Genomic DNA, 63,655 nt, shown 5'->3' with positions numbered 1-63,655 from the left:
CAGTGGGTAGCCCCAAATATTTTTCAGACAAGGCCCCATTCTGGACATCAAGTATATTTTTAAGTTCAGCTCTTTGGTGCTACGGGACCTCTTACTGAAATAAATGGACGACTTATCGGTGTTTATGCGATGTCCAGAAGCAGCGTAGTAAATGTTCAGGGTGTCCCTTACCCTGTCTGCAGTAGCATTTGTGGCTTCAAATAGCAGAAGACTGTCATCAGTGAACAGTAGGTGGTTAACAGATGGTGCCATGGGGGCTACAGATAGCCCTCCCATCCCACCGTCCTGCGCTTTGAGCAAACAAGATAGCCCTTCTGCTACCAACAAAAATAAGTAGGGAGAGATCGGGTCTCCTGTAGTAGTCCTCTTGATGGCCTGAAATCGTCCAAGCTACCACCATTAAAGAGAACAAAAAAGAAACAAACGAGACACACCTCATAATAGTGTTAGGGAAACGAGGGATGATTCTGAGTTTTAGCATCACTTCCTTCAAATAAGTCCACCCTAGCCTGTGATACACCTTCATCATATCCAGTTTAAGTGCACAGTACATGTTACCCTTAACTCTCCTTGTTTTCATGTAGTGCAAACATTCATACGCAGTAACGAAATTGTCTGTGATTAGACGTCCAGGGACAAACGTCGACTGCTCCTCAGAAATTACCTCGGGGAGAATAGCTTTCAGCCTGTTCGCTAAGACCTTTAATGGAATTTTATAAACCACATTGCAAAGACTTATAGGCTGAAACTGTCCTAAAATTTATGGACTTGCTATCTTGGGAATAAGAACGATGAACATGCGATTTATATCCGCCGGTGAGTCCTCTCCATTGAGCACCCTGATGATCATACCAGTGGCTTCTTCTCCACAAAGCTCCGAATGCCTCTGAAAAAATGTGCTGGCAAACCGTCTAGCTCCGGAGCTTTAGTTGGGAACATTTGAAATAAAGCGTCTCTGACTTCCTCATTGGTGTAAGGAGCATTAAGTCGTGCATTCATATTCGCATCAACTCTAGAAGGTATATGGGAGAGAACCTATTCCATCCCAATAGTTCCTTCTAATGTATATAGATTCTCATAAAAGTTACTCTCCATACTAGCCAGTTCACTCTGGTCATTGCACGTCGAGCCATCTTGACGCTGCAGTTGAGTGATTGTATTCTTTGCCCTTATTACACTTGCTTTTTTCTGAAAATACTGGGTATTATTATCCCCTCTGCGAGCCACCGGATTCGCGATCGTTGCCTCATCATAATCTCCTCTCTTTAAGATAACTCCACAATCCAATCCTGCACTTTTTTCTCTTCTACACTCGGTCCTACCTGCATGGGGTCCGCACTGAAAGCGGTTAACTGCTGACGCAGCTCTCTGAGCTCTTGGCGGACCGAGCCGAAGGAGGTGCGCCCCCAGTGTTTTAGTGTCGCAGCTACATTAGTCAGTTTTGTCGCCAGTCCAGCAACCGTAGTCGCCGGCTGATCCTTCTGCCATGCTTGATCAACCGTGTCTCTGAAAGTTTCCTCCTGCTCCCACATACACTCATAGCATAAGGGCTTCTTCAAATCTGGCCTCAAGTTATCTGCGTCTAGTTCGTCAAGCAGAAGAATGGGACTATGATCCGATTTCGCTGCAGTGAGATGCTCCACAGACGCAAAGGGGAACATCGTTAACCAGCTTGGGGTGGCTAGGGTCCGGTCCAGCCGAACCCTGCAATAGTCCCCTCCAACTATCCTCTTCTCGAATGTCCAATCCAGTCCCTTGTAACCTAGATCCCCTAGTTCACACACATCAACTGCTTCCCTGAAAGCCGCTATCTAAGCACTATCCCGCTCGTTCGGACCCATTTGCTCCTCGGGCCTTAGAATCTCATTAAAATCACCCATGCAAACCCATGGTAAGGTGTTTTCACCCTTTAAGAACTTCATCATGTCCCACGTTTTGTTTCGCAAACTCCTATTTGCCGCTCCATGGAAGCATGAAAGCCTCCACGGATCCTTGCCCGGTTCTGTAACTAATTTTTATAACTCGTTAGCTAGACACCTGGGCTGGCAGCTCAAATGGGCTATCATCATTTGAGCCCATTTTGCACCTTCGAGTTTTTTTTTTGAAATTTGTAGATAGTATTGAAATTATTATCTCGATCAGAAAAATATTGTTCAAATATTCATGTTATAAATATTGTTAATACAAACGAAATAACTTACTTCCGAAACTTCTCATGTATTATTTTAAAATTACTTTATACATGATTGGGTTGATTGGGACACAATGAGAATGCCGAAGTATATGGGCGGACTGGTTTCCGTGATTTTGAAATCTTTAACTTAGCTCTTCTGGCCCATCAGGCATGGAGAATTTTGCAAAATCCAGAGTCTTTAAGTGCTAGAATACTAAAAGCAGTGTACAATCCTAATGGTGACTTTCTTGATGCTGAACTAGGTAGCCATCCTTCACAGGTTTGGTGATCAGTAGTAGAGGGACGTGACACTCTTAAAACAGGGCTGATTAGGCGAATTGGCACCGGCTTGGACACTCATATATGGAATATGAATTGGATACCAAGGCGGGAAAACATGAGAACCATTGTTTCTTTGGTAGCGCAACCACCACAGATGGTGTCAGAGTTGCTGGATCATAGTAATGCTAGATGGAATGCTAATTTGGTCCATGAGGTGTTCCTGCCTTATGATGACACATCAATCCTACAAATACCTGTTTGCACTAGGGTGATCAACAACTTCTGGTCGTGGAATTTTGAAAACAATGGTAATTTTTCTGTCCACTCTTCTTATCGTATGATAGTTGACATAGATAAGAGGCGGGAAGATTGGTTAGAGCAGCGGGCTGGTGCTTCAAATAACTCTGACAATGACAAGGCTTGGGCATCCCTTTGGAAGGTTTTAGCACTGGCTAAAATTAAGATGTTTCTCTGGATATTAGCCAAAAACTCGATCCCGACCGTGGACGTTCGCAAACACAGGAAAATGTCACACCATGAGGAATGCTACGCATGTGGGGCACCTGATTCATGGAGGCATAGTCTTCTTGAATGCACTATGGAAAGATGTGTGTGGGTTTTGGTGGATCATGATCTACTAGAACATATGATAGCCACGAGGGACCATCAGCAAGACCATGGCTCTCTTCAATGGTCGAGGTACTGAAGCATGATGAGCTGGTCAAGATGTGTGTCACTTTATGGGCCATCTGGCATGCGCGAAGGAAGCTGATAGATGAGGGTATAACTCAAAATCCTTACGACACACACAAGTTTGTTACCAATTTCATTTTTGAGCTTGATCAGCTCAACGAGGTGACCGACACTCACGCAATATCAGGAGGTAGGCTAGTCCGGACGTGGCGGTGGATCCCACCAGAAGCAGATTTTGTAAAGGTCAATGTGGATGTCGGGGTCTCACTAGATCATAACCTCGGCACAGCTGCATCAATCAGCCGCGATAGAGATGGAGCATATATAGGATCTTCAGTTCTGGTGATGCAGGGATTGGTTGATCCCTTTACATTGGGAGCTCTTGCAGTTAGGGAAGGCTTGGCATTGGCACAAGATTTAGCCATGCAACATATTCAGGTGGCTTCGGATTGCAGGCAGGTCGTGAGCCATGCAACATATCAAGGTCTTGGAGGGAACTATGGTGGGATTGTGAAAGTGATTCTAGAAAACTTCTAGTGTTTTTACATCTTGTAATTTCTTATTTGAACCTCGAGCTCCTAACTTTGAAGCTCATAACATAGCTAGGTATGGTGTTTCTCTTCCTCAAGGGAGGCATTTGTGGTTGGGCACTCCTCATGACCCAGCCGTCATTCCTGTAAACATTGTTATACATCAATAAAGGACCTAGCTTTGTTGGCTAAAAAATGTCCTTTGACTTGTTGTTTCACCTGGTGTGCGGGACATCAGAAGGTTAGGTGCCCCGCATGCTCAAAAATATATTTATATTTTTTTTGCTTATACTGTTTGACAGACAAGTGGGTCTCACTTAGGCTTTATTTCGTAATTTAAAAGTCTAGAGAGTTGTTTGGAAAAATGTACTCCTAGCCACTAACACGTGGGCCGCTGACATGTAGGCAATGTGTATGCCCGGATACAGTAGAAAGCACCGTATTTGCACCAAACAACAAGTTAGATGACCAGGAATTCGTATTTTACAAGTTTTAACACCAAATTGAACATCCAACACAGGTTCTATTACTGCAGGTGATATTACCTCTTATATTTACTATAGATGATAAAAAGGGTTAATATCTATGCACTACACCTTCAAGCAAATGCATTGGAAGAAAACACTGCAAGGAAGTGAATGATGTGGTATTTTTCTGGTTTGGCAATAGATCCCTGCATTGTATTCGACCTTCGGCGGGCCCCAAACACAGAATGGACGGCGGACAATAAGCAGAAAGACAAGTAGTAGTACTTCATAAGTTGGAGCGGTCATCCGGTGGATGCAGGCATGTCGTCCCCTGTCCAGATCTGGATTGATTTGTCTAAAACATTCCAGCATGTGGCGCGGGGCATGGAGCGCAAGGGCGGCGTCTGCAGATCGAGGCGTTGGGCAAGGTGGCTGTGGTGTGGACCTGAAAGGACCTCAACGATGTGTCTGGCGGCTTGGTTCTGGTACGTGGCGTTGTGTGGTGGCAGTGACATTTCTTCTGCTTTGTTCGGCCAGTGTTGTCTTGGACCTTGGGCTCGTGCTTGGGCAGACCAGATCTGGGCCCGAGGCAGGTCGATGCTCTTGCTTCGGGTAGGGGTGGTCGGACTCAGTCCGGGTAGTGCCCGGAGCAGTGAGATTTCCCTCCTCGCGGGCATGGTGTGACGTGTCGGTGGTTGCGACATCACTACATCATCGGGCGGATCAGCGACGATGACCTTGGATGTGGCATCGTGGGAGCTTGCCTTGGCCAAGGCCATGGACTATGCCTGGAGCTTTCTTTGCGGTCGGTACTAAAACCGGCAGATCTCGGGTTGGGGGTCCCGAGCTGTGGATCTGGAACTATGGGTAACCAGAGACAAGGGACACAAAGCTTTACCTAGGTTCGGGCCCTCTCAAAGAGGTAAAATCTCTGCGTCCTGCTTGATTATATTGATGATGGAGTATCGAGTAGGTTGATCTACCTCGAGATCTGTTGTTGGCTCGAACTACGTCGATATTTCCCCAAAGAGGAAGGGATGATGCAGCACAACAATGGTAGGTATTTCCCTCAGTGATGACTCCAAGGTTATCGAACCAGTAGGAGATCCACGCAACACTGTGTAAATGGTACCTTGATGGCGGCTTGAAGCTACGTCGGTATTTCCACAAAGAGGAAGGGATGATGCAGCACAGCAGCGGTAGGTATTTCCCTCAGTGATGAAACCAGGGTTATTGAACCAGTAGGAGAACCAAGCAACACTACGTAAACAGCACCTGCACACAAATAACAAATACTCGCAACCCGCCGTGTAAAAGGGGTTGTCAATCCCTTTCGGGTAACGGCGCCAGAAATTGGCAAACGGACGTGAGAGAGTAGTAAATATTGATAGATCGAACACCATATAAAATAAAGTGCAGAGTATTTTTGGTTTAATAGATCTAAAAAAAGGCAAATATAATAAAGAAGAGACCCGGGGCCCGTAGGTTTCACTAGTGGCTTCACTCGAAAAAATAGCAAACGGTGGGCGAGCAAATTACTGTTGGGCAATTGATAGACCTTCAAATAATCATGACGATATCCAGGAAATGATCATTATATAGGCATCACGTCCAAGATTAGTAGACCGACTCCTGCCTCCATCTACTACTATTACTCCACACATGGACCGCTATCCAGCATGCATCTAGTGTATTAAGTTCATGGAGAAACGGAGTAATGCAATAAGAACAATGACATGATGTAGACAAGATCTATTTATGTAGAAATAGACCCCATCGTTTTATCCTTAGTAGCAGCGATACATACATGTCGGTTCCCCTTCTGTCACTGGGATCAAACACCGTAAGATCGAACCCACTACAAAGCACCTCTTCCCATTGCAAGATCAATAGGTCAAGTTGGTCAAACAAAACCCAAATATCGGAGAAGAAATACGAGGCTATAAGCAATCATGCATATAAGAGATCAAAGAAGACTCAAATAGCTTTCATGGATAAAAAGAAAGATATGATCAAAAACTCAAAGTTCATCCGATCCCAACAAACACACCGCAAAAAGAGTTACATCATATGGATCTCCAAGAGACCATTGTATTGAGAATAAAACGAGAGAGAGGAAGCCAACTAGATACTAACTACGGACCCGTAGGTCTACAAAGAACTACTCACGCATCATCGGAGAGGCACCAATAGAAGTGGTGAACCCCTCCGTGATGGTGTCTAGATTCGATCTGGTGGTTCTGGACTCTGCGGCGGCTGGAATTGATTTTTGTCGACTCCCCTCGGGTTTCTGGAATATTGGATTATTTATAGAGCAAAGAGGTGGTCCGGGGGGCACCCATGGGCACAACCCACCAGCCCAGGCGCGCCCTGGTAGGTAGTGCTCCCCTCGGAGCACCCCCCAAGCGCTTCTCCGGCCCACTGGATGTCTTCTGGTCCAAAAAAATCTCCAAAAAGTTTCGCTCCTTTGGGACTCCGTTTGGTATTGATTTCCTGCGATGTAAAAAACATGCAGAAAACATCAACTGGCACTTGGCACTATGTCAATAGGTTAGTACCAAAAAATGATATAAAATGACTATAAAATGATTATAAAACATCCAAGAATGATAATAGAACAGCATGGAACAATAAAAAATTATAGATACGTTGATGTGATAGCCTGGTTTTTGCCTTCTCTCTTTTTCCGGACTTCTTTGCAACTGATTTTTGAATTTGGAGTTTTGAATCAATTCAAATGGACTTAAACACTTAGGGATGTCCTTGATTTTCACCCAAGTGACGCATCCCTCTCAAAATCATCATTCTTTTTCTGAAAAATCTCAAAATGACCCAAGGAATATTTTTCATAAAAGAAAAATATTCATTTTCCCCTCTGAAATTCAATTCAGCAACATATGCTTCAAAGCAACCCTCATTTTTCTTGCACCCAAATATTCTTTGGACCTTGTCACACCTCCCTAAGAAAAAATATTGCATAAGTTTTTGGAATATTTTTGCTCCAGAAAATCATTTCTATTTTGGCCTCAAAATGCAGTTTCTACAGCAAGTATCCTTTTCCTTGATCTAATGAGTCTGATTTTTCTTGAGCTTGATTACCCTCCTAAGAAAACCTTAACGCCAGGAGATTAGCCCTAAACTACTTCTAGGACCTCTCGAAACACGGTGCACAAGTTTCTGTCCAGAAACTTGCTGCTTCAGTCTTGTTCAATCTGGTCATCCTGTCAGTGTGCCATCTCCTCACTTTGACCAAACACTGCACGGACAACACGTTGGACACGGTTTGGCATCGCCTGGGCGTCGTTTTCACCAAGCTAGCATGGTGACTGCGTGAGGACACGGCCCTGGCAACGCATTCGACGTGCTCTGCGCTGCGCCCGTGCTTTTGTTCAACGTGTGCTCATCTCAGAGCTCGCCGACGACTGCCGCACCGCGCCATCAGCTTCGTCTCATCGCCCTTGACTTCTCACTGGCGCTCGCCGACGCCGGAGCTGCCGTAGTGAGCATGGGCATGACACGGCCAAAGCCACAGTGTGCCCCGTGCCACTATCTTCATCCGCGCCCGCGCTCTTGTGCTCGTCCGCAAGCTCCAAAGTGGACGCGTGATCGATGAGCCCTCTCCACCCCTCCCTGGCACCGCTCGTCACCGTGCGCCGCTTCTAGAGAGCTCTAGCAGAGCCGCGAACCCCCATCCCCTCCGCCTATAAATACCAAGCCCCCTGGCCTCTCCGAGCTCACTCATCCATTCCGCCATCCACCACAAGTAGTAGAGGAGCCGCAGCCCGGCCGGGCAGGCCTCGGGCCGCCGTCCTCGAGCTCGAGCTCGCCGGCGATCCCCTCTACTTGCCCCCACCCATCCAGCCCCTCTCGAGCTCGTGCTACTTCTCCGGCGACTCCCTGGTGCTTCACTGGTGCCTGCTAACCCCGTTGGAGCCCCTGGAACTGCCTCTCTCCGTCGTCTTCTTCAACTCCGGTGAAACCTGACTGCAGCCGCTGCTTGGGACGTTGATTCCGAGCTCCTCCGACCACCTCTCGATGAACCACGGGTACAGGCAGGTGCGCCGTGACCCCCTCTAGCTTTCTATCCCTCTCAAATCGGCCGACGAGCCCTCCTCGCCGGCGTGAGCTCTGGCGGAGCACCACCACCCCTCTGTTTCTCTCTCTCTCCACACCTGACGGGCGGGGCCCACTGTCAGCCCCTCCACTCGCGCCCGAAGCGGTAAGAGTGGAGGCATATTCTGAAAATACACTATTGACGGCACCCTCCTGGAATTCTTTTATTTGAATTTAATTCAAATATTTTGACCAAAAACTTTAACCAGCCATAACTGTTAAACCATAAGTCCAAATGAGTTGATTCTTTTTGCACTGTGTTTGTTTTGAAAAGTTCTAGCAGCACACCAAAATGGAGAATTTTCTCTGCTATCTAGAATTTTTGGTGATTTTTAGAATGATTCTTGATATTTTCTTTTGCTGTTTTTAATTATTTTCAGAGGGAGAAGCTTGTCTTGAAGATAACCAGGAGGAGTGTGAACCTCCTCTGCACTAAGGTAAGCCACACCAACATTTCTATGGTGTTATTTCAATATCTATGAATTTTCCAACTTGAATATGAGTTATTTCATGCATTCAATTATTTAAATGAATATTGCTTATGTTAGTTACCTTGTCATGGTTGAAATGTTTAGTTTACAGTACTGTTTGAATGCATGGACTAGTTTAAGGCAGTATAAGAAATTTTGATTGTGTGGTTATGCTCTTGGATATGGTTGATAGTATTTTCTTTGTGAATTGATTTTAATATATTATGGCATAACTAAAATAATGAGTGTTAAAACCAGTGAAGTTAAATCAGTGAAGCTTAATGATGAGTAGTGCAAGTAGAAAACTTTGATGATGTTGATCTGTTTACTTTAAGTGGTATGTGATGCATGTCGAATAGCTGCATGTTCATGGCATATTGTGACTCGAGTATTTTCATTTCAAGTTAAACCTGATGTTAATTCAACTTGAACATAATGTTGGTCGAGTCATGGTGCCACTGAATCGAGTTTTCCCAGTGCAACCACATTTGCCTTTATGGGGTGGCCGTTATTCAGCCCGTTGTCATGCCTCTGGTCGGTACCTCCAACAAGGGAAGGTTATGGGCATGCGGTACCCTAGCCCGGTAAGCAGACATAACCTTGTGTGCCCGTTTGTTGTTAGGGTACATTGTCCCCGTTTGGGACCCTTTAAATTTTGCCACGGCGGTGGCCGTTGATGCCGTTGGTAGGCACGGGGCCACCCATGACTGATCCCAGAGGGGAGTTGGTCGGAGTGGCCGGGAGAGTGTCATGGCAATGGGAGGGTTCTATCAGAATGTCGTTGGTCCACCCGAATGGGAGTGCGAGGCCATGGATTCCGTGGTGTGGGTACAGTGTGCTAACCTCTGCAGAGTGTTTATTAAATCTATCGATAGCCGTGTCCTCGGTTACGGACATAGCTCGTAAGCCATGGATCAACATGATTAAGTAATCTTGCACACTCAATTTTTATGTGTGGCACTGGTTATGTGATGAGCTGTGAGATCATGAGAACAATCGTTGTGGGAACCAAAGTGTTGGTTTTGTTTGTGATTCGGGTATGGTCACCATTCTGATTACGAGGTAACCCGTCTGGTAAGGGAGTCCGCGGGACTCGGTGCACAAGTTGATTTCACTACATCAGTATTATGTTTGGCATTGCTTTAACCTGATTAATTGTCATAATATTGTTTGCCATTATGCTTATGCTTGTTGTGAGCTTGCAAGTACATTCAATGTACTAACCTGGCGTGTCATGCCAGCTTTCAGGAAAGTCTTATCGGATCGGAGTGCTTCCCGTGTCTAGATCATGTCCACATTGGTGTCCCTGTGCTATGGAGTTCCACTTCGTCGTCGTTCCGTTGCCGCATAGTTATCGTGATCGAGGCCCCTTCGTGTTCATTAAATAATGTACATATTGTTCAGCCGCACCGTGTGTGCCGCTTGGCCTCGCTACTTGATGTAATATCAAACCTATGTTTCCGCTAGCATCAATAAAGCGGTTATTTTCTATACCAAGTTGTTGTGTGTTGCCAGAAGACTTGATCTCTGGGCTGGCAATGCAAGGTAAACCGGTTGCTCTGAGCCGGGGTGCCAGAGTTGGAGACGTATCAGCATCCCCAAGCTTAATTCCTGCTCGTCCTCGAGTAGGTAAATGATAAAAATAGAATTTTTGATGTGGAATGCTGCCTAACATGTCATCTCATATTCTTTTGTTTATAGCATGGACATTTGGACTTTTATATGATTCAAAGCAATAGTCTAGTCTTGACATGATAACTTAAATACTCAAGCATATCAACAAGCAACCATGTCTTTCAAAATATCCACGCTAAAATAAGTTATCCCTAGCCCATCATGCTCAACCATTGATCCATTCATGAAACACACTCGCATATTAGCTACACCCAATGCTCAAGTACGATCATAGTGCCTCCTAGTTGGTGCTTTATAAGAGAGGATGGAGACTCAAATTCAAACTAAAAATTGCATAAAGTAAAAGAAAGTCCCTTCGCGGAGGGAAGTAGGGATTTGTATAGGTGCCAGAGCTCAAAGCGAAAAACTTAGAGATAAAAACATTTTGGGAGGTGTGCCTTTCCCACCAACGAAAATGACTTAGAGGTCCCAACACTTTCCATGCTAGATATATCATAGGCGGTTCCCAAACAGACAATAAAGTTTATTCCTTTTTCCACCATACTTTCACTTTCCATGGCTAGCCGTATCCACGATTGCCCTCCATACCAACACTTTCCAAGGAATTTATTATTTGACAACATAAAGTAAATTCATTTTTCATTTCGGGACTGGGCATCCCTAATACCTTTGCCTTACTCTCGTGCAATGACAAGTGAATAAACACTCATCGTGAGAATAACACATCTAGCATGGAAAATATTAGCCACCCCTCACCGCCTCGTGAGCGGTACGAACACACAAAAGAGAAGTTTATTTTGAAAATTAGAGATGGCACATACAAATTTGCTTAGAACGGCAAAATAATATTGCATATAGGTAGATATAGTGGACTCATGTGGCAAAACTGGTTTAAAGGTTTTTGGATGCACAAGTAGAGATAATACTTAGTGCAAAATGAAGGCGAGCAAAAGATTGAGATGCGACCAACCAAGAAACGAATAAGCTCATAAGCGAGCATTGAGCATAATTAACACTGAATAATGCACCACAAGTAGGATATAATTTCATTGCATGACTATTGACTTTCGTGCATAGGGAATCACAAACCTTAACACCAATATTCTTACTAAAGCACAATTACTCATCAACATGACTCACATATCACATCATCATATCTCAAAAATATTACAAGGAATCAAGTTTATTTTGTCCAATGATCATCATGAAAGTTTTTATTATATCCTTCTTAGATATCTATCACTTTGGGACAAATTTTCATGTGTTGCTTTTGATAAGCTCAAACAAATATAAGTGAAGATCATGAGCATAATATTTCTTTCACTCAAATTAATTTAAGTGAAGCAAGAGAGAATTTCTTCAAAAATACTAAAGCACACTGTGCTCAAAAAGATATGAGTGAAGCACTAGAGCAATTCCAAAGAAAAGAGTTTCGTTGACGGGATGTGAGTGCCGCTTACTTAGCCTCCCTGGCAACTATTTGAGGACTCTATTTTATTTAAAAACTTTCAGATCTAAGTACTTTATTAAAATAGCAAGCAAAAACAAAACAAAATGACATTCTAAGAATATTAACATGCTCATTTGGATGAAGCTCTTTCGGTATAAGTACTCAATGGCATCCCGAAAGAGCTCAAAAGCATCATCCAAATCTTTGGATGCTAAGATATTATGGTGAATAATTTGCCATAATATTGTCTAGAAATTTAGTGGCATCACCCAAAGTAATTTACATAAAAGTACCACCCGCGACGAAATCTAAAAGATTTCTAGAAACAAAATTCAATCCCGCATAAAAATTTTGTATGATCATCCAAAGATTTAAACCATCAGTAGGCCAATTTCTTAGCATCAATTTCATTCTTTCCCAAGATTGCGCAACATGTTCATGCTCAGGTTGCTTAAAATTCATGATTTGTGTCCTCAGGGAAATAATTTTTGTGGGCGGAAAATACTTAGTAATAAAAGCATCTTTGCTCCCAAGAATCGATACTATTGCGAGGCAAAGATGAAAACCGAAATTTTGCACGATCTCGCAAAGAAAACGGGAATAATTTCAACTTCACAATATCATTGTCCACATATTTTTTCTTTTGCATATCGCATAATTCCATGAATGTGTTAAGATGGGACGCGGCATCCTCACTAGGAGTACCAGAAAATTGATCTTTCATAACAAGATTCAATAAAGCAGCATTAATATCACAAGATTCCGTACTAGTGGCAGGAGGAGCAATCGGAGTGCTGATAAAATCATTGTTGTTGGTATTGGAGAAATCACACAACTTGGTGTTTTCTTGAGTCATCGTGACTACGTAACAAGATTGCACTCAAAAACAGATCCGACGAGAAAACGACGAACGAAAAAAGAGGGCGAATAAAACGACAAATATTGTGAAGCGGGGGAGAGATAAACGAGAGGCAAATGGCAAATAATGTAAATTGCAAGGAGATGAGATTTGTGATTAGGAACCTGGTAAATGTTGATGATGTCTCCCCGACAACGGCGCCAGAAATTCCTTTTGATGTTGGCTTGAACTACGCCGGTATTTCCCCAAAGAGGAAGGGATGATGCAGCACAGCAACAATAGGTATTTCCCTCAGTGCTGAGACCAAGGTTATCGAACCAGTAGGAGAACCACGCAACTCTACATAAACGATACCTGCACACAAAGAACAAATACTTGCAACCCGATGTGTTAAAGGGGTTGTCAATCCCTTTCGGGTAACGGTGCCAGAAATTGTCAAGTTGACGGGATAAAATTGCAGTAGATTGATAGATGCAAATAAAAGCAAATAAAATTCAGCGAGGTATTTTTGGGTTTTTGGATTAATAGATCTAAAAATAAAAGCGAATAAAAATAGATCTCGAAGGCAAATATGATAAAGAAGAGACCCGAGGGCCGTAGATTTCACTGGTGGCTTCTCTCAAGAAAAATAGCATAAGGTGGGTCAACAAATTACTGTTGGGCAATTGATAGAACTTCAAATAATTATGACGATATCCAGGAAATGATCATTATATAGGCATCACGTCCAAGATTAGTAGACCGACTCCTGCCTTCATCTACTACTATTACTCCACATATCGACCGCTATCCAGCATGCATCTAGTGTATTAAGTTCATGGAAAAATGGAGTAATGCAATAAGAACGATGACATGATGTAGACAAGATCTATTCATGTAGGAATTAGACCCATCTTGTTATCCTTAATGGCAACGATATATACGTGTCGGTTACCCTTCTGTCACTGGGATCAAGCACCGTAAGATCGAACCCTTCACAAAGCACCTCTTCCCATGGCAAGAAAAATCAATCTAGTTGGCCTAACTAAACCAAAGATTCAAAAAAGAAATATGAGGCTATAATTAATCATGCATATATGAGATCAAAAGACTCAAATAACTTTCATGGATAAAAACATAGATTTGATCATAAACTCAATATTCATCGGATCCCAACAAACACACCGCAAAAAAAGAGTTACATCAAATAGATCTCCAAGAGACCATTGTATTGAGAATCAAAAGAGAGATAGGAAGCCATCTAGCTACTAACTACAGACCCGTAGGTTTACAATGAACTACTCACGCATCAATGGAGAGGCACCAATGAGGATGATGAACCCCTCCGTGATGGTGTCTAGATTGGATCTGTGGTTTCTGGAACTTGCGGCGGCTGGAATTGATTTTCGCGACTCCCCTAGGGTTTCTGGAATATTGGGGTGTTTATAGAGCAAAGAGGCGATGCGGGAGGCGGCCGAGGTGGGCACAACCCACCTGGGCACGCCTGGGTCCCCAAGCGCGCCCTGGTGGGTTGTGCTCCCCTCGGAGGCCCCCTCTGGTACTTTGTTGGCCCATCGTGTGTCTTCTGGTCCAGAAAAAATCACCAAACTGTTTTGCTGTGTTTGGACTCTGTTTGGTATTGATTTTCTGCAAAGTAAAAAACAAGCAAAAAAACAACAACTAGCACTGGGCACAATGTCAATAGGTTAGTTCCAAAAAATGATATAAAGTTGCTATAAAATGATTGTAAAACATTCAAGAATGATAATATAATAGTATGGAACTATCAAAAAAATTAGATACGTTGGAGATGTATCAAGATCGTATGTTGTGTTTTAAACCCTAAGGTAGGTAATTGTGAATGTGTCTCAACGGACTAAACCCTCTGGCTTATATAGGATGACCGGAGTTGTCCTTGAAGTGTACGCGAAGTCTTCGACTGTGTATGCCTTGATCACGTACATCCTTGGGATTCTCGGAGTCCTTCCATGTTGAGATCGGTGGGCCATAAGCTCGGCCCATGGACCGTGGGCCAACTAGTTTGGTACCACCTAATCCAGGATACTATCAGCCGTCAGCTGCCAATGGATCGTGTGTCCCCCCGACCACCAGGATCGGCTAGGGATGCAGGTGTGGGAGCTTCCTACCGTGGAGGTGCTGACCCGGAACCGGTAGCTGATACCGGGCTAGAAGTGGAGGAGGTGCCTTTGTTTCTCTTACCATGGTTGGTACGTTGTGAAGTGGACGGCTAGCGGCGTTTTGGACCTTGGATGCCGGGGTGGCGGCTCTCGAGGTGGTCCACATGATTGGGTCTCCGGCGGGCACCATGGCAGCGGTGATTGGTCGTGTGGGCGGGGACCGGTGGATCGGCTGGTGGCTCGGGTCGGCTCTCAGTCTCTATCTGTGGTGGCGCCCTGATCTGAACTCGTCGCGCTTGTTCTGGAGGCCTCATGGTAGCACAGGGGAGCCCACGAGTGAAAGCTTTGCGCTTTGTCGCCGAGGACGGTGACGAACGCGGGCGCTGTAGCGACCAGACCTCAAATAGTCTGTGCTGTTGTGCACCAGTGTCATCCCTGAATCAGTAATGCTGACACGCACAGTACAAATGGAGGATTTATAACAGAGTAGCAATCACACACTTATTACATCAAAAATCTCCAAAGAGAATAAGTATGATAAATATGGCTTAAGGCCATCTAAATACGATAACAGCGGAAGACTTGGAAGATAAGTGAGTCCATCAACTCCAACGGCATCACTGAGTATAAGACCACGACCTAAGGCACCTTACTCGTCGTCTGAAAAGTCTGCAACATGAAACGTTGCAGCCCGAAAACGGGTCAGCACATAGAATATGCTGGCAAAATAACACATAGAGCATAATGAACATAATAATGCTATACTACATGCATATATGGCTGGTGGAAAGCTCTATGGTTACAGTTTTTGCGAGAAGCCAATTTTTCCCTACTGCAAAGGAATAAATTTTATTTAACTATCATGGTGGTTGTTGAACATTGAGATGGTTGACAGCATCTCAATCCCAATTAAGTATCATCATTAACCCAACAAAATTAATTAGAGTAACATGGTGATGAGATTCACATGATAATCCAGGTACTAGATACTCAAGTTGTCCATAACCGGGGACACGGCTAACCATGATTAGTTTGTACACTCTGCAGAGGTTTGCGCACTTTTCCCCACAAGACTCGATCGCCTCCGCTTGATTCTCGCACTACATGATGTTTGAGAAACGGATGACCGAGACACAGTCTTTCAGAAACAATCCCTCTTTACTCCGGATGGACAGTTACACCTACTTTCCCCTACATCTGCTAGCCCACCTCTTCAAGAGATCATGTAACCTACTCAACTATGCTAGAGCCCATAATAGCTTGTGGCTGCACACGGAAGTTTCTAGCATGAATAATCTTATGATCCCTTTGAGCCTGGGTGGCGGTCCTTATACAAACAGACAACACTGGGTTCTCCAGGTGCCTCAATCCACCCAGATGTGAGTTTTAGTTGCCACTTGACGAACGGTTAAAGAACGGACGTTCGTTAACAGCGAAAATCCGACGAACACGTTCGTTAAAACGAACGGGTCGGTGAACGTTCACTAAATAATAAAACCGAAGAAAATAAACCGATCTAGGGTTTTAAAAAAACGAACGGTTTTTTTTTAATAAAAAATAACGGCAACGGCATCGTATCGATACCTCATCGGGACGGGGCTCCGGCGGGGTCGGCGGGCTCCGGCGGGCTCCGGCGAGGGCGGCGGGGTGCGGCGCGGCTTGGGGCGGCTAGGGGCGGTGAGGTGCGGGCTCCGGCGGCGACGACGGGCGGCGAACTCGGCGGCGGCGCTCGCGGCTCCGGCGGGGCTCGGCTCAGGCGGGATGGGGTGAAGGGGGGGCGGTGGCGGTATTTAAGGAGGGGGGCTGCTTGGGGGAGGCGCAAGGCGGCGGCGGCTCCCGTGCTCGAGGCGGACTCGGGCGGCGGCGCTCGCGTACGCACGGAGGAGACGACGCGGCTGGGTCGGCCGCTCGGCTGGGCCTCGGCCCGGTCGGGCGCGGCGCGTTTTTTTTTTAACATTCCGCCGAAAAAAAATCACAGAAAAATAAATAAAAATCCAAAAAAGATAAAACAAATTTTCCCCGTCTAGTTAAAATAATTAGAACAGGGTGAACATTTGTTTGACACAAAAATGCAGTTTTGAAGACATGCAATTTTTTTAATGCAATTAAAATTGCAAATAAAATCCGGATAAAATCCAATATATGGTTTTAATATTTTTCCTCCAATATTTCGATTGTTTTGGAGAAGTCATATTTTCTCCTCTCATTTATTTTTAATGTGAAATATTTTTCCGGAGAGAAAATATTTAAACCAAAATCCTCGTTTTATTATTTGATAAAATCAAATATGAAAAATCGAGAAAATCCCCAACTCTCTCCGAGGGTCCTTGAGTTGCTTAGGATTTATCGAGGATTTGCCAAAATGCAATAAAATATGCTATGCAATGATGATCTATGTATAACATTCCAAATTGAAAATTTGGGATGTTACAAACCTACCCCCCTTAAGATGAATCTCGCCCTCGAGATTCGGGTTGGCTAGAAAACAGGTGAGAGTGGTCCTTCCGTAGATCTTCCTCTCGCTCCCAGGTGGCTTCATCTTCCGTGTGGTGACTCCACTGGACTTTGCAAAACTTGATAACCTTACTGCGGGTGACTCGGCTGGCATACTCGAGAATCTTAACTGGTTTCTCCTCATAGGTCAAATCACTTTCCAGCTGAATCGCTTCCAGCGGCACGGTATCTCTCAGTGGTATCTCAGCCATCTCTGCGTGGCACTTCTTCAACTGGGAAACGTGAAATACATCATGAACTCCTGACAATCCTTCGGGTAATTCCAGTTTGTAGGCAACTTCTCCCATACGTTCCAAAACTCTGTATGGTCCGATAAAACGGGGCGCTAACTTTCCCTTAACTCCAAAGCGCTTCACTCCTCGAAGTGGTGATACTCGAAGATACACTCTGTCTCCGACTTCGTGGACTATCTCCTTTCGTTTAGAATCCGCATAACTCTTCTGTCTGGACTGGGCTACCTTGAGCCTATCGCGAATCAACCTTACTTTCTGTTCAGACTCCTTAATCAAATCTGGTCCAAACAACTAACGGTCTCCAACTTCGTCCCATAACAACGGTGTTCTACACCTTCTTCCGTACAAAGCTTCAAAAGGGGCCATCTTCAAACTGGTTTGATAACTGTTGTTGTAAGAAAACTCTGCATATGGCAAATTGTCGTCCCAACTAGATCCATAATCTAGTGCACAAGCTCTCAACATGTCCTCCAAAATCTGATTGACTCTCTCGGTCTGTCCATCTGTCTGTGGGTGAAAGGTTGTACTAAATTCTAGTCTGGTTCCCAATGTTTCATGTAACTGCTTCCAAAACTTCGAGGTAAACTGGGTTCCTCTGTCTGATACAATGGTCCTCGGAACTCCATGCAAACATACGATCCTGGTCATGTATATCTTTGCCAACTTAGCGCTGGTGTAAGTGGTCTTCACTGGAATGAAATGAGCTACTTTCGTCAAACGATCGACTACAACCCATATTGAGTCATAGCCTGAACGAGTCCTGGGCAATCCCGTGATAAAATCCATGCCTATTTTATCCCACTTCCATTCGGGTATCGGCAATGGTTGTAGCAATCCTGCTGGCTTCTGATGTTCTGCCTTCACTCTCTGACATACATCACAAACTGCTACATACTCCGCAATATCCTTCTTCATTCCGGTCCACCAGAAAGTATTCTTCAGATCTAAATACATCTTGGTATTCCCTGGGTGAATCGAGTACGGTGAATCATGGGCCTCTTGCAAAATCAACTTCCTGATCTCCGGATCATTTGGCACATATACGCGGTCCTCAAACCATAAGGTATCGTGCTCATCCTCACGAAATCCCTTGGCTTTTCCTTTGCTCATCTTCTCCTTTATCTCGTCAATCTCCTTGTCTATCTTCTGAGCTTCTCTGATCCTTTCCATCAAGGTAGACTGAATCTCCAGTGTCGCTAAATAGCCTCTTGGGACTATCTCCAAACATAGCTCGCGAAGGTCCTCGACTAACTCCTGAGGTAACTCTCCTGTCATGAGGGTGTTGACATGGCTCTTGCGGCTCAACGCGTCTGCTACTACGTTAGCCTTCCCTGGGTGATAATGCAATCTCATATCATAATCCTTAATGAGCTCCAACCATCTCCTCTGTCTGAGATTTAACTCCTTCTACGTGAAAATATACTTCAAACTCTTGTGATCCGTGTACACCTCACAATGGTTTCCGATGAGAAAATGTCTCCATGTCTTCAACGCATGCACCACGGCTGCTAACTCCAAATCATGCGTAGCATAATTCTTCTCATGGGGTTTAAGTTGTCGTGAAGCATATGACACAACTCTTCCTTCCTGCATAAGCACTGCTCCAAGTCCTCGACGAGAAGCGTCGCAATAAAGTTCATAATCCTTGCGTTGATCTGGTAGAATCAACACTGGTGATGCAACCAATCGTTTCTTCAACTCTTGGAAACTAGCTTCACAATCCTCAGTCCAATTGAATTTGGTGTCCTTTTTCAATAGCTCAGTCATGGGTTTAGCAATCTTCGAGAAATTCTCGATGAACCTCCGGTAGTATCCTGCAAGTCCAAGAAAACTCCGGATTTCTCCAACTGACGTGGGTGATTCCCAACTTGTTACTGTGTCCACTTTGGCGGGGTCTACCGCTATTCCTTCTCCAGAAATAACATGTCCGAGGAATCCAACTTCCTTCAGCCAAAATTCACATTTGCTGAACTTGGCATATAACTGATGTTCTCTGAGCTTCTCAAGTACCAATCGCAAATGCTCCTCATGCTCTTCCTCATTTTTGGAAAAGACTAAAATATCATCAATGATCACCACGACGAACTTATCCAAAAACTCCATAAACACTTTGTTCATCAGGTTCATGAAATAGGCAGGTATGTTAGTCAGACCAAATGACATAACGGTATACTCATACAGTCCATATCTGGTGGTAAAAGCCGTCTTAGGTATATCCTGCTCTCGAATCTTTAACTGATGGTATCCTGATCGTAGATCGATCTTGGAAAATACTTTAGCTCCTTGTAAGCGGTCAAACAAATCATTGATCATCAGCAGTGGGTACTTGTTTTTGATGGTCACTTCATTCAATCCACGGTAATCAACAACCATCATCAATGATCCATCTTTCTTCTCCACTAGAAGTACTGGTGATCCCCAAGGTGACGAACTTGGGCGAATATAGCCTTTATCCAGTAACTCCTTGATCTGCTTCTTAATTTCCTCCAAATCTTTTGCGGGCATCCTGTACGGTCTCTTAGATATTGGCCCTGTGCCTGGCAAAAGTTCGATCAAGAACTCAATGTCTCTATCTGGTGGCATGCCTGGCAACTCTTCTGGAAATACATCCGGGTAATCCTTCACCACTGGTACTTCCTCCTGTACAACTCCTGATAAGGAATTCACTTGAGTCCTCTTCGGCATATGCCGGGATACATACTTAATCCTTTTTCCTTCTGGGGTGGTAAGCAAAATCGACTTACTGGCGCAATCGATGTTTCCTCCATACATTGATAGCCAATCCATTCCCAAAATCACATCCAAACCTTGCGACTCCAAAATTATTAGGTCTGAGGGGAAAACATGCCTACCAATGGCCAATGGCATCTGAAAACATCCTTGGCTTGCCATATACTCTACTCCTAGCAAGGTTACTAGCATAGGTGTTCTGAGAACTTTGGTGGGCAACTTAAACTTATCCACAAATCCCCTTGATATGTATGAATGCGATGCACCAGTATCGAAAAGAACGATTGCAGTAAATGACTTAACCAAAAACTTACCTATTACTGCATCAGGCTGTGCTTCAACCTCCTCCACGCTCACGTGGTCCACATGTCCTTTGTTGAACGGGTTCGGCTTCTTCCCAGAGCTTCCATTGCCATTTCCATTCTGGGCTTCAGCACAATCAGTTGCATAATGTCCAGTCTTCTGGCACTTGAAACAGGTAACGTGACTTAGATCCCTCTTGGCTGGGGTAGATGGGTTGGTGCGGTTCTGTCCGTTGGTTCCTCCATTCCCATTACCATTCTTGGAGCCATTATGGTTGTGCGAACTACCTCCTCCATGGGTATGCTGAAACTGTCCTCCCGGTTTCGGGGTAAAACGTGGCTTCTGCTGAGCTCCAGAGTTATACTTCCCTTGTCCATACTTCCTCTTACGGTTTTCAATCTGCTGCTGCTTTCCTTCAATCATGAGTGCTCTATCTACCAACTCCTGGTAGTTGTTGAAGGTTGCTACCATCAACTGCATACTCAGTTCATCATTCAGGCCTTCCAAAAATTTCTCCTGCTTGGCTGCATCTGTAGCAACGTCATCTGGTGCATAACGTGCTAACTTACTGAAATCCTCCACATACTGGCCTACGGTGTGTCCTCCTTGGCGTAGGTTGCGAAACTCACGCTTCTTCATAGCCATAGCTCCTGCTGAAACATGAGTTGTACGGAAAGCTTGCTGAAACTGGTCCCATGTGACAGTGTCAATAGGGTGTGTGGCGGTGTAATTCTCCCACCATGATGTTGCGGGTCCATCAAGCTGATGTGCGGCAAAACGCACTCTTTCCGCATCTGTGCATCCTGCAGTGGTCAACTCCCTTCCAACTTTGCGGAGCCAATCATCTGCAACAATCGGCTCGGTGCTACTGGAAAACACCGGCGGGTTTAGCCTCAAGAAACGGGCTAAGTGATCAAAAGGTGGTGGTGGTGGTGGGTTGTTGTTGTTGTTGCCTTGGTTCTGCACTAACACTTGCATCAGGGCATTCTGTTGCTGAATCAACTGGGTGATCTCCGGTGGGAAAACAAATCCGGTGTCGCGTCTCGGAGGCATCTGATGGGTTAGAAAAGATGAGAGTTAAGAATAGAATGAGGTCTAGAGGGAAAACACTACCCATATGCTCATGAGATAAATACAATCAATATCACTCAATCAATTCAGACAAGGCATACAATCGATCTAACTAGCGTTACAAAGTGCTTGAACTATACTATTAAATGGGGGAAAACTACTACTGATATGGTGGTCTACTAGAAATTCTGATCAGTTGAAGACTCCATGATGTCTGCTCCAGCTTCATCAACAAAGTCATCTTCACTTGGTTCCGAGTCGGTGTCGTCGATGATGATGTAGTTATCCGGGCAAGCGCATTCGTCATCTTCTGCTTTTGGCACTGGATTTCCCATGAATACTCCAATCTTCTTCTCCAGGTCGTCATTCTTCCCTACTAGTGCGACGATTTCCTCCAAATAATCCTCGCGTGTAGCCTTGAGTTCTTCCTCCAGCTCCTTGATCTTCGTCAATGCCTTCTTCAGTTCTTCCTTGTCTGAGCACATCTGGTTCTCCTGGCGACGAATGTGTTGGTTTTGCTCCTGGATGAAAGCTGCAATTGATCCATCCTTCTTGGTTCTGATCATCTCCCATTGCTCGTCTCGGCGTCCACAAATCTGATAAATTGTATCCTTAAGCTCCCTGTGGTAGACTTCTCCAATGCATCCCATAGCGATGTGGGCTGCCATGCTCTTCCCTAGACTCCAGGTTGGTGCTTCAAAAACCAATCTTATGGGTTCAGTAACTGGCACAAACATCCTTCCTGGAATGTGAACTTGAATCTTCCAGCTCTCCTCTTCGGGTAATGTGGCGTTGTAGGTTCCGGTGATGCTTGGTATTCCTATGTTCAAGTACTTAGTGACTTCCTTCAAATGTCGTCCAAAAGGCGTGTCTTCATCTGGTTGCATGAACTTTCTCCTTGCATCCGCCATTCCTAAAAGAGTAGAAAGTGGAGAGGGGTCAGAAATGAGAAGAGAGAAGTGTTCTAGGGCTTAAGCTTAGTGGTCGTGTCCTATAGTCAGCGTGTGCTCTGATACCACCTTTGTAGCGACCAGACCTCAAATAGTCTGTGCTGCTGTGCACCAGTGTCATCCCTGGATCAGTAATGCTGACACGCACAGTACAAATGGAGGATTTATAACAGAGTAGCAATCACACACTTATTACATCGAAAATCTCCAAAGAGAATAAGTATGATAAATATGGCTTAAGGCCATCTAAATACGATAACAGCGGAAGACTTGGAAGATAAGTGAGTCCATCAACTCCAACGGCATCACTGAGTACAAGACCACGACCTAAGGCACCTTACTCGTCGTCTGAAAAGTCTGCAACATGAAACGTTGCAGCCCGAAAACGGGTCAGCACATAGAATATGCTGGCAAAATAACACATAGAGCATAATGAACATAATAATGCTATACTACATGCATATATGGCTGGTGGAAAGCTCTATGGTTACAGTTTTTGCGAGAAGCCAATTTTTCCCTACTGCAAAGGAATAAATTTTATTTAACTATCATGGTGGTTGTTGAACATTGAGATGGTTGACAGCATCTCAATCCCAATTAAGTATCATCATTAACCCAACAAAATTAATTAGAGTAACATGGTGATGAGATTCACATGATAATCCAGGTACTAGATACTCAAGTTGTCCATAACCGGGGACACGGCTAACCATGATTAGTTTGTACACTCTGCAGAGGTTTGCGCACTTTTCCCCACAAGACTCGATCGCCTCCGCTTGATTCTCGCACTACATGATGTTTGAGAAACGGATGACCGAGACACAGTCTTTCAGAAACAATCCCTCTTTACTCCGGATGGACAGTTACACCTACTTTCCCCTACATCTGCTAGCCCACCTCTTCAAGAGATCATGTAACCTACTCAACTATGCTAGAGCCCATAATAGCTTGTGGCTGCACACGGAAGTTTCTAGCATGAATAATCTTATGATCCCTTTGAGCCTGGGTGGCGGTCCTTATACAAACAGACAACACTGGGTTCTCCAGGTGCCTCAATCCACCCAGATGTGAGTTTTAGTTGCCACCTGACGAACGGTTAAAGAACGGACGTTCGTTAACAGCGAAAATCCGACGAACACGTTCGTTAAAACGAACGGGTCGGTGAACGTTCACTAAATAATAAAACCGAAGAAAATAAACCGATCTAGGGTTTTAAAAAAAACGAACGGTTTTTTTTAAATAAAAAATAACGGCAACGGCATCGGATCGATACCTCATCGGGACGGGGCTTCGGCGGGGTCGGCGGGCTCCGGCGGGCTCCGGCGAGGGCGGCGGGGTGCGGCGGGGCTTGGGGCGGCTAGGGGCGGTGAGGTGCGGGCTCCGGCGGCGGCGACGGGCGGCGAACTCGGCGGCGGCGCTCGCGGCTCCGGCGGGGCTCGGCTCAGGCGGGATGGGGTGAAGGGGGGGCGGCGGCGGTATTTAAGGAGGGGGGCTGCTTGGGGGAGGGGCAAGGCGGCGGCGGCTCCCGTGCTCGGGGCGGACTCGGGCGGCGGCACTCGCGTACGCACGGAGGAGACGACGCGGCTGGGTCGGCCGCTCGGCTGGGCCTCGGCCCGGTCGGGCGCGGCGCGTTTTTTTTAAACATTCCGCCGAAAAAAAATCACAGAAAAATAAATAAAAATCCAAAAAAGATAAAACAAATTTTCCCCGTCTAGTTAAAATAATTAGAACAGGGTGAACATTTGTTTGACACAAAAATGCAGTTTTGAAGACATTCAATTTTTTTAATGCAATTAAAATTGCAAATAAAATCCGGATAAAATCCAATATATGGTTTTAATATTTTTCCTCCAATATTTCGATTGTTTTGGAGAAGTCATATTTTCTCCTCTCATTTATTTTTAATGTGAAATATTTTTCCGGAGAGAAAATAATTAAAACCAAAATCCTCGTTTTATTATTTGATAAAATCAAATATGAAAAATCGAGAAAATCCCCAACTCTCTCCGAGGGTCCTTGAGTTGCTTAGGATTTATCGAGGATTTGCCAAAATGCAATAAAATATGCTATGCAATGATGATCTATATATAACATTCCAAATTGAAAATTTGGGATGTTACAGGCGCCACATTCTTTTTGAAGACGTCATCGTGATGCTCCTCCTCGTGTACGTGTTCCGGGTGAAAATCATCGTCCGATTGACTTGACAGCGGCGACGCCTAGCGCCGTTCTCCCTCTTGGGGGCTTTGACGTGGAGCTTAGGTGCTTAGGTGTTATAAGGCATAGCATGGCTTGTTCTCGGTTCTTCCTTGCTTTATTTCGGCAGCGTAGCCGAGTGCGTTTTGCGTGTTCTGATCATCCTAGGATCATCATTGTTTGAGGACTTTCTCATCACTTTGTATCGTTCGGCCGTGAACTTTATTTTGATGTTGTTGCTTTATATAAAACGGGGCGAAAGCCTGTTTCGAGTAGTACTTCATAAGCTCCATATTCAACCATGCCATTATCATACTGATGTTGGTAGGTCTCTTAATTAAACTTTATATCCTTAAACTATTGGAATTAGGAGGTGACGCAGCGGCAGAAACCTCACATGAATATGCACGATTCTGTATCAGTTATAGCAAGGTAGTACCGATCAGGAGCAAATTATGCGGAACACTCCAAATCACCATCTTGTTCTAGAAAAAAAACTCCAGATCACGCCATCCCCGTTGGGTAGATCACTATCTTCCTTGTGAACAAATTAAGTTACGTAGAACTGATACGTACCATGTGGCCGTACGCGCCATAAGTAGTACAAAGTACATGCGGGCGCGCGCTTGATCAGGGCAGGCAACCCACCCAGCCATCAATGCATCATCACCACACAGCGAAGATCGCTGCCGCTCTCTGCCAATGCCAAACCGTGGGTGGTGAGATATACATTAGTGATGGGACTGGCCGGCGGGGATGTACCGCAATGCTGATAGATCTTGCGATCTTCAGCCCTTATAGCAGTCAGGGATTGGGCTAGGAGAGCAATGATGAGTTTTCACTGTGGCAACTTGATCAACATTATTGGCAGCTCCAGGATATTCTCGCATTTATACATGTGTCCTCCAGCTCGTTGCAGGTGACGTTTTGCTTCCGCAATGTATCGGTCGTAAGTACATGCGACAGTACGAGAAGACAGTTGAATTATTACTCCCTGACGGTGAACTAGTGGAACCAGAGCCACTTGGCTTAGTAATATTGTTTAAATTTTCCGGTAGATTATGAAACTTAGCTTCACTATGTGCATGCTAGTTTACGCCGTGTCCTGATGCTAAATACAGTTGTGAGATATCTATCCATCCACAAACGGTTGGTTGAGATCAACTTTTGAGAACGCACGTACCGAAGTCACCTGCTGGTAATCTATGTTCTTTTCTTTATTTTAGAAACCTAGATAAGTGAATTAAAAAAAAACTAGATAAGTGCATGTGCATTGCGATGGGGGCATAGTTTTTTAGTTGGTTTGCTCATGATTTACCTGGCCATATTAGTGTGATTGTGTAAAAAAATATGATTTTATTTGGTAAACACATACTATTTGGTAAGCATACCTAAAAAAGTTTTTATAATAGAAAAAAACTCATATAGGATTGAAACTTCGATACTTCGTCCGAGAAACAGACTAACACCTCCTGCCCATATTAAAGATCATTCAAAATCACCGAAAAAGTTCGTTCAAAATACCTAGAATGGTACTCCCTCCGTTCCGAATTACTTATAATAGGTATGGATGTATCTAGATGTATTTTAGTTCTAAATACATCCATTTCTACGACAAGTAATTTGAAACAGAGGGAGAATAATGAAGGAAAATTTCTGTGCTAATTGAAAAGGAAAACACCATCCACGTCATTCAGGATCCTCTCAGCATCAGCCAAACCGTCGTCCTCCTCTTCCCCACACATTGCACAAACGTTCAAATCCCAGTTAAGACGACGAGATCTCACTTCCATCTCGGTGGCATCACCTTCCTCGCGGTTTCGCTTCACCCGTGGGGAGGAAGCGGAGTCCAACGCGGCAGAGCTCAGCACTACGATGGCATCCTCCAAACCGACCACGTCTCCATTGCATCCCCCCACCATTGTTCCTCCCGCGATCGCGTCCTTGATGCAAATCTCGGAATCGCGATCCAGTCGGTCGACACCGTCGATTAATATAACACGATGAGGGTTCTCCAGGATTGCTTCGAACAGCCTCGCTCCGATGCCACCGTCGTTCTCCGGCGATGGTTGCCTCTTGCCGGAGCGTGCAGGATTGTTGGGGTTACCCTGCAGTGCAGTGAAGTCGGCGTCGGAGCCAAACACGAGCCTAGCAAGCTCCCGAGCAACCGCCGTCTGGCCGCCACCGTCCCTTCCACGGAAGAGCAGCCAGGTTGTCGTCGACGAGGACGAGCTAGACGACTTGTCCCCCGTCCTCCTCCTCGTCACACCAGATCGGCACCGGAGCACCGTGCTACATATGCCGGGAATGATGTTCCCATGCCACGGAACGCTCCGCTCGAGCTCGTCGCACAGGATCTTGAGATTTTGGGCGGTGAGCTCTGTGAACTTCGGCCGGCCGCAGGTAGCCTGCATGTGTTACGGCTCACGGCCGGGCAATCTCGTATCATGACTTATGGGTGAGATGCTGTAGACACATGTATATATCTGGATGTGTTATACGTACGTCTGCATGAGGACTGATGCCGCAGTATGTTGTATCTTTGTAGCGGCGGAGCCACGGTGGAAGGCTCGCCGTCGTTGGGACTACCTCAGTGCCGCCAAAAAGGGCCGGCCACCTTGCTCCTGATTTTGCTTTGTTAGCTTGACACTCACTGCAACAGAACAGAGAAAATAAGTGTGCATGTCTAGATAGTACTAATTTACTCCAAACAAATTTCCTGGGAATATTAAATTAGTGCAGCTGCTTCCTGTGTTCACCGTATCCTATTCAACGCCAATAGGAACGGATTGTCGCCTAAACGAGTTTCTTTTATTTTTAATTCTCATTTTATTTTCTGCATTCTCTTTACTAATTGTTATGTTTTAATGTATTTAAGTTTTCCCACTATGTTTAATGTTTTTACATCTCATTTAATTTGGGGTAAATATTTTATTTTTTATAAACTATATGTCTAGATATGTACTCAATTCTTTTGAAATACATGGTTTTTTAAATACATGAACCATACTGTAAGGAAATATATGAATATGTATTTTTTGGTATTCATGAGTATTTTTTAAACATGGGATTAATATTCCATTTCAAATATACAAACATTTATATTGATATATATATATATGATTATTATTTTAAATCCAATATAGGATTAGCCCATTTATGTAAACTAGTTTCATAATATGTTAAAAATAGGTTGACTATGATTCATAATTTATAAATACATAAATTATTTAAAAATGAAATTACTGGGTTGGCCAATATTGGAGCCTTTTAGGTGTTTGGGCGACATCCTTTCTGTTTGAGATACATTACTTTAGAAGTTGTGGAGCCTAGGAGGGCTCCAACCCCTGTTTGGCACAATTTCAGCCCAAAGAAAACAAGGAATAAATAAGTCATATTTTTGTATATAATGTTAATACCAATAATCCAGTCCATCCAAGTTAACCCATGATACCCCCTCCCTGGCTTAAGCCTCGGTCCACCACTAACTTCATACAAAGTGTGCGTAATAGAACGATTTTCAACTTTGAATATAAATATATAAGAATACATTTAGAATGGCAAAGAACTAATCATATCATTGGATCTATCATAAAAGAAATATTATCATAAAATAATTCATATTGTTTAGTACTATTATGTACAAAATGTAATAGTTCAAGATACATCTCGAAGATAATGTCAAATGGCAAAAAGAACATCTATTTACGGATGAGTGAGTATTTATTTTTACATCGGAGATAAAAACATTATCAATATTGTGTAAGTAAACTGGTGCAAATTAACTAGGAGAAAACTAAGAAAAGGTAAAGCCATAGGAAAGTTCTTCGTTGACGTTTTCAAATCCACTGGCTACACAAATAGTGTTGTCATCTTGTTGACGTTTTCAAATCCACTGGCTACACCATGGTGGCTCTAAATTATGCACTAGTTGACATCTGACAAAGTTTACTGAAGACCATGTCAAAATATCGTCACGGGAGAGGGGGACTTGGGTTGACTACAATCAAGTGCCACTAGTCCAGATGGTTTGACAAAGAGTTTTCACTCACGCAGTTGAACTGCAAGGAAGGAGCGGCGGCAACTGCAACAATGGTAAGGAAACATACCTCGTGGGAGGAGGGAGGGGGTGTTAGGGTATTCGGTACTTCAGTACCGAGAAGCCTTTATCCAGTGGGTTGGTTCCCAAACATGACAAACCATAAGTCATCAACGGCGATACCGATGGAGACGTGATGCCAAGATCAAGAAGATTACTAAGAGGAAAAAGAGAAATGGAGATTTTTGAAAAACAAACGACAGTTGTGTGAGCAATATGATCTTATATAATCTAGGAAGTGACATTCGGTGCCATTATGGTGTCCAAAGCAACGAAACATCAAGCCCTAGTTAAGAAGAGAGGAAGCTAAAAATCCACTTGCACACAAAAAAACGAGTCAAACAGATAAACGCACACGTCACATTCTATAACTAGCAAACTACCTTCCGTCTGGGACGTCGGCGACGACTGGCAGGTAAAGCTCCGGGACGGTCTGGAGAGATGGTTGTCCTCCAGCCCTAATCTTCTGGGAAACCCGATCAGGTAAAGTGGGGACGTCCAAAGAAAGGACAGTGTCCCTGACCTGGGAGCTCGAAAAGCCGGCAGCGCGCATAACGCGGTCGACGCTGGGGTCGTCGAGGATGGAGACGATGAGCTGCTTGAGCTCGACCTTGTCGCCGCCCACGGCGCCCCTGCGACACTGCGCCTGCGCCCGCTTCAGCGCGGCCACGGATGCGTTCGACGGCGCCAGCTCGACGTGGTCGCCACATCGGCGGCTCGCGGCGGTTGCTCGCCTTGCCTCGGCGAGGCCGTCGAGCGCGAGGCCTAGGCAGAGGTCGAGCGCGTTGTGCTGCAGCAGGTGGGACTGGGACCTTACGCAGGCGGCGCGGAGGGTGCATGCCGTGGACGCCGAAAGCATGGCGCTGGCGATGTGCAGTGGTGTCACCTGCGCGTGACCCCTCACCCTCGCCAAGCTCACCGCTTGCCGCACCACGCCGGCCGCCTCCTCCCCCAGCGCTTGCCCGCCGGAGATCCGCATGCTCGACCGTGCCAACCTAGCTAACACGTACGACCACGGCGCTATAGTCGTCGAGTGTAGTACACGTACGTAGGCGTTTCGGTTTCTTGTTCCAGGGAGACGCGACGCAGAGATTTATGCGCCAGCCTGCATGCATGCAGCAGGAGTAATTGTCCTCCCCTGGACGCAACGCAGACGCAGTTACGCATAACGCAGGTAAGGTCGAGATCGCAGGTCGTACGTGATGGTTTAGCGGAAATCTACGTACAGTAGATCTCGAGGACCACACTGCTGTAACGTTTAGTGTGGCTATATATGGTATCTATTGCCTTTCCGCATGCGTATGGAAATTAGGACGATAAGCAGAGGCCACCGGAAGGACGACTTGCTCTACCAATATGAGCGGACCTATGGCGCTGGTAGGGCCGGGCCATGTATGTAAATAATGAAGTCTATGTGGGTCCTATTTCGTACTCATGTAGTCATCAGTATTCACTAGTAAATATGCCCGTGCGTTGCAACGGAGAAAAATAATATCATACAGACCTAGCGCAATAAGCATAGCTCAAGAACCCCTCCCAGTAGGTGCATGTCGTGCATTTCAACAGAGTGTCAGACATGTATCATCGCTTATCGTCCTTCCTGTCCCGCCGACGGTGGTCGTAGTGTACGCCTAATAGGAACACCTTGAACATATGGTTAATCTAAGATAATGAGTTGGTCTATCGCATGACTCACTATCATTCAACTGCGCTAGTGAAAGAAGTGTTTAACAAAACTTCAAAAATTAATCTCATTGAGATAGACGTGAGTGCCATCATCCATGAGCTACTCCCTCCAAACAGTGAAAGGAGAGGAAGGGAAAAAAATAGAGGTTTGTTTCATCCTATTACTCATTGGCTAGCCCTCATACAAATAAATCCATTCTCAGCTATAGTACGAAATAACTTTACATGATCTTTATGACTACAAAAAAATGCCTTCATATTGTGGCTAGCGTGTATGCTAGATTTTCAAAGCAGATGTTATCCCATTTTCTAAAAAAGAATAATCAACACCTTGTGGTCTAGGAAATTAATTGTTATCGCATGCCACCTGGCCGAATGTATTGTGGGTATTTTCTGGAGTCAGTCGATTTTATTTCCCCTGCTTTTATTTTTATTTATATAATAAATAATGAGACGATTACACGGGCATGGATTTTCAATATAATTTCCTTCCATGGGGAATAATGTTATATGTTATTAATTTCCTTTCTTTTTTATTGATCGATTCATTTCCTTCCTTCTTATTTGGCCGCACATGGATTTCCATTCCTTTTCAATATAATTTCCTTCCTTTAATATATACACAAACCTCCCATCGTTGCCAACCTTCCTTTCACATTTCTTTTAGCCATCATATCATGTACGTTTTTTTTAAGAAACTCATGCCTTTTAATTGTTGATCCTTCCTTTAACCCCACCAACACATCCAATCCTTGCCAATAGATGGACGAACGAAAAAAATAATTTGATTAGGGGCCGATGGGCATATGGAGGCCCAACTGGGCTAGACGCCCCCTAAAAAAACTGAGCTAGATGGATTGGAATTATATAGAATCAACTAGTACTTCTGATTCCCTCAAAAAAGAAACTACTACTTGCGAACATATAACTAGGATAGCTCAGTTGGCCTGGTACATTGTACGCACGACTTGAGGTCGTGAGTTCGACTCCATGATCCTTCATTTATTTTAGATTTTCTCTGGGATACCTTTGTGCGCGACTGTTTTTCCCTTGGGCTTAGTTCGTGGGCGCGCGCTGCGGCATACGGACACCTAAAAATTTAGTACCACCTTGGATAAAAAGGTTTTGATATGTTTAGGTGGTGAACGGATGAAAAATTTAAAGAAACGCACATTGCTTTATTAGTAGGTATAGAGAATGACAAGAGGGGAGTGATTATTGTCGGACATCCTAGGAACAACAGGAGTTAACAGTGGGAGTATATATTCGTAGGAACACTCTGATAGGGCTCTGTTGCTAGCAGGCTATCCCTATAGTCTTAGACTATTTGGAACTTCATAAGGAAAAGATTGATGTATCAGTATCCCAAAGCTCCTTTTCTTATTCGTTCCAGCCACTTCAGTGTGTCCCAAATCCCAAAGATCTTTTTTCCCTATCAACTCCAGTTATACAGCTTTTGTATACTGCCCTTTCAAAACCCAGATGGAGTACAACTTGTAAGACCTCTATACTAGCATTGCACCACTATTATAAATTGCTAGCACTGGATCATAATTTTACTTACATTGATAAGTGAAATGCCCTTCGGTTCCACAATCTATGCAAGTGATTGAATATTCTTCTTGTCCAATTTTTGGAGCCATTCTTTTATCTTCTCATCATCGATATCCAATGGTGGGCTTATGTCTCTCTTGTCCTCCATCGCAATATGTTCATTAAGAGAAATCTTGGACGACATGATTAGTAGTTTTTTTTTACTTTTTTGGTGTTCAAGAAAAACAGTAAGATAATAGCAACAAACGAGATAAGCTAAGTGCGTGCGTGTAAGTAATGACCAAGCGCTGTGCTCCCCAGCAACAGCGGCAGAAAATGCTTGACGACCTATAAGTGCACAGGTCTGTTGTAGCACTTTCGTGATTAGTGAAGTGCTAAACCGCAGGGAGCAGATAGGAAGGCACCACAAACCCCCACAACTACGCTGTCACTTAACGCAATCATGTACGCACCCAAACCAGGTTTGAAAATAGCCTATTCTATAAGTTGCTAGGGAAACATGATAAAAGGGGTGTCTACTATACTACGAACAAGAAGGTAAAAACAATAATATTAAGATATTGAGTTAGTAGGACGGTGCTTGACTAGTAAAGTGTTCTCTAGGACTCCGGAGTCATCACTACAAATGTGACCTACGCAGTAAGTACGGAGCAAACGGTCTTTAATATATTCTCTATATCGACTCTTCATATGCATAAGTGGGTGGTTCCCAGTACGGAACATGTTCTACTCCAACGTGGATTTCATGCCACATACACCACCAACCATAGCTTCCCATGCCGGTTATGACATCCAGTAACTAAGGGTTTCCTCGTGGATGCAGCCAAATGTGGGTTTACCTGAACTCCCCTATCAATTTGCAAAGACTAGGAATTGAGGATTTTACTATCACCTCAAATTACCTCAACATCCTAACCCGTAGAAGGACAATAGTTCCTCCACGGCCAGTCACAATGATAGTGCGAGTGAGGCCTCCTCTCAACACTAATGGGAATACTAACTCGAACATGAACAACAGCATATTGGATCGCTTGGGAATCAAAATAATAGTAATCATAGAAGAGTTCATCCGTATCCTTGAGCGCAAATACAACTACTCAAACATAAAAGGAAAGGATTAAGTTACAAGCCGACATAGAGCTAGTGAAGGGAGAAGGCATATGCAGCGCCGGTGGTGATGACAGGGGTGGCACCGGCGGAGGTGCCAGCACGATGCAGATGGTACCAGCCCGAAGGTCGGTGCTCGCGGTGGTGGAGCCCTCTGTTCTTCCCTTGATCTTGTCCCTTCCTCTATGGTGGTTGATGGAGCAGCATGGAGATGGACTTGGATGTGCTGGTGACGAATGAGATGATGGAAGCGGCGGCTAGGGTTCAAGATGATATATAGGGCGCCTCCCTTGCGTCTTCCGTTGATGAGATGCATCCAAGGGCTCTAGATGAGCCTTATCCTCTCCCAATCTCTTCTTTATGAGCCAATGACCTCGTGGGTTTGAATGGGGAAGAAGTCAGTAAAGAATCCCGTCTAAAAGGCAACTTTCGGAGGTGTGAGCAGGTCATACGACCAGCCATACGACCATGGATAATCGTATGGTACATCGTCTTTCGATTTGTCGTCCTCCGATAAAACGACGACCATTTCTTCATACGGACTCCGATTTTGACGTTCTTGGGCTCGTTGGATTCGTGAGAATGATGCCGAGCAATTTCTGGTATTATATATTGATTTAGACAAATTTGAAAAAAAATAACTTTTTTCGACCTCCAAAATGGCTAAGTCTGGCCCCTCGCTGTCTCCGTATTGAACCCATATTTGATCCTTTTATCGTGCTTTGTCCTAGCTTGCTCCAAAAAACCTGTAGACACAAGAAAAGAAAGAAAACTAATAAAAACCAAATAAAATACTAAATGTGAAATGCTCAGAAAAAATATTTGGTTCAATGGGACATAATATATGAAGAGAACATGCAACAAATGAGCTCTAAATATGAAAAAAAAATAGAGCAAACAATGGAGACAATGATGTGTCCGAGCAGGACGGCCACATGTACAAGGTCACAATCCGCTACAAGTTAGCCTCCTGGGGTTTTTAATTTTTAGTTAAATGGACGGAATTTTTTTTGTTTTATGTAAATATGTCTAAATTAATCAATTCCGTCATGTTTGCTGAATTTTGTCCTGTTTCTTCAAATTGGTGTTGAAACGTATGTGGGCAGGGTTGGATGTCTGGCTCTTGTATTAGTGCCCGCGGATTGGTCCCCAGTGATCCACAGACGGATATGATGCTGGTTTAGGATCCGTGTTGGAGATGCCCTTACACAACTATTTATACACTTTCCCATTGATAAAACTATTTATACACTTCTAATGTTCACCTTACCATAAACCAAGTTGCAAGAATTTTTGTTGGTTTATTAAAACAAGATAATAAAAGTGATGCTTTTCTTCCCCCTCTCGCAAGGCAACTAGGGAAAGCCTTCCTCCCCTCGATTTTCACTGGTGAGTCCGTGGACTCCCCTCCCCTTCGCATGCCGCTCCGACAGCCGATGGCGGGGAGGGGATTTCTGGTGCCTCAGATCTGGCTAGTAGATAGGTAGGGTTTTAGTCCTCACAGGGGCAGTGTTTGGACGGATGGCGACGCTTCTTCTTCAAGTCAATCTTCCTGGCTTCGATCCTCCTCAAGTTTGTCCGTTGTGATGGATTAGACAAAGCTCTGCCATAGATTCCTGCAAGCTCCTTGGGGCAGCGCAGTCAGGGTTACTCGTCGTACGTACGCAACGATGATATTTGGTGTTAAGTTCTTCAGATCGATTGAAGAATTCAACGACGAAGACTGTGGCTCCGGGCGCTGGTCCTTAGGGGCACGTGCGCGAAGACTTCCTAGCTATCATCGAGAAGGTCAGGCCAGCTCCAATATGGGTGTGGCGACAGTGGTGCATCGACGGCTCGTTCTTGCGGCGACAGTGGTCGTTCGGTGGTCCATGGACCTTGATGTAATTTGTATTATATTGAAGGTGTTTTATACTTTCGGCGAATCTTTATAGTAGATCTGGTCCATTTCGATTTACTTTTAATAAAAGTTCTATTATTAATTAGATTGGAGAGAGAAAGAGAGCGAACTGGTCGCTCCACATATGTATTGTACACACTAGACAAAGCAATGTTTTATCCAAACTTCAAAAATAATAATCTATTTTTTACATGACTCCACCTACATAGTGTCGAGCATGATTGCGATGTTAGGTCTGTAAAAAACAAGGTCTCTCTCCATTGAAGCGGCAACACTTACCCGTTTTAGAAGAAGAAGAAGAAGAAGAAGAAGAAGAAGAAGAGGAAGAAGAAGAAGAAGAAGGCACCGTCTCGCTAATTCTGGGATTCGCCATGTTGTTCCATCTATAGTAGATCCACTATGCTATGAATGTGACAAGGGTTGATAAAATCTTTTAGTTCTGAGCAACGGTGAAGCGTAGTAGGGATGAGGCGATGTTTTGCAGAAGGCATATTGTACGAGCTTGTATTCAACCCGTGTATACTATTGTCAGGACCCTGATCCTAAGTCACACCGATCTAGCATGTAACACATCATATAACTTTATGGCCTCACACACAGTATTCTCACGACTGCAACCTTACCTTGGTCGGGACCGTTTGGGACTTTTAGCTAACGTATATGATTGTGTTGCTAGCATCCATATGATAGAGAATCCGGGCCGACATGACTAGTCGTAAACCCAAAGTGGCACAAATTTACAGGGACATACATACATGACCCAGCAATGCACGTGTCGGTCAGCAGCGAGTGTAACCGAGTCGTAGCAAGCTACAAGGACTCTAGTAAACCACCGCGTAACATTTCCCCGAAGGGACAGACACGGGAGCAAGGAAGGACATATTCCGGTCAATCCATGTGTTCCGAAGCAGTAGCAAGCTACCATGGCTCAGTGGAAGCAGTAGGAAGCATTTCCCCATAAGAGAGGCTACCAAGAATAAACAACTAGGTGTCGGATCCCACACATACCAAGCATTTCAATAACATACACACAATATGCTCAATATGTGTAAATACAACAAGGCATCACAACAAAACTCTACGACTTAGAGTATTTATTTGAAAGGCTCCGAAGAGCCATACATAGTATGATATTACAAACATGGGTCTCATGACCTAACATACAAAGTCATACAGGCAACAAGCGGAAGCATAACCATGTTTGAGTATAGACAACTACAAAAGAAAGAGGCTGACAAGCCTGACTATCTACAAGACCCTTCATAGGAACCAGACCTCTGTCTGATTCCCAAGCTAATTGGTCAAGGTCGAACTCATCGCAGTAATCTAAATTGAGACTGAAGTCTCCTCTGCAAAAACGTAAATTAAGCAAACGTGAATACAAATGTACTCAGCAAGACTTACATCAAAACTATCTACATATGTATCAGTATCAACAAGGGGGTTGTGAAGTTTAACTGCAACATGCCAGCTTTCACTCACTGGCTATCCTGTTCTACGACTACCAGCTGTATTTTCCTTGAGGTGAGAAAGCGCACACGAGTCCACATATTCACCGTAACAATACACCACTATGGATCCGCTCCCGTCTCCCTACGAGAAGGCCATCTATAGCACTAACACTTATCTTGTGCATTTTAGAGTATCCACTTCAAGTTATCTATGAACCATATAAGCTTTCCATGTAGTCCATATCCGCAGATGTGGCTATTCGAATAGATCATTCATAACCCTGCAGGGGTGTACTTCTTCACACATGTTTCCACCACTTTGCATCTGCACACAACATGTGCTCGGGAGACTTCAAGCGAAGCCGACGTGGGTGTAGAACACGACCTGACTAACCACACAAGTCTTTTAGTCCAGGTTTATCGCCTATTTGAGTTCCATCCGCAAGGAAGTCCGACCGAGGGTTCCACTACGGCCCAAAACAATGTGGTAGGGTTCCCAAGCCCACCAAACTGGTGCCTTGGTACACCATGCCATAGTGTCTATACCGCATCATAGCCCACTGCTAGGGTCAGTGCTATGCACGACCTCCAACACATATCCTACAAACACCAGAAACTAGTTGCAACTCCTGGACAGAGGACAAAGCGATTAATAAGTCGAGCGGGGTTATATTTCAGGGCCCAATGTGTGGTAGTAACTATCTTGGATCACAAACACGGAACTCAGTTCCTGAGGACGGTTTCAATGAGACAACCCAGCATGTACTCCTACATGGTCTGTCATCGCTACCTTTATCAAATCATGTTCACACAGTTAGCTCTCAACAGTAGGACACACCATCGTCCCAATCCATTTCAGATGAATCAGACATGACACAACTCTAAGCATAGCATGCATAGTAAGCAAGCATGAATGAGTAGGCACATCATGGCTCAAACAAGTCCTACTCATGCTAGTGGGTTTCAACTATTTACTATGGCAAAGACAAGTCATGCAGAGGAATGGGTTCAACTACCGCAACATGTAACAGTTGACTCGTTGTTGTCCTAACACTAGTACGCGTCGGTGCTATACAAACGGTTTTAAACCCTTTCCGCGATGGCACTTGGAACCGTCGCCAAGTGAGTGTGGGCGATAGGGGGGTCCTTCCCACACGACCCAGAAATCGTTGGGGATAGGCCCTCCTGGGACACAGGCTGGGGCCGTGTGCGATCGGGTGAGGCATCGAAACCCAATCATTTCTGTAGGTATGTACATCCCACACGGTGAATCCCAGAAAAACATTTCCGTAGGTATGTAAATCCCACACGGTGAATCCCAGAAAAACATTTCCGTTCGTATGTATATCACACACAGTCAATCCAAGGAATACGTTTCTGTTCTTATGTACATCCCACACAGTCAATCCAGGGAAAACCTTTCCGTTCGTATGTACATCACACACAGTTTTATGTATACACTCGTGTGTGAAAGGTGTAACTATCAAACACGCTCTGCCTTGGTTAACTGTTTGCTTTCATGAACTACATCACACACAATTTGATGTAGAAAACTGTGTGGCATTGGGCTATCCATCACAAGCGCTTTTTATTTTTGCAAAGTTCCATGACCGTCTGTTCTCTTCTTATTTTTTCCTGTAATTTATTATTCGAATTGGAAATTTTGAAATATGAAACGTGCAATTCAAATTCTCAGCACAATGGTTCAACAGTGAATCCATAAATAAAATTGTCAGTACAATATGTTCAGTAATTACAGGATTAGGCAGCAATTAACTATGATGAACCACAATATTTAAAGGCGGTAAAGGTGAAGAGACAAGTGTAAATCATTTTGACTGCCGACGGTGTTGAAGAAGCGGAATGCCCATAATGTGCCTTCCTGCATGCCATAGGCACGAACCACTTTTGTCCAACCCCTTGTGACGATCGTCCGCCCATCCTTCACCGCCTTCAGGAAGACTTCTAGAGCATTATCATGGTAGCATGAATTATATACTTTAACCTTAGTTGCCTCCACTCCGGTCATGTAGTTTGCAAGGTAATCATCAGTAAATAGCTTCAGAAACCTCTGAAAAGAGAAAATATCAGATACTGAGGTCTAATAGAGTAACTTGTTGTGGGCGGGGGGAAAAGGCAACACATTACTTACCATCCTAAAGTTCACTGTTGTCTTCGACAAAGTGTAAATAAAAAGCTTAATTCCAATCACCCGTTTCTTTCGCCTAACAATCTTTCTTAGTTTCCTCACTTGACGCTTGTTCATGAATATCTCATTGCCCCATACGCAAAAGGGATCGAAGCGTGGATGAGTACCGCTCATATATGTACCTATAAGCAACCAGTAAATGTTAGAAGCTAAACTGAGATTGCACAAATGATGTAAAATACAACTACTTATGTTCCTAAGTACAAGTATTTTTTTAGATTTTAATATGAACTACATACGGATGTATGTAGAATTATAGATATAGTTTAGATTAGAATCTAGATTCACTCATTTTGCTCCTTATGTAGTCTATATTGTAATCTCTAAAAATACTTATATTTAGGAATAGACGGTGTATAAGACATGAGATGCAACTAACCTCGACGGCAAACAACAGCATCGCCCATTGTAGCCCTGTGTAAGTACATGGAAAGCCAATGTTAACTACAACAGGGTTAACATCCACCAAAAATAGCAAATGGTAATAAAACGGCAACATCTGTAGTGATATCTTCATTGCGAAGGAGTAGCACAGTAGCAAAGGGATGGATTAAAAAATGGATATAACTGTTAATTGCAACAGGCTTAACAACATCCTAATTCATGTTTTGTAAGTTTGTAGCCATTGAAATACAACTCTTTAAAAATGGATACAACTGTTAATTGCAACAGGCTTAGTGGCCATTGAAACCGGTACTGATAAAATTGCAATTGGCAGAGTTAAATATCACAGGGCAGGTGCTGCTATAGCAGATAATGGCCCAGTTGTCTATAAAAAGGAAGGGAAAATAGCTAAAATGTGTTAGGCATGTTTACTACAGCATGCTTAATACATCGACCGTACAAAACATAGCCATTAATTGCAACTGCTTTGGTAAGATTGAATTGGTGAGTACATACTTGGTAAGTCCTGAGAGGTAGTTGCTGGGGCACTTCATCTTGGCCAGAGCCCGCCCAAAGTCAGCGGCGGTGGAGGCGAGCTGTTCCTCCGGGTCGAAGCTTGGATCAGTGGCACTGACATCTGTACCTATAGGCAACCAGTAAATGGTAGAAGTTAAACTGCAATTGCACTAATGATGTGAAATACTGTAAGACATGAGATGCAGCTAACCTCGACGGCAAACAACAACATCGGCCGTTATGACCCTGCGTAAGTACATGGACATGCATGTTAAGTAGAACAGGGTTAGCATCCACCAAAAATAGCAAATGGGCAGCATCTCTAGTATATCTTCATTGCGGAGAGTAGCATGGTAGCAAATCGACAGATTAAAAAATGTATACAACTGTTAATTGCAACAGGCTTAACAGCATCCTAAGTCATGTTTTGTAAGTTTGTAGCCATTGAAATACAACTGCTTAAAAATGGATTCAACTGTTAATTGCAACAGGCTTAATAGACATTGAAACCGGTACTGATAAAAATGCAATTGGCATAGTTAAACATCACAAGGCAGGTGCTGCCAGAGCAGAGAATGGCCCAAATGTCTATAAAAAGGTAGGGAAAGTAGCAAAAACGTGTTAGGCATGTTAACTAGAACATGCTTAATACATCGATCGTACAGAACATACCCATTAATTGCAACTGGTATTGGTAAGATTGAGCTGGTGAGTACATACTTGGTAAGTCCTGAGAGGTAGTTGCTGGGGCACTTCATCTTGTCCAGAGCCCGCCCAAAGTCAGCGATGGCGGAGGCGAGCTGTTCCTCCAGGTCGAAGCTTGGATAAGTGCCACAGGCATGTGTACCTACAGGCAACCAGTAAATGGTAGAAGTTAAACTGCAATTGCACAAATTATGTGAAATATTGTAAGACATGGGATGCAGCTAACCTCGACGGCAAAAAACAGCATCGGCCGTTATGACCTTGCGTAAGTACATGGATGGGCATGTTAAGTACAACAGGGTTAGCATCCACTAAAAATAGCAATTGGGCAGCATCTCTAGTGATATCCTGAGTCATGTATTGTAAGTTTGTTGCTGTTATTGATGAAATTGAGCTGGACACGGTAATATTTGAACATCACACAGTGTGCAGTACTGAAATAAACAAGGCACGAACATGCTTAATACATCAACCATACAAATCATAGCCGTTGCAAGCGATATTGGTAAGATTTAGCTGGTCAGATCTTACCTGTTAAGTCCTAGGGGGTAGTCGCTGGGGGACTTCATCTGGGCCAGAGCCTGCACCATGTCGGCGTCGGCGGCGGAGTCAAGGTGTTCCTCCAGGTCAACATGCACAGCGGCCATTGCGCCATGGACTGCCATCAGCTCCTGGCGGTGGGGATTTGGAGGCATGAGGATGTTTCGCAGGCTCCATTTAAGCAATCAGGTGGGGCTCGTGATAGAGATCAGTGGGTTACCTGACTGGATCCGAGCAGAACGTAGATGTGGTTAAAGTTGTGGTTGCGGCGGCGGTGGTTTGAGATGCCAATAGGGGGAGGCACGAGGGGGGATACTGAGGGTGGGGATGTGGTTGGAGGAATAAATTCTGAAATCGCGCGCCTAATGAAAATTTCGCTACGAAACTTGAAACTTGGGCAGGGGAAACACACAACGCAGACGAAGCGCGTAAAATACTCATGTGCGAGAAAAAAGAAAGTTGGCAGATCCCGTCCCCAAAAAAATGTACACGTGTACTTGATTTTTTCAGTCAATGGTACGCCTGGTTTATTAGGAAACATCGCACAGGTAACTGACTTATGGGTCATTAACACAAAAAACGCAGATGGGTGCGGCATATAAACCGTGTGTTTTGTGATCTTCTAATGATTAATGCAAAAAAATGCACACGGCCACACGTGCTAATCAACGCTCAAAGCCCTCAAAGGATGCTTTCACCGACGTTGTACGTTAATACTACAAACTTAAAGTACTACTGGTAATTTTCTCTAATACTATAAACCTAAACTACTTCTCACATGCTGCCATCGGGGCATGCTGGCCAGACGCTGGTGTTCTCCTTCCCGGCCTTGTAGGCGGCGGCCCAGCGTGCTTCGATCTCCGCCAAGCTCTCCTCACCATGGCGTGCGGCCTCTTTTTTCTTGCGGCGGCGGGACTCTCTTTTCTCGACTGCTTTCTGCCTTTTCCGCTCCTTCTGTGCGGCTTTGGCCGCCTCTAGATCCACCACCCATTCGGCCATGGCAGCCTCAAAGTCCGCCCATGTAACTGTCTGGCCGCCGGCGACGATGAACTCGGCGCGCAGAGATGCCATCGCTTCCTTACCATGTGTGCGGTCGCGGGTGGCGAGGAATGCGGCACGGCGGGATGGCATCGCTTCCTTACCAGTTACAGTGCACCGCGGTGCCATGGACGGCGCCTGGAGAGAGCTCTGGGACGGAGGGGCCGGGCAGCCGTACAGTGCGGTGGTATTCAAGAGCTCAACGACAAACGACAACAAAAAATTGGCTTCCCTTACAATTTTGCTCGTTCATTATCGCACACGGTTCATCTCCGTTGCTTCCGGAAACAGTGTGTGTTGAGTCTATTGTGTGTTGCTTTATGATTGCCCAGAACCCCAGCCACGCGGATCGAGCGTGTGCATCGTAGGATGTGCCACGATCGAATGACAATCCACGTCCCTCGCATCACACCTGTGCACCTGTAGCTGGATTGGATTTATTTGCGCTAAATGCCTAGAAAATGAACATAATCCCCTAAATATGGTAAATGAGCCCGGAAAAATGCCAAATTTGAACACGGTGATCGTGTATATTCGTCGTAGAAACAAACTCCATGGCAAAGAACGAACAAAATTTGGACTCCCCTTCAATCATGGTGATTTCCCTCTCGAAAGCGTGGAACTTCTTTGGTGATGGTTCGATTTATGAAGGTCGTGCATGACGACATAAGCCAAACCTTCTCTAATTTTTACCAGTGCATGGTGAGGTCATACCATGGCACACCATGCCAGGCTTCATGTTTTTCAAGCATTTATTTCATTTTTTCTATAGTTGAAAACATAATAAACAAATGTTTGTGGCTGACTATTGCCACACATTTCATCGAAATATCTGTCCCTTCCTTGTAAAAGGCATGAGAATTTACTAAATGGAATGAGAATGGTTTTCCAGGCCGTTCTTGTGCACCCTTTCATGCACCGTATGTTTGAACTTGAATTATGTGCACTAATGCCTAGGAAATGCACATAATCCCCTAAATATGGCAAATGAACCTGGAAAAGTGCCAAATTTGAACACGGTGATTTGCAGGTTGTATGTTCTTTGTAGAATAAAACTCATGGACAAAGGACAAAGGAAATTTGGATCCCCCTTCAATCTTGCTGATTTTCCCCTCGAAACCATGAAACTTCCTTGGTGATGGTTCGATTTATGGAAGGCGTGCATCTTGACATAAGGAAAACATTCTCCAATTTTTACCAGTGCATGGTGAGGCCATAACATGGCACCACGCCAGGCGTCATGTTTTTCCAACCATGTGTTTCATTTTTTGTATAGTTGTTAACCCAGTAAACGACGCGTTTATGGTTGAATATTGCCACACATTTCCTTGAAATATCTGCCCATTCCTTGTAAAAGGCATGAGAATGTACTAAATAATACGAGCATGGTTTTCCAGACCATTCTTGTGCACCTTTTCATGCACCGATTCTTCAAATTTGAATTATGTCCATTAATGCCTAGAAATTGCACATAATCCCCTAAATATGGTAAATGAGCCCGGAAAAATGTCAAATTTGAACACGTTGCATTTGAGGCGGTATGTTGATCGTTGGAAAAAAACTGAATCACAAACTAGGATGGAAATTTGGATTCCCCTTCAATCTTGGGGATTTCCCTCTCGAAAGCATGTTACTTCCTCGGTGATGGTTCGATTTATGAAGGACGTGCATGACGACATAAGCCAAACCTTCTCAAATTTTTACCATGGCATGGTGAGGTCATACCATGGCACCATGCCAGGCGTCATCTTTTTTAAGCATTTATTTCATTTTTTTTCTATAGATGAAAACCAACAAACAAACATTTGTGGTTGACTATTGCCACACATTTCATCGAAATATCTGTCCATTCCTTGTAAAAGGCATGATAATTTACTAGGTGGCACGAGCATGGTTTTCCAGGCCGTTCTTGTGGACCCTTTCATGCACCAATTGTTTAAACTTGAATTATGTGCATTAATACCTAGGAAATGCACATAATCCCCTAAATATGGCAAATGAAACCTGATACGTATCCAACGTATCTATAATTTTTGATTGCTCCATGCTATATTATCTACTGTTTTGTACATTATTGGGCTTTATTATTCACTTTATATTATTTTTGGGGCTAACCTATTAACCGGAGGCCCAGCCCAGAATTGCTGTTTTTGCCTATTTCAGAGTTTCGCCGAAAAGGAGTATCAAACGGAGTCCAAACGGAATGAAACCTTCGGGAACGTGATTTTCAGAACGAACAAGATCCAGGAGACTTGGACCCTACGTCAAGAAACAAAAGAGGAGGCCACGAGGTAGGGGGTCACGCCCACCCCCACCAGGCGCGCCCTCCACCCTCGTGGGCCCCCTGTTGCTCCACCGACGTACTCCTTCCTCCTATATATACCTACGTTCCCCAAAACGATCAGATATGAAGGCAAAAACCTAATTCCACCGCCGCAACCTTCTGTACCCACGAGATCCAATCTTGGGGCCTGTTCCGGACCTCCGTCGGAGGGGGCACGTATGGTGAACCGTTATATGATGAAGTCGGAGCATGATTTATTTATTGATTGTCTTCCTTATGAGTGGCGGTCGGGGACGAGCAATGGTCTTTTCCTACCAATCTATCCCCCTAGGAGCATGCGCGTAATACTTTGCTTTGGTAACTTGTAGATTTTTGCAATAAGTATATGAGTTCTTTATGACTAATGTTGAGTCCATGGATTATACGCACCCTTCTTCCTCCCACCATTGCTAGCCTCTCTAATATCGCGCACTTTTCGCCGGTATCATACACCCACCATAAACCTTCCTCAAAACAGCCACCATACCTACCTATCATGGCATTTCCATAGCCATTCCGAGATATATTGCCATGCAACTTTCCACCGTTCCGTTTATTATGACACGCTCCATCATTGTCATATTGCTTTGCATGATCATGTAGTTGGCATCGTATTTGTGGCAAAGCCACCATTCATAATTCTTTCATACATGTTACTCTTGATTCATTGCATATCCCGGTACACCGCCGGAGGCATTCACATAGAGTCATATTTTGTTCTAAGTATCGAGTTGTAATTGTTGAGTTGTAAGAAAATAAAAGTGTGATGATCTTCATTTTTAGAGCATTGTCCCAAGTGAGGAAAAGGATGATGGAGACTATGATTCCCCCACAAGTCGGGATGAGACTCCGGACGAAAAATAATAAAAAAAAGAGGCAAAAAAAGGGAAAAGGCCCAAATAAAAAAATGAGAGAAAAAGAGGAAAGGGACAATGTTACTATCCTTTTACCACACTTGTGCTTCAAAGTAGCACCATGATCTTCATGATAGAGAGTCTCTCATTTTGTCACTTTCATATACTAGTGTGAATTTTTCATTATAGAACTTGGCTTGTATATTCCAATGATGGGCTTCCTCAAAATGCCCTAGGTCTTCGTGAGCAAGCAAGTTGGATGCACACCCACTTAGTTTCTTTTGTTGAGCTTTCATATACTTATAGCTCTAGTGCATCCGTTGCATGGCAATCCCTACTCACTCACATTGATATCTATTGATGGGCATCTCCATAGCCCGTTGATACGCCTAGTGGATGTGAGACTATCTTCTCCTTTTTGTCTTCTCCACAACCACCATTCTATTCCACATATAGTGCTATGTCCATGGCTCACGCTCATGTATTGCGTGAAGATTGAAAAAGTTTGAGAACGTCAAAAGTATGAAACAATTGCTTGGCTTGTCATCGGGGTTGTGCATGATTTAACTACTTTGTGTGGTGAAGATAGAGCATAGCCAGACTATATGATTTTGTAGGGATAACTTTCTTTGGCCATGTTATTTTGAGAAGACATAATTGCTTTGTTAGTATGCTTGAAGTATTATTATTTTTATGTCAATATTAAAATTTTGTCTTGAATCTTTCGGATCTGAATATTCATACCACAATTAAGAAGAATTACATTGAAATTATGCCAAGTAGCACTCCGCATCAAAAATTCTATTTTTATCATTTACCTACTCGAGGACGAGCAGGAATTAAGCTTGGGGATGCTTGATACGTCTCCAACGTATCTATAATTTTGTATTGCTCCATGCTATATTATCTACTGTTTTGGACATTATTGGGCTTTATTATTCACTTTTATATTATTTTTGGGACTAACCTAGTAACCGGAGGCCCAGCCCAGAATTGCTATTTTTTGCCTATTTCAGAGTTTCGCAGAAAAGGAATATCAAACGGAGTCCAAACGGAATGAAACCTTCGGGAACGCGATTTTCAGAACGAACAAGATCCAGGAGACTTGGACCCTACGTTAAGAAACAAAAGAGGAGGCCACGAGGTAGGGGGGCGCCCCCACCCCCATTAGGCATGCCCTTCACCCTCGTGGGCCCCCTGTTGCTCCACCGACGTACTCCCTCCTCCTATATATACCTACCTACCCCCAAACGATCAGATACGGAGCCAAAAACCTAATTCCACCGCCGCAACCTTATGTACCCATGAGATCCCATCTTGGGGCCTGTTCCGGAGCTCCGCCGGAGGGGGCATCGATCACGGAGGGCTTCTACATCAAGACCATAGCCCCTCCGATGAAGTGTGAGTAGTTTACCTCAGACCTTCGGGTCCATAGTTATTAGCTAGATGGCTTCTTCTCTCTTTTTGGATCTCAATACAATGTTCTCCCCCTCTCTCGTGGAGATCTATTCGATGTAATCTTCTTTTGCGGTGTGTTTGTTGAGACCGATGAATTGTGGGTTTATGATCAAGTTTATCTATGAACAATATTTGAATCTTCTCTGAATTCTTTTATGTAAGATTGGTTATCTTTGTAAGTCTCTTCGAATCATCAGTTTGGTTTGGCCTACTAGATTGATCTTTCTTGCAATGGGAGAAGTGCTTAGCTTTGGGTTCAATCTTGCGGTGTCCTTTCCCAGTGACAGTAGGGGCAGCAAGGCACATATTGTATTCTTGCCATCGAGGATAACAAGATGGGTTTTTTATCATATTGCATGAATTTATCCCTCTACATCTTGTCATCTTGCTTAAAGCATTACTCTGTTCTTATGAACTTAATACTCTAGATGCATGCTGGATAGCGGTCAATGTGTGGAGTAATGGTAGTAGATGCAGGCAGGAGTCGGTCTACTTGTCTCGGATGTGATGCCTATATACATGATCATACCTAGATATTCTCATAATTATGCTCAATTCTGTCAATTGCTCAATAGTAATTTGTTCACCCACTGTAAAATACTTATGCTCTTGAGAGAAGCCACTAGTAAAACCTATGGCCCCCGGGTCTATCTTCATCATATTAATCTTCCAACACTTAGTTATTTCCTTTGCTTTTTTACTTTGGTTTTATTTTACTTTGCATCTTTATCACAAAAATACCAAAAATATTATCCTATCATATCTATCATATCTCACTCTCGTAAGTGACCGTGAAGGGATTGACAACCCCTTATCGCGTTGGTTGCGAGGATTTATTTGTTTTGTGTAGGTGCGAGGGACTCGCGTGTAGCCTCCTACTGGATTGATACCTTGGTTCTCAAAAACTGAGGGAAATACTTACGTTACTTTGCTGCATCACCCTTTCCTCTTCAAGGGAAAACCAGCGCAGTGCTCAAGAGGTAGCCAACCCGCAAAAGTGCCAAATTTGAACACGGTGATTTGTAGGTTGTATGTTCATCATAGAAAAAAAACTCGTGGACAAAGGACAAAGGAAATTTGGATCCCCCTTCAATCTTGGTGATTTCCCCCTCGAAACCATGAAACTTCCTCGGTGATGGTTCGTTTTATGAAAGGCGTGCATGACGACATTTTTACCAGGGCACGGTGAGGTCATATCATGGCACCACACGAGGCGTCATGTTTTCCAAGCATGTATTTCATCTTTGTATAGTTGTTAACCCAGTAAACGACGCGTTTATGGTTGACTATTCGCACACATTTCCTTGAAATATCTTCCCATTCGTTGTAAAAGGCATGAGAATGTACTAAATAGCACGAGCATGGTTTTCCAGACCGTTCTTGTGCACCTTTTCATGCACCGATTGTTCGAATTTGAATTATGTGCATAGTTAATGCCTAGAAAATGCACATAATCCCCTAAATATGGTAAATGAGTTCGGAAAAATGTCAAATTTGAACACGTTGCATTTGAGGCGGTATGTTGATCGTTGGAAAAAAAAACTAAATGACAAACTAGGATGGAAATTTGGATTCCCCTTCAATCTTGGTGATTTCCCTCTCGAAATCATTGAACTTCCTCGATTATGGTTCGATTTATGAAGGGCGTGCATGATGACATAAATCAAACCTTCTTTGCTTTTAACCAGGGCACGTTGAGGCCATACCATGGCACCATGCCAGACGTCATGTTTTCAAGTACATATTTCATTGTTCTATAGTTGATAACCCAGTAAATGACGCGTTTGTGGTTGACTATTGCCATGCTTTCCATTGAAATCTCCGCCCATTCCTTGTAAAAGGCTTGAGAAATTACTAAATACCACGAGTATGGTTTTTTCAGACCGTTCTTGTGCAGCTTTTCAAGCACCAATTGTTTGAATTTGAATTATGTGCATTAATGCCTACAAAATGCACATGATCCCCTAAATATTGTAAATGAACCCAGAAAAGTGTCAAATGTGAACACGGTGATTAGCAGGGTTTATGTTCATCGTAGAAAAAAACTCATGGATGAAGGACAAAGGAAATTTGCATTCCCATTCAATGTCGGTGATTTACTATCGCACACGATTCATCTCCGTCACCTCTGCGAACCGTGTGTGTTCACTCACACATGCAAAAGGAAAAAAGAAAACCCTCGCAGACTTCGTCCCCACTCACTCGCCGCGGAACTCTGCACCCTAAGCTCGACGGCTATTGGCGGCGGGCGTAGGTCGCGCTCCAAACGGCACGGGATTTCGCCCCTACCGCTTTCCGCCGCCTATCTGCACCGACATTCTAGACTCTGGTCGACTGGGGATTTCTGCGGGATTGGGCCGGGGATTTTTCTCATGGAGAAAGTAATCAAGTTAATTATCGAAATATTCACTCATCTCTTATCGCAGTCTGTCCGTCGTTGTTAATCAACCGGCGGAAATCATCATGGAATCATTTTTGTTCTAGCTGATTCGTGGGTGTTCATTCATGTGTCCACAGTGCGAGCACAAATCGGGCAACTGTGGCCGTGGCCAGTCGGAAACAAAGTTCTATCTCACCATTCCAGATGACTTCAGGGAGCGCTCAATCTCAACCTACCACGGTCGGCATGGCCTAAATTTGTGAACATATACCGTCTGTTGCTACAATATCTATATATTTGCATCAAATCTTTGTTACATTATCTATTTTTAATTCTATATTTTTTTTACTTTGCTTTCATCTATATATTGATCTGTTTTATCAGTTACTCCCATATTTGCATCTTGCTCTGTTACTTCAATATATCTAATTTACGATCTTAATTTTCATTTCAAGCAGTACATCCCTTGCTTTGCAAGAACATGAGTAGAAGGAAATCTTGGACTTTACTTTGCTGATGACTCCCAGGATATCATATTGACAACGCAGCATGGATTTATAATGACGGTTAGTGTAAAACTTGATAAAGATGGTCACTCCTATTTTAATGCGGACCTTTGGAGAAAAATGTATAAGTGTTATGAACTGAAAGCTGGCAATAAAATTCTAATGCGTGCACCACAGCCTTGTCTAATTAACATGGATGTTTACTTCCCCAACATCATCAGCCGATCAAAGTTTGATCGAGGTTAGTGTCCTTTCAACTTTCTCCATGCTGTCATATTACTATTTAAGCAACCAATTGATCAGTATTTAAGCAACCAATTGTGATATCATATTCTGACTCCGTTCCTAGGCAGTAACAAATTCTATTTACCAATTTATGCGCACTATATATTCTTCTGCCATGTTCTGAATAAATAATACCTTTCCACCTTTTAAGCAGGATATGTTGGATGCATAGTGAACGATATGTATGTTACTAAGCGTACCAAATTTCACTGGAAGGACTTGAAGCATGTCATAAACTTTGTTGATAATCTGACAGAGATAGCACAGTGTATGAACGCTGGATTTTGGATGGGATTAATTAGACCTATGGTGCACACATTGAACAAGACCAATTTGTGTGCACAAAACGCTGGTAAAAAGTCTTATTTTAATGTTGATGCTCATAAACTATATATATCTTCAACGATATGTTATAATTGTTTTTTATTCTACATGTCAACAGAAATTGCCCCCTGTAGCAGTTCCTGGATCGATTTCCCGGCTTGGTCGAATTACACTTGTGCCTGCTAATAGCGCCAAAGTGATTGCAAGGTACTGCATTTCCCGTAGAAATGAACCATTGAAATCAACAAGTTCTTGCTTCTCGTGGCAATGCATCCATATTGAAAAATTGGAGACACTGTTCTGCTCATGCTCTACCAAGGCACATGAGGGCTCTTCCTTTTCATTGACGAGATGTCGAGTCGCCGTGATCAAGCTGCTTCCAGTGGATAGTTGTGGTTGTTGGCCCTCAGCCTCTTAAAATGTGCTAGTTGTTACTATATATGTTAAGTATGTGGATATGGACCATATGGTTGTTGGCCCTTAGCCTCTTAAAATGTGATAGTTGTTACTATGTTAAGTATGTAGATATGGACCATATGGTTGTCAAAACCGTGTTACGAAGATCCTCCTTTTGTCGAATAGTGTAACCACTATATATATGTTACTCAAATGCTGTTACCCAAGTTCATAAATTCTCATGGAAAGTATTAGTATCGTACACAGTTCATTGAGTTTAAGCGTGTGCCCGATGTCCTGAAGGCATTTGCATATTAACTGTCCATATTGCAAATTCACACACATGTTAACATAAGGAAACGTATGTGTAACATACTAATCATCTCACACGAGTACTCGCAGACGCATCGTGTGCAATACTCCTAGCCACCGCAAGCAACTAGTTTGCATTTTTTAAAGTTTTTTGTACACACAGAATCACACACGAAGTAACTGTATTGACCATCTGTGTTGTAATTTCCCATCGCAAACAGTTCATCTGAGTCGGTTGTTTGCCACGTATCACACACATCTTGTTTACACGACTCGTTTGTGTTCTTTTGGCTCATCGCAAACAGTTCATTCATGTGAACTGTATGCCGCATATTACACACATCTTGTTAAGTTGAACTGTTTCTGTTGTGTTCCCTAATTGAAAACAGTTCGTCCAAGTGAACCGTATGCCGTATATCGCACACATGTTGATATGGCTGCCCGTTTATGTTGTTCTACCGCACTGCAAACAGTTCGAATGGATTAACCGTGTGTCCTGCATCACACACACATTGTTATGGCTGCCCGTTTCTGTTGTTCTGCCTCATCGCAGACAGTTTGAATGGATTAACCATGTGCCCTACATCGTACACACAACTAAAATCTGAACCGTGTTTGATGGCTCCGTCATCGCAAACGTTTTGCACCTTTTTTGACGGTTTTTGTACACCACCGTTTGCGATTATTGCATCGCACACAGTTTCGGCAAAGGGTCTCTGATCGTAGTGTCGCGTTAGCAGTATCGTTTAGTAGTGTAATGCAGTAAAAGAGAGCGGGAACGACAGAGTGGGAATGTATGGGAATGCTCAACGGGGGTTTTCTTGCCTGACACTTCTGAAGATAAAACTGCACTTCATCAATGTCAGCGATCACATCGCTGGAACAACGTCTACTGAGAGAGAACAACCACCATTAAACAAGAGGGAACACAATCAAAGCAATGCAACAATATGATGCATGATCATGACATGGCAATATGCTGTGAGTTGAGCTAATGCAACTAATAGCAAGACCGAATGAAGCTCATTTGAACCAAAGGTTCAAATGCAAGGTTCATATAAAGCATTTAAAATGCAATTTAATGAGTTGTACAATTCGGTGAGTATAAGTTGTTCAAATATGCATGAAAATGCCATAACGGTTTCTTCATATTTTTCTGATAATTTTTCATATATAATTTGTTTCAATTGGAGTTACGGTTGAATTTCTATGATTTTTAGAAGTTTAGGCCATTTCTGAAAATAAATAAATCATTTAGATTTATCTAAAATCTAGAAAAAGATTACTGCATCAGCATGAGGTCAGCATGATGTCAGCAAGTCAAAGGCGCCAGCCCAGGTCAAACCTGACGGCTGGGACCCACACGTCAGTGACTCTACTAATTAACTGGATTAATTAGCGTAAGGTTAATCCTAACTAAACTATTTGTGGGGCCTGGCCCACATGTTAGTGACACCGGGCTTAACTAAGTTTAAACGAAACTAACAATGGCTTAAATAGCACGGGGCCCACCCGTCAGTGGCACCGGGGGGGCGCATTAGTGGTGGCTAAGCAGGGGTTAGGTCGGCGGCTCGTCGCCAGCGACGACAGAGACGGCGGGGCGGCTCGGAAATGCTCCTCCGGCAACCAAATCGGCGGCGGAGAGCACCTACGTGACCCCCGAGCTCTCCTGCGTTGAGTGGAGCCATTGGTTGGTGTTGGGGCGACTATATCAACGTCAACGGTGACGTAGGCGGTGGCCGGAGCTCGGACGTCGACCGAGTCGACGCTACGGTGCACTAGGGGATGAACTGGTGGGTGCTACGAGCTCCTGGGAAGCACTGAACATGGTGACACACTCACGCGCGAACTATGGTGTCAGTAGCCGCAGTGGCTCTATGGCCGGCGGCGGTGAGGTCTCGGGCTCGACGGAAGCGTTAGCCAAAGGGGGCAATTGAGCACGGGGAGAGAGGGGTTTGGCGTAGTGGCTCACGGCGGTTGTAGGGGGTGTCGAAGCGGGCTCGGGGAAGGTCCGATGCAGGCGGAACGGCGAGGTCGGTCTCGGCGACCCGAGGGTATCCGGTGATGCATGGTTCGGCGGAGAGGAAGAAGAGTTCATGGCGGAGCTTCTGGTCACATCATGGGGGCGTAGGGGAGGCTGTGGACGCGAGGTTCACGACGGCGCGGCTGCGGCACTTTGGCCATGGCGAGGAGCGGGTGGGAGAGGGTGATGGGGAAGGATGGAGGGGGGGATCGATGCGGATGACAACACCGTGTCTATCCGCGGCGTCGGGTGAGGCAGACATGCAGGAGGTGGCACGAGGAGAGAGGGCGTGCGTCGGCCACGCGCTCGGCATCCTACTGGCGAGAGGAAGATGACGCCTGGCGCGTCGGCTGCCTGCTGGGTTGGGCCTCGCTACAGTCCCGGGCCTCAGGTAAACTTCTCTCTCCTGTTTCTTTTATTCTGCTTTTCTATTTTTCTTTTAATTCATTTGCCACTATTTTGAATTGACAAATTCCTCTGAATTGATTTATGTTTCTTGATGGACTTTTCCAGAGGCAAAGAAATTATTTTTGGTTTGGATCAAAGCCCTTGCCAAAAATACCAACATCAATAAAGAGAATTTTGGATAAATGCAATTTTTAGTTGAACCTAGTTTGATTCAAGTGATGCTAGGGTTTGATCATCCCCATTTCAAAATTAATTTGAATTTAAACATGATGACAAGATGAAAATGCAATGACAGGAAATGGCTAAGCTAGGGCTATGACAACTATATGGAAATTCACAGGGCACGCAAGTGCGGGGGCACGCATTTATCAAGCGCTGCCCTGCCGCTTTATTTATCTCACAATTCGTGAAGTAGTTGAGTCCCGCACGAGGGCACAGTAAGTCGTAAGTTTCAACGTTGAAACTTACGATTTTGCATCTGAAAATTCCGATTTTCTCGTTGACTTGTACCAAATTCCAAAGATAAAACTTTAAGAGATTTTTCCTCTCGGTTGTAGGCACAATACGTGATATTTATCGGTCACTCGTACTAAGTTTCAACATTGAAACTTAACATATATTTTGAAAAGTCGTCAAAATATATTAAAAATGGACCTTATTTGAAAGCGGTGGTCATGAGAAACGCAAGTATGAAAAACAGAACTTAATTTAGATTTTTCGTCTAAAAGATATAGAAGTTTGAAAATCGGAAGAAAAAAAAACGTGTGAGGGACTCGGTGCTGTGAGACTTGCGTGCCCTAAATCCTGGTCGGTATGCAATACACAAAATATGTGTGCTCGCAATGTTGCAATCGATCGGCCGTGCGTGGACAAACAATTCAGGCAGTGTGCTTCTGCCAATCTTTACCTCTCCTTGAAGTAAAGATGATTCCTACTTGGCATCTATGGTTGGCACGACTGTTCATCAGAGATGCATTATTGAAGAGGAGCTCCAAATAATCAAAGCAGCAGCTGCTTATCGCTAGTGGCTGTTGTTTCAGTCTGCAAATGGCCACCGTATGTGTTAAAGTGTGTCTGCAAAGACTGTCTCTATGCCGCTATTCGTATGAATTTTTTGATCGCTAGAATCCATATAATAATAAATTAATAACCACTAATAAGCAGAGACAGCTGCACACGCGCAGAGGACGCTTTTTCAGACCTCCGAGGCATCGGACAGTGCTGGCATGACTGTGTGTGTGGACGTACGTACTCGGGCAGACCGTCGGATGTTTACCATGCATTCATAACCATACGCGTGGCATTTATACAGCACAAATTAATACTATTGAACATGCTAATCTGGTGCCCAGTACGCGCTAGCGGAACATTTTGGGAGCAGTAAAATAATGATGCATCGTCTGTAAACGAAACTGCTCCATGCACGACATAAGTGCACGATCTATGCACGATATATCAATCCAGCGGCCGGCGCCCTGTTCAGTCATACGTATGTCCGGCCAGATTTTAGCATCGTCTGTGCGTGTCCATGGTATATCGTGTGTATAGCATGACTCGTCTGTAAATATTGTCTTTCTTTACTTCTTTTTTCACGGAAAATAGTGATCTTTCATTAGTCATTAGTCAAGGAGGTCCATTACGCGAACCAACCTGTGGTTGAATGGTTAGAGGGACCGGCAATGCGCTTTCAGTGGGAGAAGACGTCCCGTCGACGACGAGGCGCCTATGATGACTTCGTAAATCTCATGATGATATGTCGGCTCAGCCTTTCGAAGGTGCTCATAGGGGGAAGAGTTTGCGTGTGTGCGTTCATAGAACTGAGTGTATGCGCGTATGTATGAGCGCTTGCGTCTGTATTGTGTTAAAAAAAAGAGGTTCATTACAACTGGTCAATCTCCTCTCGTCCATCGTGAAAATTGTCTTTCTTTCTAAAAGAGTTTAGGGTATCTCCAACGCTGACCCCTAAATCGTACATTGTGTTCGTCTGCAGAACGATGGGGACCAGTCCGCAAACACTGATGCGAGAGCCGACCATCCAACTGTAAGCGCATACTTTATCAAACGGATTTCAGCAAACCAGGTGAATTGCATGCAAACTGGATGATTTTCATCTAAACAGGAGCTCATTCATTATATTTTCAATCTTTAAAAAAACGTGACCGGACATATACCTAGCCTACGGTTGTTCGTGAACTCATCATGATCCGCGACGTCCTTGTTGTTCCCTTCCGGCGATCGTTGGGTTCATCTCACCTTCTCCATGAGCGGCGATGATAAGACCAGGGAAGTGAAGGTGTGTTCGCCGGCGAGGAAGAATAGAACATGGGAGACGGACTGGCCCACTACGGACTCGAGGCCCCACCGCCTCATATGCTCAATTCCTCCTCGTCGGAGTCCGCGACCTATTCGTCGCCGATGGATGTTAGGTCGTTCATAGACGTGGATAGGCTAGCACTCCCCTCGTCCACCGGCATGCCCGAATTTTCGCTGGCAGCTAGTAGGATGTGCAACTCGGGGCGTTCTAGTCCTCGATCGCCTCCGTGTCCGGCCACGTCGTCTGTGCATGGCGAGTGGTCGGCTTGAGCACGTGCGGCCTCGTAGAGCGCCCGCTGCTCGGTGGTGAAGTTGGGGTTCGCTGCTGCCATGGCATCCACGGCTTTTTCGCTCGCGCGCTCGCCGTAGATTTGGCCCTCCTGCGCCTACTGGAACGCCCCGACATGAGCTGGCGCGGGCTACGGCGTAGATTGGTCGTCGTCGGAGCTATCTCCATCATGGCACTACTAGGGAAAAGCCTAGTAGTAACGCGGGTCAAAGGTCTATCAGTAACGCATGTTGTCGCGCTACTGATAAGGCTCTACAACTAACTTTTAGCAGTAGCGCGTTTTGATCCGCGCTACTACTAACTTTACGTAGTAGTAGCGTTCCTCATGAAACGCGCTGCTGCTAATAGCAGCTGCGCCTCTATCCAGAGCGCGCTGCTGATAAAAGCACGTTGCTGCTACCTGCATAGCCGTGCTACTGCCACCTTTTCCTGTATTTTTTTATGCAGCATATTGACGCTATATTTGTACAACTTTTATACAGTAGTCTCATCATATGATTTTAGGATCACGATGAGTTATTATATATACAGTAGTCTTTTTCACCCACTGATATATATATATATATATATAACTCATCATGCTTATATAACAACTAAGCATCATCATCATTAATAATAACTCGTCATCGTTATCATAATAAAAAGTCATACTCATCATCATCATAGTTATCTAACAACTTCTACTCGTTATCATAATAACAAGTCGTACTCATCATCATCATAGTCATCTAACCAACCCTACTTAATTATTCTTAGCACATGATCATGAGTATTACCTGGGACCTACTATCCTCTCTAAGGTAAAATAGAATAAAACAAGATAGTCCCTGACTCTCCATTATAAAGAATGGAGATTATCCTGTCTCCAATTCTGGCGCTTCGCACATGAATAGCGGCGAAGCCTAGGCGGACTTTGCCGTAAGGTAATAACATCAAGGCGACCTTTTGGAAACATCAGATGAGGCACACAATCCTTCGGAATTTTCTGTTGAAAAACATAATAATAACGTCGTAGTTAGCAATGTAGTTTAGCTTTATAAGAATGTATGCAAAAGATGCACGGATTTCGTAATAGTAAAAAATCTTACCATGCCATCTCCATGTATGTTACCGTAGTTCAATACGTGCACTTATGACACGTATTGACCATAATGTGCAGGAGTCTCATAATTGATATTGTAATTCTCAACATCAATAATAAATGAGATAAGATGATCTTTCTCCTCATAAGTTAATTCAGAGCCATCAGTGTAGTAGGTTTTGTCTACTATCTTTCGTACATTTTTTAAGATTGGAAATAAGCTGTCAATGAAAATAAGTTGTCAACTATTTTGAAATAAACAATATACATTACTTAATAAATATGTTTGAGAAACTCACATAGAGGTAGGAGTGGAGGTGTATCAACATTGACCCAAATGTCGATATTATCTTCGTTGATACTATCTTCGTAGATATTAATTATCTTCGTCAGTGTCATCTTCAGGATCACCAAGATCGAAGGTGACATGCATACCCTCCTGAAAACCATACGCCTTGCATAGTGCTTCTCAATTCGAGCAACCGAAATGGGAGTAGGTCACCGCATTGTATAGCTTTACGGAAAAAGCATGGGTCCTGAGGTTAACTCTCTTTGTCTCCATATTCTCGTGATCTTTGAAATCCAGCTTCTCCAAGACATAACGTCTTCCATGATAGGGGATGCACTAGTCGAATTGTAAAAGACGAAAATTACACGTTGAAGAAGCAGAAGTCATGCTTAATTACGAAAAAAGACTTGTCGGCGTTGCGTACCGTTTCAACATCGAAAGGTCTCGTCGAGCTTAATACTGAAGCGTCGACCGTCTACCAAGTGAGGCATGTCGCACAGACCCCGGTCATCACCGCAGTACTCGCACGCCGGGATCCTATCGTCATCGACAGACATTTCCTATGTTCATAATTCAAAGATTAAACTTCTAAATTCAATATATGTACTACAAAAACTAAATTAGATCATTATTATTCATCACGTGTTGACTATCGGTCTCTCGAGTCTTTTCTTGAAATCTCTCAGCTCACGTGGTGTATATATTCGACCGTCGGTGATGGTCGCTCCTCCCTTGGTCGTCGAGTGCATTACACCAAAATGTCTAGCACACGGGAACAAAGGAGAAGCAACCCCCACGACAACAATCGGGATTCTTCCTCTCTGACATTTGCGACCGTCGGTGATGGTCGTTCTTCTCTTCCTTCCCGTGCATTACCAAAAAGTTTATCAGGAGAAAGAAGAGGAAGAATGACCCCCACGAGAGCAGTCAACATTCTTCTTCTCTCATATATGGTGGACACTCCCTCACCTATTTTTTGACTGTCATATATGGAGCCCCAATAGACTTAAAGTCAACCCAAAATATCGTTTAATGCTCTTTCCGGCAAATCCAAGGCACTCAATATTTCCTACATTCTAGCACAAGCCATGCTAAAATTCACAGAAAAATCCAGGATGACCTTTGCTAAAAAGGACATATCGAGCGCCTAAAATTTGCCGGAACGGAAATTAATCAACACTCTGGCAAAACATAGGCCACTCGAAGGTGTTCCCTGCAAACATAGGCCACTTGGGAAAGCACATATCCTATTTGAACAACACTAGATATACATGTTTATATCTACATCATATTTGAGCAACACTAGGTAGTACACAACACTAGATATACATGTTTACTCACTATAGACGATGGCTGTCGAGGATGCGAGAATCGTCGACCGGCTCGTCGTTGATATACCATGCGCCACACATGAGCATTCAAATTGGCGCTCATTCACAATGGTTCAATATAGAAACTAGGTCTCTCTCTCTCTCTCTCTAAATTTGGCAATGTGAGATTGACATAACTAAATACCCTAGTTCTACTCTATTCAAACTTATATTACTATAATTTCTATACCTAAATTTTCTTACAACAAACTTCTATTACTAAATGTGATACCTAAAAATGTCTCATATAGCATTCCAATACATTTCTATATTGAAAATTTTCTACACATAAAAATTTCTATTACTATAATTTATTTTCTATTCTATTACTAGTTATAATCTCTACCAACTAAGTGTCCAATACATGTTTATACCAACTAATTTTTTAACAAATTAAGTAAACTAGAAAGTATAAAGTTAACTAATTTCTGTTACTGTTTTTTTACTAAAAATTCAAAAACAGATGGAGGTGAACAGAGGAACAGGGAGGGAGCGAGGTGGAGGGTGATAGCTGGGTGGAGGGAGAGGAGGAGGACGAGGCAGGGAGGGAGGTGACCATGAGGGAGGAGGCAAGAGGGAGGGAGGTTGAGGGAGGAGGAGGACGAATGAGGCAGGGAGGGAGGAGGCACAAGGGAGGGATTGGAGGGAGGGAGAGGGAGGAGGAGGATGGACAAGGCAGGAGGGAGGGAGGGAGAGGGAGGTGGAAGGAGAGGGAGGGAGACGGGTGGAGGGAGGAGGAGGAGGGAGGGAGGAGATACCTCGATCTCTTTCTGTGGCAGCGGGCGATGGCGGCGTGGCGTGGGGAGAGAGTGGAGAGGGAGAGTGAGAAGAGCGGAGAGGGAGAGTGAGGGTCGGCCGCGTGGAGGAAGATGATAAGCTTGGGTTAGTAGCAGCGCGGGTTAGGGACCAGGTCTACTGCTATGGGTCGTAGCAGTAGCGCGGTTTGCAGAAGGGTGCTACTACTATACCTAGCCTGTCGGCAATGGTGTGGCAATTATAGTAGTAGCGCGTTTTCTTCTTGCTGTGCTACTGCTATGTGGATAGCTGATACGTCTCCAACGTATCTATAATTTATGAAGTCTTCATGCTATTATATTATCAACCTTGGATGTTTTATATGCTATTTTATATGATTTTTGGGACTAACCAATTAACCTAGAGCCCAGTGCCAGTTTCTGTTTTTTTGGTTGTTTTAGAATATCGTAGAAAAGGAAAACCAAACGGAGTCCAATTGACTTGAAACTTGACGGAGCTTATTTTTGGACCAGAAGAAGGCCACGGAGTCAAAGACTTGGGCCAGAAAAGTCCCGGGCTGCCCACGAGGGTAGGGGGCGCGCCCACCCCCTGGGCGCGCCTCCCTGCCTTGTGGACAGCCCGGAGACCCCCCTGACTTGTTCTCGACGCCAACACCTCTCATATATACCCAAACTTCCAGAAAGAAACCTAGATCGGAAGTTCTGCCGCCGCAAGCCTCTGTAGCCACGAGAAATCAATCTAGGCCCTCTCTGGCACCCTGCCGGAGGGGGCCATCATCACCGGAGGCCATGGAGGAGGGGAATCATCACCGCAGTGATCGTCTTCATCAACATCACCATCCTCATCTCTTTTAAGCGGTCCACTCTCCCGCACCCCGCTGCAATCCCTACTTGAACATGGTGCTTTATGCCACATATTATGATCCAATGATGTGTTGCCATCCTATAATGTTTTGAGTAGATATCCTTTGTCTTTGGGTTGATTGATGATCTAGATTGGTACGAGTTGTATGTTTTATTTTGGTGTTGTCCTATGGTGCCCTCCGTGTCGTGCAAGTGTGAGGGATTCCCGATGTAGGGTGTTGCAATACGTTCATGATTCGCTTATAGTGGGTTGGTGAGTGACTGAAACACAAACCCGAGTAAGGGGGTTGTTGCGTATGGGAATAAAGAGGACTTGACGCTTTAATGCAATGGTTGGGTTTTACGTTAATGATCTTTACTAGTTGCGGATGCTTGCTAAAGTTCCAATCATAAGTGCATATGATCCAAGTAGAGAAAGTATGTTAGCTTATGCCTCTCCCTCATATGAAATTGCAATGACGACTATCGGTCTTGTTAACAATTGCCTAGGACAATTCCGCACACCGATCCATCATTATTCCACACTCGCTATTTATAATATTTAGTAATATATTCTAACTTTATGATAACAGCACCTACTTTTATGTTTTAGCTCTCCGATATCATGCAAAGTTATCCTCTTCATACCCACAACATAGTTTTATTTCTCGTTTCTAGTTGGAAGCAAACGTTCGGTGTACGTAGAGTCGTATCAGTGGCAGATAGGACTTGAGAGAATATTGATCTTATCTTTAGCTCCTTGTGGGTTCGACACTCCATACTTACCACTTCCACCTTTGTAAATTGCTATGATGATTCCCTGCACTTGGGGATTATCAAGCTCTTTTCTGGCGCCGTTGCCGGGGAGCAATAGCGTGGGGTTGATATTCTCGTGTGCGCTTGTTTGCTTTCTTCACTAAGTAGATTTTTTTTTTCCTTTTTGTTTCTTTTTAGTTGTGGGTGAAACATACAAAAAAATTAAAAGAATGAAAATACAAAAAATTTAGTTCCCTCCATGCCTAAAAAGTTTTTCAAAAAGAGAAGTGATTGGAAAGTTATGCATTGAAGAAGTGAGGGTCGACCTTGAGCACTTGCGTTCATGCTCACGGAAATAATGTAGAATTTTTCATTGAAGTTTCTCTTTAAATAATTATCCCCTTGTGTATATCCATTGTATTATAAAAATAAAGTGCCAAGCTTTGGTTTTAGGATGATTAGATTGCTTGTTTACTATGTGCAGAACAAAAACACAAACTTTGGCTGTAGTGCGTGATTTTACATTTTTTACTGGAAAGTCAAATGGGTCTGAAACTTTTTTCACATTACTTCTGTACAAATGGTTCAAATTTTAAAATTTATTTAATAATTTTTGGAGTTACATAAGTTTACTAAACTTCCAGATTACTACAGACTGTCCTGTTTTTAACAGATTCTGTTTTTCGCGTGTTGTTTGCTTATTTTGATGAATCTATGGCTAGTATCGGGGGGTATGAACCATAGAGAAGTTGGAATACCGTAGGTTTAACACCAATATAAATAAATAATAAGTTTTCAACAGTACCTAAAGGTAGTGATTTGCTTTATTATACTAACGGATCTCACAAAGTTTATTTTTAAGTTTTGTGTGGATGAAGTGTTCGAAGATCGAGGAGCTATCAATATGAGAAGAATAAAGATAGGCAAGAGTTCAAGCTTGGGGATTCCCAAGGCACCCCAAGTAAATATTTTAAAGGATACTCAAGCATCTAAGCTTTGGGATGCCCCGGTTGGCATCCCATCTTTCTTCTTCAACAAATATCGGTATACCTCGGTTTTTGTTTTGTTCACATGATTTGTGTCCTTTGTGTTTTTCTTTTTCTTCAAGAACCATGCAAGTGTGAGATGTCCCTTCATCAATTTATATAATACTTCATGTACTTAACTTATATCTTTTAAGTATGACCTTATAGAATTGCTCTTTGTGCTTCACTTAAATCTTTTGAGTATGGTTGTATAGAATGCTTCGTGTGCTTCACTTATACATTTTGAGCTTGGATATTGGTTAGCCTATATTAATTGTAGAATGCTCCATGAACTTCACTTATATCTTTTGGAGTATGAATAATAATATCATCTAAAGTGGGTTTGGAAGAGTGTCAACTTTAGGAATTAGTGTTCCCACTATTCCGAATGAGAAGAATTTTTCTTATGAGGAGAGTAGAAAATTTCTATGCTTGTAGATCATGAAAAGAATGCCTTATGTGATGGCTATATTGTTGAATTAATTCATGATGCTACTGAAAATTATTATGAGGGAGGAATATATGCTTATAGGAGTTGCAATAATATCAAGTTTCCTCTCTATGTGCTTAAAGTTTTGAAGTTATACTTGTTTTGCCTTCCTATGCTAGTTGATTCTTGTTCCTATAAATTATGTGCTCACAAAATCCCTAGGCATAGGAAGTGGGTTAGATTTAAATATGATAGTCATATTCTTCATGATGCTCTCTTTATGTTTCAATTCCTATCTTTTATGTGAGCATCATTGAAATTATCATGCCTAGCTAAAAGGCATTAAAGAAAAGCGCTTGTTGGGAGACAACCCAATACTTACCCTTACTGTTTTTGTGTGTCTACATGATTAAGCTACTGTAGTAATCATGTTTTATAGCTTTTGTTTCAATAAAGTGCCAAGTAAGACCTTTGGGAAGACTTGGGTGAAAGTTAATGTGATCTTGCTGTAAAAAACAGAAACTTTGCACTCACGAGATTAGCTGCCATTTTTTACAGAAGAGAGCTTTTAAGTTGATTATTTTTGCAGAAGATTAATAGACAAATTCCTCACGTCCAAAAATTTATTTCATAATTTTTGGAGTAGCAGAAGTATGGTTGCTGTTCAGATCATTACAGACTGTTCTGTTTCTGACAGATTCTGTTTTCATCGCATAGTTTGCTTCTTTTCTAGTTTCTATGGCTTATATTTCTCAATATAAATTGTAGAACTGATATGGTAAAGTAGGCATTGTGTGGGAACAATTATGAACCTTTTCTTTGATAGTACCAAAGTGAATCGTTTGCTCTTTATCATACTAACCTATCTCACGAAGTTCCGTTAAGTTTTGTGTGATTGAAGTTTTGAAGCTTTGGGTGAGATATCGATATTGTAACATCCCAAATTTTAAATTTGGAATATTATCATTAGATCATCATGCATATCATATTTTATTGCATTTTCGTTCGCGATCCTCGAAATCCTAAGCAACTCAAGGACCCTCGGAGAGAGTTGGGGATTTCCCGGTTTTCATATTTGATTTTTTTATCAAATATTGAAACGAGGATTTTGGTTTTAATTATTTTTCTCTCCGAAAAATATTTCATATTAAAATATATGAGAGGAGATAATATGACTTCTCCAAAATAATTGAGATATTGGAGGAAAAATATTAAAATCAAATATTTTATTTTATTTGGATTTTATTGCAATTTTATTTG

At 43.6% G+C, this 63,655-nt stretch overlaps 1 protein-coding gene across 1 annotated transcript; it reads right to left on the bottom strand.

The window, feature by feature from the left end:
* Window positions 1-25,891: 25,891 nt before the first annotated feature.
* LOC120976946 (uncharacterized) lies at window positions 25,892-29,934 on the bottom strand. Its single transcript, XM_040404643.1, has 3 exons — window positions 29,269-29,934; window positions 27,292-27,439; window positions 25,892-27,194 (listed from the first exon to the last, which is right to left on the bottom strand). The coding sequence occupies exons 1-3, from the start codon at window positions 29,862-29,864 to the stop codon at window positions 26,448-26,450; spliced, it is 1,491 nt and encodes a 496-aa protein (XP_040260577.1). The 5' UTR covers window positions 29,865-29,934; the 3' UTR covers window positions 25,892-26,447.
* Window positions 29,935-63,655: the final 33,721 nt, after the last annotated feature.

The sequence above is a fragment of the Aegilops tauschii genome, chromosome 3 (assembly GCF_002575655.3).
Source record: "Aegilops tauschii subsp. strangulata cultivar AL8/78 chromosome 3, Aet v6.0, whole genome shotgun sequence".
Classification (NCBI taxonomy): domain Eukaryota; kingdom Viridiplantae; phylum Streptophyta; class Magnoliopsida; order Poales; family Poaceae; genus Aegilops; species Aegilops tauschii.
This window is presented reverse-complemented; position numbering and strand designations above follow the sequence as displayed.

Excerpts from the sequence above, each read along its gene's own strand:
- LOC120976946 (XM_040404643.1), bottom strand. The coding sequence starts at position 29,864 with ATGCGGATCTCCGGCGGGCAAGCGCTGGGGGAGGAGGCGGCCGGCGTG. Across the intron at positions 27,440-29,268 it reads GCCGACGTCCCAGACGGAAG|TGAGTGTCAAGCTAACAAAG; the intron begins GTAGTTTGCTAG and ends GTTCTGTTGCAG. Across the intron at positions 27,195-27,291 it reads GCATCAGTCCTCATGCAGAC|GCTACCTGCGGCCGGCCGAA; the intron begins GTACGTATAACA and ends TAACACATGCAG.